Below are 72,089 nucleotides of genomic sequence, written 5' to 3'. Positions count from 1 at the left end.
TATTACCATTCCTTTGATGTGTCGATCTTCATCCTATTTTGAGCTAAGTTGTGCTAAAGCTCCAAATTGTAATTACCATACTCTATTTTAAAATAAATTGGAGCTCACTTATGGCCTTCCCTAATTTTTATGGTAAGCCTGGGGAGGTTGCTCCAGACTTTTTGGATAATTTGGAAATGGCCTTTCTGGTATCGGGAAGGGATGACAAAGGTACCAAGTTAAGGGCCTTTCCTTTGGTCTTGAGGGAAGGTGCAAAATTATGGTATCAAACTTTGGCACCTGAAGAAAGAAGAGACTGGGAGTCCTTAAAGATGGCCTTCATCGAAGAATTTCGCCACCATGAGCCTCCAGAGGAGATATGGAGACAGCTCTTAGAGCTACGCCAAACATCACCCAATGACTATAGAAGTTATGAAGGAAAGTTTTCCAACCTATGGGAGAAATGGTGTGCATCACTAGGTGAAGGAGAAAGGGCGCCAGAATGCCTAAAGAAGGACTGTTTCCTGGCAGGGCTTTACCCCATCCTTCGAGAAAAGGTAAAAGGTAAATTCCCAGATACCTTTGATAAAGCTATGACTTATGCAAGGGAGAAGGATAGGAAGTTAAAATTTCAAGCTCAACTACAAGGGGGAATGGAGCCTCCACCGCTAGCTCAACCTACGGCAAGGGTAGTAGCAGGGACAGGAGCAACAGACCAAGAGTCCTCTCAACAAGAATTACTTCAACAAATCACCAATCAACTAGAGAGCATGTCCATCAATCTGGTTCAAGGTGTAAGGGCTCCCCAGCCAGGAAATGAACGAAATAGACAAGAAGGACAAACGCAAGCACGTGAGTACGTTTCCTACAACTGTGGAGAGGTAGGTCATGGCATGTATTATTGCCCCCATCCACGACGCTATCAAGGAAATGGTAATCAAAGACGGCCTCCTCGCCAGCAAGTCACTCCTCCTCGAGCTAGGCCACTAAATGGACAAAATGCACACGTGGCTCCACTAATCCAAATATTGAGACCCCCTCCTCCACCACCACAAGCACCAGCAGAGATCCCTCCACTACCATCGGGAGGGGAGGACAGGGCTGTCTCTGTCATAAGTCTTGACAATGGTAAGGATAAAGGGAAAGAAAAAATGGAGGAAGCTGTTGCCATGCCAATAAAGAGAGTTAGGAGACAAAGAATTGATGAAATGGAAGCTTCAGAGCCGGATAAAGGGAATGAGGGTTCCTCCCAAGTGATAGGAGACAAGAAAAGGAAGAGTAGGTCAAGGAGGCACATAGGAGTAGAAGACTTTCCGCTTGGGGTAGGATCCATACCTTACGACTTGGTAGCAGATGTGAGTAAGCAAGGACCAAAGATTTCATGGCAGCAACTCCTCCACCTTTCCCCAAAGATGCGTAGAACCTGGTCTAAGATGGTCAGCACCGGGAGGGCTAAGGCAATGTCATTTGGGTCTATTAGTGCAAGAGGCATGAAGGATATCGTGCCAGTCATTGATGCAGAGATTAAGAGTCAGCGAGTCTCCAATGTGTACGTAGATGGTGGAGCCGAGATTTGTGTTATGACAGAGAAATTAATGCACAGGTTGGGTTTGGAAGTAAACGAGCAAACTTCCTTACAAGCTAAGATGGCAAATAATGTAAGGGTGGCTTGTGTGGGAAAGGTTAATGGAGTGAAGGTTTCAGCTTTTGGTGTAGCAATCTCAATTGATGCTTATGTGATCCCAACTAAGGGGGAGGGCTATCCGCTAATCCTTGGAAGACCTTGGCTTATGGCTATGAAAGCTAGGCAAGATTGGGAGACAAGTTCCCTTGAGTTGCGACCAAATCATAAGGTAGGTGGCAAGCAATAAAAAATTGTGTATGACATGAAGCAGGGTAGACAACAAGACCTAGAGATGGAGACTTCTATGGATGAATGGAGCACAAGCAGTTGCTCTTCATCTGAGGATGAGTCATCTGAGGAGGATGCTAGCTCTTTGGAAGTCATGGGTATAATACTGCGAAACCCAGAAGGAGAAGGTGGTCAAGACTCTCTAAAAAAGGAAGAAGCCATAGGCTTAGAGGAGATGCTAGCTAAGGACCTACTAGAAGAAGAGAGAGAACCCTATTTGCAGGTATTAAAGAAGCATGCTGGCCTCTTTATAACTGATTACGAGCACATTAAAGGAGTGACGGTAACCCAACACCATATCCAATTAAAGGAAGGTGCCGTCAACCTTGTTGGTGATGAGGTATTTGCACAGGTTGAAGCTCTAGTAGGTCATGTTTCTGAGTATAAAGAGATGGTTGTGGAGACGTTTACAGAGGGTTTGGATACAGGTTTGAAAAGTGATCAGGTTTGCTTGGCTATGCAGGAAGTGGAGGCAAATGGCAGGGTCTTGCTATGTTATGTGATGCTATGGATACATGTGTTATTGGAGGTTGCTTTACATATATTTTTGTGTCAATGGCGAGGTTTTTTTGAAGTAGACTATACCATGGAGGGTTCTGTAGCAGATGGTAGGATAGCTGCTTATGATTCAGGTTTCTCAAGTGATGGCAAGTATGCTTATAGTGGACACGAAGGATTATGGATGCAGGGTGACGAAGCTCCGTGCTATAAAGAGCTGGAAGAGTGGCCTGTCTATTGGCCTACAAGTGCAAAGGAAGGCTTGGATATACATGTTTTACAGGTTGATGGCAATGAGCAATGCTTTACTTTTGATCTAGGTGGATTCTACACCATGCGTGGGGGAGCTTTGAGCTTTCCATTTGACCCTGGAGGGTGATGCAGTAGCAGATGCTTTTTTCTCTATCTCTATCCTATCTATATAGCCACTATACTATCATTTTTCTTATACAGTCTATAGCTCTATGTTATATAATTCTCTCTATATAGTCATCTTTTACCTAAATAATACTATGGTTGAGCATGAATGCTCAACGAGGGGTTGGGGAAAAAAAAAAAAAGGAAAAAAAGAGAAGAAAAAAAGAAAAAAAGAGAATGCTACCAGTGAAAGCGGATATTGACAATGGATGGGGTATGGCTTTCAAGGGTCTAGGAGAGCAGTTGTTAGTCACAGATGGATACAATTATTCATTAAAAAGGACTAAAAAGGGTGCATCAGCCAAGAAAGCAGTAACATGGCAAATTCAATTGGTACCAGGTGGGTAAGTATTCAAGAGAACCCTATTGTAGCACAACCTACAGCTAGAGGCATCAAATACCTCTAGCTTAAGGGGGAGGGCTATATGATGCATGGTTTTTAGGACCCGTTCTGAAGATGCAATAAAGGCACAGTCAGTTGTTGGGGAGATGAGGATACTCTAGGCCAAGGGATCTCAAAAGAGAAGAAAAATCTACTTCACAAGCACCAAAGAGTGAAAAGTGCCATGGACAGAAGATACGTGGGAACGAGCTCTTATGCATGCCTACAACCTATATCTTACAGAATAGCCCATTCTAGGTGTGAATTTCTAGTGAAATTTACACGAGGATGTTTGTGTGGACTCACAGCACAGCATACTCCGTTTTCACTTTTTTACCGACAGTAAATATTTTTTACGACAGTAAATATTTTTACCTACAGTAAATATTTTTCACCTACATGGTAAATACAAATCACTTTTTACCTACAGTAACTTTTTTTACCCATGGTAAATATTTTTGACTGCACCATAAGTATTTGGTAGGTAACAGTTCACTGTTACTAGAAGCAGTGATTGGGCATCAACAATGCAGTTACAGGAGGAGAAAAAGGGAAAATCTTATGGTAAAGGTGAGTCAACAGGGATAAAAACTTTTGAGTTGAAAAGAGACATGCTGATTTTTTCAAAGAACATATGTCAAAAGAAGCCATGGTTGAGGATTTTTTGAGAATTTGATATTCAGGAGGACCCAGCAGGTCCCCCCCTGACATGTGCAGAACCTTCAGTTTCAACAGCCACCTACCTGCTCTTAAATGCTGGTCAAGGCCTTATCCCCATGTGTCACAATCAAAAAAATCAGCATTTACCCTCCCCTCTCACATCACTCTAGAGAATATCTTGATGGTGACATATCAGGTGACCTCAATTTGTTGACCACCCTAAGCGAAAAGTAACCCCAATCAGCGGATTTAAGCATGTTTATCCCTAATCCTAAACCCTCTCAGAAACTTATATAAGGAGGCCTTCTCTCACTCAAAACAAACACTTCACTCACTTCACCAAGCAACGAAGCTATGACGACATTGCTCACAACGAGGAGCTATGGATGGAGCTCTACTCTCTCTCCCTCTCTCTCTCTCCCTCTAGTATGCTACATTACTAGCCCTAAAACCTAAATAAGGAGTCTTCTCTCATGCTCCATGGCCACCATCCTCGCCATCATTCTCTAAGGTATTGATGTGTTGCTAGTAGGATCATACCTACTTGCTGGGTTGATTGTTTTTGACAAGGGATTATGCCATCCTTGGCTTGCTTCTCTATATCCTTGTTATGTATGATCAGATGCCGTTGTATTGTTAAGCTGATGTCTTGTGTATATATATGCTACATAAGGTCCCTAAGCTTCGTTTCTATGTGTTTTGCCATATGTTTTGATGCCATCATAATGCCAGAAGTCTCACTTGCCTATGTGCACTATGTGTGAGGTCCCTAAACCTCTTAATTTAGGGTGGTGTCCCCTTTGTTTTGTTCTTTGCTTGTTTGCATGAGGCGTGGTTTGTGGAGTGTGCACGAGTACAGAGGCCACCCAATTGCACTGCTCTTTTTTCCGCTATCACATTTATTAACTTTTGCGGTACACCTTCAATAGATAAAACATGAGCACATAGATATACAATATCACAAGCTAAATACAATGTGAGTTTCTTAAATCCATAGCTGAATTGATTGCAATATAAGCATTCAAAACTTTACCTCTTCCAAGAGAAAGTATTTGAAAATTGTTGAATTTAGACCAACCCATATTGTGACCTACATTGGTGAAATGCATCGGAGTCAGGTTTTCCAACCATTGACAAAAAAATCTTTTGGAGGCACTAGTACTAGTTTTCAATGTTGATGAATATAAGAGAATGTGCTAAAACAAGAGATGATCAATAAAGAATCCTTCTAATTTCAAAGAAAATAGAGCTCCAATAAGTCATTTATGGAAAAAAACACACTAGCCACACATGCTTTGGAGGAATTGACACTTACCTTAGGATCCTTTGCCAACATTGAAAACATGTGACCCTTCATAAGCCTTGAATTTTGCTACATTGACACCAATTATAGTAGATCTCTACTGCATTGTAACCCTTTGCCATGTAGCTATGAGCAAGTACAATCTTGCTAGAAATTACTTGCATAGTGCATAGTTCACACACACATACACACAGTAACGAAGGAGATGTTGCAGCAACAACAGATAGGGAGCTAGAGTGGTAAATTTGATGTTGCACGTCAAGAAAGAGGTTATGGAACTCGAAAGAGAGATGCAATCTTGGGAAGAGAGCAAAAATGGAATGGAAACCTAGAAGTTGGAGCTAAGGAAATAGAAGTTGCAGATCTAGAAAGAGATGTTGGAGCTATGGAGAAAGAGGTTGCAGATCTAGACGAGAAGATGTTGGAGCTATGGAGAAAGAGGTTGCAGATCTGGAAGGAAATGTTGGAGCTATGGAGAAAGAGGTTGCAGATCTAGAAGATGTTGTAGCTATGGAGAAAGAGGTTGCAATTTACAAGGAGATGATATAGCTATGGAGGAAGAGGTTGCAGGTTTAGAAGAGATGTTGTAGCTATGGAGGAAGAGGTTGTAAAACTAGAAGGAGATGGTACAGAGTGTTAGTTTTTGCAAGCCCGTGGAAACATGGTTTAAAGCATTCAAGGGAAAGTTCAGTTACAAGTCAAGTGGTGCATGAAAAATTGTCTTTATATGTAAGGTTTTAGAAAGAACAAATCAATTATTAAGAAGAATAGCGTGTGTTTTTTTTTTCTTGACTATTGTGTCGATCTCTCTCTCTCTCTCCTCTCTCGCCCTCATTTCTACTGCTCATCATCTCGCCATGAATCCCCTCCGGCTTCATCCTCCCTAGCCGTCTTCCCAACATATGGTATTAGATATTTAGGCTCTTAGGCAGGGTCCGTTTTCTGCTGCATCTCAAAGAGCATCACAAGTTTGGCGGCTCCAGGCGGATGTTGCAGGCATAAGAGGTTGAATGACCTGCATCGCTTAAAGATTAGGTGATGAAATCGATTTTTTCATGCAAATAGCTCCCATGTGAGTTCTTGGTGTTGGCAATTCAAGTCAAGTGGGCATCTTTTAAGATTTTTTTGGACTGCATTGCCTGGTTGTGGCTACAACAAAGGAGGCTGCTGGTACAAGCCCAACGGAAGAAGCTTCAAGGCACAGACAGAGCAATTCAGAACTCTCATTGCAAGCACCCTTTGCCATTGATTTCGCTGCACATTTTGACTGCTACAGGACTTGGTTTTTTTTTTTTCTACCTTATTGGGTCATTAGGCCTCTAATCAAGAGGTCGTTCTCACCCAAAAGCTCAGGTAGTACCAGTAATCGACCACATGTACCAACTTCCTACAACTCGATCAACACTCCGTGTAGTAGCATATTCTTGGCTTAGCTTAATGTTAAAGTGAAACTTGCAATTATCACTAATGGAAGATGTATTACTCATTGTAAGTAGTGAAGAGCAACAAAAAGTATAATGGAGATAATGTAGCAGCAAAGCTGCTAGCATTAGAAAGAAGAGAGAAAGCTCATGGAAAGTCATAAGATAGTGAGAGAGAAACCGCTATTTGCCGCCAAGTGAAGTAAATGAGAACAAAGCTTGAGGTGAGCCGCAAAGGAATGGGTTGAAAATGATATCTTCTTGAATATTTAGAGATATGTACCTAGATACTCTTTAAATAGCATAGATATGCTTTAAATAACCAAAACAACCAAATTTGGCATCGATTTAATCGTCAACAACTCTGCTAATTAGTAAGTTAACCAATTCTTGGAGCAACCCTTTTGGAGTTGTTTTTGGTCCTAATGAATTTTGGACACTTCTTGATCAAGTGATCATTATCTTTACAACAATGGCAACACATCTTCTTTTTGTCCTTTTCACCAAAATTCCCAAAAAAATTGTTGCGAGCAGAAGCATTAGAAACACGTGATTTACCACTCGCAGAAGAACCATGAGAAGTGGCTACATTGTTGTTACCACCTTTTCTTTTAGCAGCAATAAATGCATGTTCAAGTGCACATTGTTTAGTCTTTTTTTTTTGGGAAAGTGACTCTTGCAACAACAATGTGCATAATGCATCAAACTTGACAACTTCTGGATTTCCTTGGGTCATAAGTCTCCAAGTACTAGCAAAGGTCTCGAAATAATTTGACAAAGCATACTGTCTCCACAAGCGAGCTATCAGAAATGACTTCGTATGCAAAAATAATTTTCTCATTGATATCCTTGACACCAGCAAGGAGCCTATCCATCTCATCTTCCTCATGCATAATCTTTGACTCCATCCCTTTACACAACAATGCAATTCTAGCCTCATTGCGACTTGCATAAAGGCTAGCCAGAATATCCCAAGCCTGTTTTTCAGGTTTGTTGAACGAATATGAGGAGTAATAGTGCGCTTCACATACATTGCAATCAAAGCATGAGCCTATGCATCTTTTACATCCCAATGAGCTTGCTCAGCCGTAGGCAAAACAACTCTAGTAGCAACAAACATCCTCAACATCGTCCACATCCTCAGAAGCAGGACATACATCTACGCCATGCACAATATTCCAAACGCCTTTTGACACAAGGACATGTTGCATCATATAAGACCACATAGGGTAATTGTCCCCATCCAATCTATCATCATCAGCAAACATCTTAAACACATATGTGTTGTTGTCAGCCATGGCAAATGCTACACCTGATGTGCTATTATGCAAAAAATGGCACTGACAAAAAATTTGCACAAAATGATAAAATAGCATGTGTAGTATTGTCTGTACTGGAACGAAGGTCAAAATGAGTACAAATGAAAATTCTGAGAAAACCAGGCTCTACGAGTTCTCTCAAAGTATTTTTCGACCTGTTGATGCTTGCCAAAGCTCACATAAATTGGAGAAAGTGAACATGAATGTGCTGGAGCTGCAAGTGGCTAAGCCTGGAAGGACGTAACCTACTTTGATACCAATTGTTGGAATTAGGGTTGTAGGGAAATTAGGGTTGTAGGAAAACACACACATCTTGGAGAAGACAAAGGAAGCTCAAGGAACACATCAGAGAATGTATTACTTAGTGTACAATGGAAAGATAAGATAGCCTTAGAGTGATGGGTGTATATGCAATGGACAGGGGAAAAAAAACTCCTAGTGAGGGAAAAAATACCCCGGTGGTCCTAAGAGTGTTCACATACATCATTACCACATGTATATGGTAATAGTAGAAGTATCTAACAATTTGTGTTCCGATAAGTAACGCTTGACTTTGAATACCTTCCTCCCCAAGAAGAGACCGTTGTTAAAGAATCCTACCTTCCATATCTTTCAAACCCACTTCCAAATCTTCCCTACTAGGCCACAGATGGCCGGACACTCCTTGAATAAGTGAGGGGGGTCCTCACTGGCCTTTCTGCATTGCAAGAACCTATTTGGACCAATACCTTCTAGCTAGGATCTTCACACCGGTAGGTAAGGCTCCCCAAAGGACCTTCCACAAAAAAATACTCATCCCAAGCGGCCACTGAGGGTACCAAATGTTCCTCACAATTGTCCTCCATCTTGATTCTAGCCATTTCTTACCCCATTGTTTCTTCAGGGAAAGAAACCACTCCGATGAGAAAAAAGGGTGTTATATACGTCCTTGGTTTACGGTTTTAGAAAGTGTTTATTTGTGGGTCACCGCCATGCTTTTCACTCAAATTTGGATGCATAGTAAGGAAGCCAACAACTTTCTAGCCTTCTATGGCCAGCAATCTTTCAGTCCCACTAAGGTGGAACTGGGAAGCTTGTTGGTCTTCTCCTTTCTAGCTTATGCTATTTCTATTGTCTAAGAGAAATTTTGCATTCTTTTTTTTATTTTCTCTTGAATCTACATTGCCTCTCTCTCTCTCTCTCTCTCTCTCTCTCTCTCTCTCTCTCTCTCTCTCTCTCTCTCTCTCTCTCTCTCTCTCTCTCTCTCTCTCTCTCTCTCTCTCTCTCTCTCTCTCTCTCTCTCTCTCTCTCTCTCTCTCTCTCTCCCCCGCGTGTACGTACAAATCTACATACCAGAAATGCTACACTAAGCAATGATTGTCCATAGTTTGCTAGGGTAACATAAAAACCTTTTCGAAAGAGAGTAAAAACTGCCCTAGTCACATAAGAAATAGTGAGGGTGACTAGTGCCTCTGAAAGATAGGCACTTTGCGGAAAAAGTCTCTCTGTGTCATGTACTCCCAAAATAAAGTGTTAGAACTTAGGCAGCACTATGGTAGACCAAATTGTGGAAAGAAGAGCACATGTCCTTTCCATCATTCTATAATCAATGATCTCTCTTTTGCATCTAGTAAAAAAATTATCCTCTAGAAAATACCAAAAGAAAACTTTTTAGCCAAGGCCAAAAGAGGTTAGGCAATGCTATGGACATGCCCTTTGGGTAGGTTAAAAACTTGAAACTTCTATATGAGAGTCCATGAGGGAAGAATTTTGCAGAAAATCTCTTTCTCTTTCTCTTTCATGGTCTTAACCCATTTCTACAAGAATCTTTTTTCTACTATGGCTCCTCATTTAAAAAAATAGATACTTCAAGGATTCTTCTCTTCCATTCCTATGGCCCACAACATTCCTTACTTACCATCAAGCATCCTTTCTCCCCTTAATTACCATCAAGCATCCTTTCTCCCCTTGCTTACCACCAACAGCCAAGCAAGTCATGTTTCCGAGGAGAAGCCTCCACTCTCTTCTGTGATTTCTAAATGCATTTGTGCCTACCCTCCTTAAGTGCTCTTAGTCACTTGAGACAGATGAATGTCCCATTTGAATGTCCTCAAAACTATCAAATGAATGTCCCATTTGAAAGGAAGAGGGAAGGAAGGGGAGCTACTTGAAACAAAAGTTTAAAAAATGGTTTTGTGGGGGAAATTGGAAATTTGGAATGTGAATGAACCTCCTTTTTAATTGGCTTTACAGTCTTTACACTTGTATTTTCAAAATGGAATTCTCAAGGGGAGACAAAATGGTAGCTAGCTTGCCATTTTTTAGGTTTTCATTCTCTCTCTCTCTCTCTCTCTCTCTCTCTCTCTCTCTCTCTCTCTCTCTCTCTCTGGGGAGGGGGGAAAGAGAGAGAAAGGGGGGGGGGGGGGGGGGGGGGGGGGGGGGCAAAAAGGGAGAAATGATTGAGCTTTGGTTCTTTTTGTGGTCCTAGAAGGCAACCATTCCATCAACCATTTTCTTGTCTCCCTTGAAGAAGAAAGAAAGCTCCACACTCATATTGGCAGTTGCCATAGCAATTTCTACATTTTCTCATTTATATTGCAATGGAAAGGGATCTTTCTTAAAACCTTGGTAAGAAACATTTAGGACTATTTTTTCCTAAGCTCTTTGACATTCTATGTCGAGAGATCAAGAACCTGCCATTGATGTGAATACCAATGTAACATTTAATGGCCTAAAATCTTATGTGTAGCGGAAATTAGCATGAACATAGTGGGCATTTCATTAGAATAGATTCCTAATGAGAATTACAAGAGTGCTTGGGTGGAGAGAGCAACAAAAAGCATAACACCTAGTTAGATAACATCGACAATACTTTCAAAAGAGAGAGATATTAAGCTATTGACAACAGTTGAGGACCGGATTTGCATGGAGCCGGTCCCCCCTCCAAAAGGCTTTGTATTATGGTTTCTCCCATCAAGAGAGACATTGTACAATACAATTCTTTGTGCTCCTTCAAGACTAGCTAGTGCAATGAAGATGGAAGCTTCATACACCAAGCAAAACACTTAATCAAACACAAATTGAATTATCCCCATTCTCAGACCCAAGACCTCACACACCTTCGAACATGGTGAGAGCTAGCAGGGTATGAGAGTAGATTGAGAGGAAAAAGAAGTATCTTACGAGAAAGATGTACATCTCCTCACATAATCACTCATATTAGCATAGCTTAGCTTAGTAATTAGCTTGGTAGAGAAGATGAGCATGCATTGAAGCTTGGCTCTTGGTTGGATTTGCATCCACATGCCAAGAGAGTGTTGATGTAGGCTTCTATCTCACAAGCTTGGAGTAGGTGATGAGCTCTCCATTAAAGCTTGGGAGGAGATAGAGTATTCTTCCTTCACACATGGTCAAGTTTGAGTGTGTGTGTGTCAATGCCAAGCAAAAATCAGCCCCCCCTCTCTCTTGGGCGAGCCCTAGCTGCTAAATAGGTCTGGCTTTTGCCTCATTGGACCTCCCCAGGTCAAGCCAATAGGAATTAAGCAGCATAAGTGATAGCCTTCTGACATGTGTCCCCCTTTCCCCTTTTGTGAGAGCTTTAGGTAATTAAATAATTAAACTAAACTCTCATTGGACCCCTTTGCCTCCTGGCCAATAGGAATCAGGCAAGCCATGGGGCTCCTGAATGCTCATTGGACCCCTTGGGAGACTGCCCAATAGTCTTCTAGGAGACTTAATTCTCATTGGTTTCTTTTATTAAATGTTTTTAAATTAATTAAACTAGATTTACTCTAGCTTAATTCTCATTGGTCCACTTCAAGGGTCTTCCAATAGGAATTGGGCACACCTTGTGGGCATCTGGCCTAGGGAGCTGACATGTGTCCCTCATTCCCTTTGTGTAAAGGGAGCCTGTGTGTGTGTGTGTGGCTTTCTCTCTCATCTCCTACCTTTGGGGCTCGCCCCCTCCCATGTAGGGATGTGCAAAGACTTTTAGGGCACACACTAAGCATCCAATTTTCCCTAGGATTGACCTTTGGACACAACCTTTGAATTTTGGAACCTTAGCATTTTGGAAGTCTTAATGGGCTGAACCTTAGGGTCTTTTTGGCCCATTGTTTCACATGGCTCTTTTGCAGATGGCCCCCCCTTTGGATCCCTATTTTCCCTCCTTTGGATCCCTACTGTGGCCTGGTCTGCTAGCTTAACCAATATTCTAGCTTTTTCTCCTTGGCACTTCCCCACATTAAATGATCAGTTTAATATGAGAAAATCATTTAGGAGAATTAGATATTGATTATTATGACATTACCTCTCTCTTGAAATCATAGTCGTCCTCGACTATGGTGTAGAGAAGATAAAGCATATGCATGAGTCCTTTTCTTAGCGGGTAGAGGATCCCTATGTTACCCTACGACATCATTCCATAATGGATGACTAGTCCATTTGGCGCTTGAGAGCCTGAGGCTGCCGCAAGCATGTCTGCACATTAGTCCTATCAGTCTTCCATAGTAGAGTGACAAGCTCTACTTGGTGTTTGGGAGACGTCGTCTCCGCAAACTTGATCTAAGCATGCATACTACTTCATTTTTGTGCACAAATAAAGAAAAAGAGAGTCTTATAAGACAAAAATTTTTGTTCATTTTTAACATTTTGTACATTTGCTTACTCTTGGGAAGCATTGTAAGCATTGACAAGGTTTAGGTTATCCTTTAATTGTATGCCTTGCATCCATCTAGCATCTTCAAAAGGATAATTCTTAAACTTAATAAGATATCGTCGGATAGTCTTACCGCCTCTTAATACCTTGTCTTCATGTCGGAGAATGGACTCGGGCTGCAGCACCTCCTCGTGGTCCTCGATCTCCGGTGGGTCTTCAATAGTTGGTTCTTGAGGTGGCTCTCCTTTGTAAGGCTTTAAGAGGCTCACATGAAAAGCATTGTGTATGAGCCAATGATTGGGCAACTTAAGTTGATAGGCCATCTCATTGATTGGCCTAAGAATCTGGAAGGGACCATAGTACCTTTTTGCTAGTTTAGCATAGTACTTTTGGTGGCCCGTAGGATTCTTGCCCGTCGTGTGCCTTAATCGAGCCTTGGGAAACTTTAACAAGACCCAATCGTTTTCTTTAAAGGCTTGGGCTCTTCTGTGCTTGTCAGCAGCAGCCTTTTGCCTTTGCTGTGAGATAGAGATAGCATCCTTAATCTTTTGGAAAGATTCTTGTAGGTCTCGGCTATACTCATCTGCAGCGAAGATCTTCCCATGTACCTTAAGTAGCAAGGGACTTTTTGATCTTCCCTCAATTACCTCGAAAGGTGCTTTTCCTGTGGAAGTATGTACAGTGTTATTGTAAGCATACTCTACTAAGGTAAGTACTTCTCCCATTGGGATCTTTGATCTACTTCCGTTACATAGGCTTTTAGTAGATCAAGAATGGTTAGGTTAGCTATTTCACTTTGGCCATCAGTTTGTGGATGATAGGCCGAAGAGAAGTTTAGCCTTGTTCCTAAATTCTCAAAGAGACCCTTCCAGAAATTACTGGTCATTCTAGGATCTCTATCCGACACTATGGACATTGGCAAGCCATGGTACTTGAAAATTTGTGAAATGAAGAGGGTTGCCATTTGATGGGCTTTGATAGTCTTTTTGACATGTATAAAATGAGCTTGTTTACTGAACCTGTCTACTATTGTCCATATTCCCGTATTCCCATGGATAGACTTAGGCAATCCAAAGATAAAATCCATGGATATGCTCTCCCAAGGTGAATTAGGGATTGGCAAGGGTTGAAGCAATCCAAGTTGCTTCCCTCTATCAAATTTTGTCTTTTGACATACCACACATTTGGAAACATACTCGTGTATGTTCACTCTCATGGTAGGCCAATAGAAATATGTTTCAATTCCCTTTAGGGTAGACTGAATCCCTCTACGTCCCGCATATGGGGGAGCATGAGATTCATACATTACTTTCTCACGTAGTGAGTTAGTAACGCATAGTCTATTGCCATAGAGAAGATAACCATCTTGTAAAGTAAATGGTTCTTCTTTCTTCCCTAATGCAAGGGCTGAAATCACATCTCTAAAATCGGGATCAATAGCATACTCATCTATCATTGAAGATAGATCATTGTGAGTTGCTATGGAAACCGCATTCACTCTCGGTCGTCTTGAGAGTGCATCGGCTACTTGATTATGCTTGCCAGCAATGTGAGCAATATGAAAATGAAATTGCGAAAGGAAATTTGCCCACCTCATTTGTTTGTCGGAGAGCTTGGTCTGCGTCATGAAGTACTTAAGACTTTGGTGATCCGTTCGCAGAATGAAAGGAGTCCCCAATAAATAGTGCTTCCATGAGTCTAAGGCATGTAGAACTGCAAGGAGTTCTTTTTTGTATATGCCTAGAGCTTGCTCAACAGGGTCGAGCCTTCGACTCTCATAGCCTATGGCGTGCCCTTCTTGGAGCAAAACAGCCCCAAGGCAATCACCACAAGCATCACATTGGACCTCAAATGGTTTTGAGAGATTCGGTAGTGTAAGCACAGGTTGAGAGATAAGCTTTTCTTTAAGCTTTTCGAAAGCATTGTTCTCCTTAGCAGACCACGTATACCTAACATTTTTCTTTGTTAGGTCATGTAATGGTCCCGCAATTTGTGAGAACTTTTCTATGAAGCGTCTATAGTATGCACACATACCTATAAAGCTTCTTAGTTCATGAAGATTCCTTGGTTTAGGCCATCCTTTTATTACCTCTAACTTAGATGGATCCATTTGGATTCCATCTTGAGAGATAATGTGACCTAAATATTGAATCTCTTGCAAGAAAAATTCACTTTTCTTTCGATTAACATAAAGTTTATTCTCTCTTAAAACTTGAAATATTACCTGGAGGTGTTGCTTGTGTTCCTCCAATGAATTAGAGTAGATGATAATATCATCAAAGAACACTCCAGTGAAGGTTCGATGAGGCCTGAACAGCTTCTCCATCAAGCGGTTGAATGTGGCTGGTGCATTAGTCAAGCCAAAAGGCATGACAATGTATTCGTAAAGACCAAATGTAGTACGAAATGCGGTCTTTACAATGTCTTGATCAACTATCCTTATCTGATGATAGCCACTTTTTAGGTCAATCCTACTGAAGTAGGTCGATCCTTGTATCTTATCAAATAGGTCTTCTACCCGTGGAACGGGAAACCTATTCTTGATAGTGATCCTATTTAGTGCTCTATAGTTGACACACATACGATATGTGCCGTCTTTCTTTTGCACTAATAGCACAGGTGAGCAAAATGGAGATGAGCTAGGCCTAACCATGCCCTTCTCAACTAACTCATGCACTTGCCGCATAATCTCCTTTTGTTGAGCTTGAGAAACTCTATAAGGAGGTTTGTTAGGCGGTGAACTTCCTGGAAGAAGTTCAATTGCATGGTCGTCATTACCTCGTTTAGGAGGTAGCTCACAAGGGATGTCGTCAATAAAGACATCTTGAAACCCCTTGAGAAAATTGGATAACTCTAATTCCTTTTGGTTGCTTTTATTTTCTTTTGCTAAAGCATTAGGTTCATTTTGAGAATCTTTAACAAAAATCATGTACACGGAAATAGAGCTCTTTATTGACTTGTTGAAAGCTGGTGTATGTACAATGGGGATGGTGTTACCCATCTCCTTAGCATCTATATACATGTCCTTTTCCCTGAACTTAAAGGAGATTCTCCTTTCAGGAAATTTAACATGGGCAGCCAGGCGGTCAAACCATGGTGCCCCTAGGATTACATCCTCATGCTTGAGAGGAGAGATAAAGAAGTCCTCTTTGTCCACATAGCCTTGGACATGAAGCCTCAATTTCCCGATTAAGGGAGTGACTGAAGCTTCTTGCCCCTTGAAGGCACTGTCTGCGGGTAGGATATCTCCCATCTCGTAGGATTGTATGCCTAGCTTGGTGGCTAACTCCATAGATATGAAATTGTGAGTAGAACCAGGGTCAAAGAGAATAAAAGCATCATGTTCTCTTACCTTTCCCCAAGCATGGCATAGAGGAGATCCTTTGTGGTGAGTTTGATGAATCTCCTCCTCTTGGATTTCAACCAAAGAAGCTCTAGGAGGATCTTGGCGGTTGTTCTTTTGGGGACAAGCGCGGTACGCATGCCCTTGTTCGCCGCACTTGAAACACCGGTTATCTTTACGATAACGCTCAAGCTCTTCAGAAGAGAGTTTATTCTTTCCTTTGTAAACTCCCTTCTCTTTAGCTTTGTTGGAATTGCCCTTAGGAGACTTTTGGACATTGTCCTTCCCCTTAGGCTCATTGGAACCCTTGTTTTCCGGGGGCTTATTATTTCTTTTACCCCCCGTTTGGAAATTGATTCGCGAGGCCACCATAGTATGGTGTATTACCGCCGATATGGTACGTGGCCTTTGGGAGTTGACATACTTCGCCATTTCTTCGGTTAAGCCCGCACAAAATTGTTGCTTTTGCTCTCCAAAATCCAACTTTTTGAAGACAGTAGCTTTGAGTTGTAGGTCCCAAAACTTGTCTACATATTTGTGGATGGATTCATTGGGAGAGAGCTTTAAGCTTCGCCATTCGGTGAGTACTTTGTCTTTGGCATCGGTGGCCAAAAACTGCTTCATAATGGAAGCTCTTAAAGCCTTCCATGTTCGTGGAGCTTCACCGTTGGCTCGTAGGCTAGACCACCATTGTCTGGCGGACTTTTGAAAGTGCATAGCTACATGGCGTAGCTTAGAGGACTCCGTGAAGCCCTCATCTCCAAACGCCGCATCGAATTGTTGGATAAAGGCCAAAACTTTGTCTGTAGCACCGAAGGTGCCATCATAGGTAAGGAAAGAGATGCTCTTCCCTCCCTCTTTGAATTTCTTCAGCTTGGACGACCTCTTCCATGCGGCATAGGATTTCCTATGGCCTCTTCTTTTCGATGGTTCAAAAGTTGCACCATCACTTTCTTCAGAAGATGAAGAATTTGAAGAAGGTGGAGAAGAGGGTGACCTCTTTCTCACCTTTTTCTTGTCTTGATCTTTGTCGTCTTCACGATAGCTTTCATAAGAGGAAGAGGATGAAGAAGATGGAGAAGAGGGTGTCCTCTTTCTCGCCTTTTTCTTCTCTTGCTTTTTATCATCCCTCTTTGAATTATGGCGTGGAGAAGAGTGTGATGGTCTTCTCCGCTTTGGTGGTGATGGAGAGCGTTTAGCCCGCCGTCTTCGTGGAGCCATCTCCGCCGAGGTGGCGGGAGACTCGCTTCTTTCTCGTTCCTTCGGTGGAGGCTCTTGAGTTCTCCTTTGGGAAGGAGATGCATCATCAAGAAGTAAGTTCTTGAGCCCTTCATATGGATTCTCTTCTTCTTCCCGAATCGGAGAGAGACCTCTTTTGGTAGTCTCACAAGGAGGCTTCCTAGGTGTTCTCTCGTCATGGTGATGAGCTTGGAGAATCCCGTGAGCACGGAGCTGCCGTTGCACTTCACTTTGGAGAGATGGATTGCCCATGGCTTGTTGAAGCCTAGAAACAAGATAGTTAACAAGCATTGAAGCATCATTAGTAGCTTGCTCATGAGCAAAATCAAAGTTATCAACATTAATTTCACTCTCTTTACTATTGTCAACCATTCTAACAACTTTTAGGTGTAAACTTTTTAGGTGTACTTTGGCACTTCAAGCCCTAGTTGCTACTCCTCTTTACCCCTTTAGAAAAAGCACTCAAGCTACTGTACCCGCGGCTCGAATACCATTAATTGCAAGGAATAGAAGAGAGGGTCTTTCGACACCAAGACAGCACCGGCTCCTGTCAAGCTTTTAATAGCTCAATAGTGGTTAAGCCATAGGCAAGCCCTGTAGGACTCCACTATTAAGACCATAGCTCTCGACGGTGATGCCCCGTTAACTGCACAAAGGCAGGCGCACTGCAAGGCTGAAAAATCCCTATTCTACTTACTCACAGGCAATTAATAATACCAACCATTTGTAGCTAGCTTGAGGACCTCCCTTCTTGAGCAAGAAAAGAGAAACCTTGAGCTCTGATACCAATGTAACATTTAATGGCCTAAAATCTTATGTGTAGCGGAAATTAGCATGAACATAGTGGGCATTTCATTAGAATAGATTCCTAATGAGAATTACAAGAGTGCTTGGGTGGAGAGAGCAACAAAAAGCATAACACCTAGTTAGATAACATCGACAATACTTTCAAAAGAGAGAGATATTAAGCTATTGACAACAGTTGAGGACCGGATTTGCATGGAGCCGGTCCCCCCTCCAAAAGGCTTTGTATTATGGTTTCTCCCATCAAGAGAGACATTGTACAATACAATTCTTTGTGTTCCTTCAAGACTAGCTAGTGCAATGAAGATGGAAGCTTCATACACCAAGCAAAACACTTAATCAAACACAACTTGAATTATCCCCGTTCTCAGACCCAAGACCTCACACACCTTCGAAGATGGTGCAAGCTAGCAGGGTATGAGAGTAGATTGAGAGGAAAAAGAAGTATCTTACGAGAAAGATGTACATCTCCTCACATAATAACTCATATTAGCATAGCTTAGCTTAGTAATTAGCTTGGTAGAGAAGATGAGCATGCATTGAAGCTTGGCTCTTGGTTGGATTTGCATCCACATGCCAAGAGAGTGTTGATGTAGGCTTCTATCTCACAAGCTTGGAGCAGGTGATGAGCTCTCCATTAAAGCTTGGGAGGAGATAGAGTATTCTTCCTTCACACATGGTCAAGTGTGAGTGTGTGTGTGTCAATGCCAAGCAAAAATCAGCCCCCCCTCTCTCTTGGGCGAGCCCTAGCTGCTAAATAGGTCTGGCTTTTGCCTCATTGGACCTCCCCAGGTCAATCCAATAGGAATTAAGCAGCATAAGTGATAGCCTTCTGACATGTGTCCCCCTTTCCCCTTTTGTGAGAGCTTCAGGTAATTAAATAATTAAACTAAACTCTCATTGGACCCCTTTGCCTCCTGGCCAATAGGAATCAGGCAAGCCATGGGGCTCTTGAATGCTCATTGGACCCCTTGGGAGACTGCCCAATAGTCTTCTAGGAGACTTAATTCTCATTGGTTTCTTTTATTAAATGTTTTTAAATTAATTAAACTAGATTTACTCTAGCTTAATTCTCATTGGTCCACTTCAAGGGTCTTCCAATAGGAATTGGGCACACCTTGTGGGCATCTGGCCTAGGGAGCTGACATGTGTCCCTCATTCCCTTTGTGTAAAGGGAGCCAGTGTGTGTGTGTGTGGCTTTCTCTCTCATCTCCTACCTTTGGGGCTCGCCCCCTCCCATGTAGGGATGTGCAAAGACTTTTAGGGCACACACTAAGCATCCAATTTTCCCTAGGGTTGACCTTTGGACACAACCTTTGAATTTTGGAACCTTAGCATTTTGGAAGTCTTAATGGGCTGAACCTTAGGGTCTTTTTGGCCCATTGTTTCACATGGCTCTTTTGCAGATGGCCCCCCCTTTGGATCCCTATTTTCCCTCCTTTGGATCCCTACTGTGGCCTGGTCTGCTAGCTTAACCAATATTCTAGCTTTTTCTCCTTGGCACTTCCCCACATTAAATGATCAGTTTAATATGAGAAAATCATTTAGGAGAATTAGATATTGATTATTATGACACCTTCACAGTCGGGGGTCGAGGGGTAGGCTCTCTGCGCCATCCATCAAGAGGACTTTTTGCTGCATAATCAGTCCCTACAAATTATGGATGTCAAGCACGTCAACAGCCGAAAGGAATAACAACCTAGTCCAAGCATTGTGCACCACCTCAACAGCCATAGTTGTTGCCAACTCAACATGCATAATTTTTCAGGACTTGTTCACTGTCGAAGCCCTGTCTGCTGCCATGTAAATGTGGCCCCCTCCCCTGACTGTGAAGGTTGAGAAAGGATGGTTGTTGTCCTTACCCTGTAATCACTGCTCACCCATGGCTCCCAACCTCCGTGGATCGCCATATGGGGTCGCCCTGATTACAAAGAAAGGACATCAGCCGTCCTTTCCCTACATCCTACATCGTAATCCCCCCACATGTAATCAAATTGGAAATCTTTCAAATTCCATGCACACATAAGCAATTACTTAAGAAAAAAGTTAGCGACAAAATACTGGGCATTCATGAGTGTGTGAAAATATTTTCATTTGTTGGAATGGGACATTGCTAGGTAGACATTAAATTGTTTCTTCAAAAAGAGGTTGCCTTTCATAATGTCATGTAAGGACTTTTTGGACAAATTTCAAATGATGGCAAGGTTTGTCCCCATCTTCTCATCACAAGTGAAACAAGGTGAGATTTCACTATGTCTTTCCAAAAAGGAAATCAAGATATGAGGGAAATAAAAATTATATATATATATATATATAATTAATATATATATATATATATATATATATATATATATATATATATATATATATAAAGAGAGAGAGAGAGAGAGTCACAATCGCTTGTTCTTGTGAAAAAAGTTCTTTACTCTTTAAAATATTTAAAAATAAAAAGGTACACAAAATAAAAGCAATGTAGTCCCATCCTAAGAAAAAAGAAGAAGTATAAATTGTGTGTTCATGTTGAAAATAATATAAGATGAGCAAGGACAAAAAAAATAAACAAGGCAAAGTCTTAAAAAGCCCTCTAAGGCTATGAAATGAAAGGGACCCATTTGACAAACTGCATCAACATTTAAGATGAGTCTCCATCGTTGGCACTGAAAACATTGGAAGGATGCCTAACTCGACTCAACAGTAAGGCTTCTTTTAGAAAGCCAAAAAGGCACAAGCTCTCATTGACAAATTACAATCACAAATTTTTTTTTCAAGGAAAGCAATCATTTTACATGATTTTCTAATAAAATCCTTTTTATATTGAATGAATTGAGTGGTGCAACATACAATTAGTTGATTTGGCTCATCTACTTTAGTGTTCATTAAATTGATTGGATAAAAGCTGAGCACTCAAAGTGTCATCATCCAAGATCAAAAACCTCGAGGGACTCACATACTCAGTATTACTCACGGCACTATATTAAAGGATTTAATAACGTGATTTGTGGGCAGCTTTTGGGGCATTCTCTTCTTCCACTTTAATAAGCAACCTCCCTCTTATCCGTTCATTTTGCACAAGCAACCTCTAAAACTTGGCTGTGATGAGACTTCTAAGCTTATCATGATGAAGCAATGTGCCCACTCACAAAGCTGCATCTTATTTTCTGAGAATAGGTACCATAGGCCTAAAAACCTAAGGTTGAATCAAATTATGTGATAAGTTCCATGGATTGGATCATATGTGAAGTTACTTATCCCCCCCCCCCCCTTCTCTCTCTCTCTCTCTCTCTCTCTCTCTCTCTCTCTCTCTCTCTCTCACACACACACACACACACACACACACACACACACACACACACACACACACACACACACACACTCACACACACAAACATACATAGGTATGTTTGTGCATGTGTGAGCATGCTTATATACGTACTAGTTTAAGCTCTTGTAGATTTTACAGAGTATGTAGCATTGGGATTTTGGTCAGCTAGATTGTGATGTGAATGCCCCACGAATGCAAGGGTACATGCATGTGAGTGCACTCCCTCACTACCACGCACACACACATGCATCCACACCTACACATGCATCATGCATGTCCAAGTTAATTCTTTAGTTTAATTTTGTTAATTAATGAAAGCTAGATTAGGTACAAAACTACTATTAGAAAAACAAAAGTAATAAGTAAATTCAACTAAAAAATAAATAGGAATAAAAAAAAACAAAACCCCAAAAAAATAAATCAAGAAGGTATATATGACCTATGAGACCAAAGATACATGTGATGTCCTATGCGTGGGGCTGATAAGTGATTCTTGATGCTCAAGGATTGTGGTGATGGGAATCATAATGGAGAGCCCACGCTATGGTTGGGAGAGGAAAGTGTGTAGATCTAAGTCATGGCTGAAAATTTGAGGGAAGCAAGTTCGGATTTGAGAAAAAGGTGAGCACGCTAATATTGTGTAGTACTTAGACTCTCAAACTTGTGGTGAGCATAATGTGGCCAGTCAAACAGACTCTTCTCCATTACCCCGACGCCTAGTCTTGCACCAAAGGAGCAAGCTGAATGAGTGTGACAGTGCATGGGAATAAGTTCGAGCATATAAGCTAGATGAGTATGATTTTTTCTTTTGGCAAAGAATATGGTTTGGTAGTTGGGACAAAAGGGTGTGTAATGTATGAAGCATGACCCATCAAAGGCATATGGCTAGTCTTGTCACTTTAACTGTTTTTGCTTTGCAGTTTGTCTTGGAGTACATGGTTTGTTTGCCTAGTGAGCTGCAACCTTACACCATGGCTCGTTATTAAGAGGGGATGCTTGCTCTTGTCTCTAGCTATCCCTAAAAGTACAAGGGAAAGAATATGGATGTGTATTTGGATCTTTTAGTGGAGGAGCTACAGACCCTCTTGAGGAAACTCATGTGGTCGAGGGAACTCATGTGATGAAGACCATTTTGGGTTTTCAAATGCTAATCCATATTTATTGTTTGTTTTGTTTACACCAAGATCTATCCATATTTGGTTACTATGTGTGCCCATTTTTGTGGTCCAAACCTTAATGCATGTTACTCAAGCACTCTTTGAATGTCTTTCTACAAATGACATCACAGGTTGCAGATGGCAGACATAAGCTTCACGATGGGTGACTAGGTGAAAATGCACAAAAAACCATTAAAAAGGCAATCAGATCAAAGAATTTGCTAATGAAAAGTGGAGGTATGGTGTCGTCATGCATGAAGAGACTCTCCATATTTTATGACCTACCATATTAGGGTGACCTTCTCATAAATCACTTGCTTGACCCTTTGGAGATCGTATGCATATTTCTAGGAATTTAGCATACTTGTTGTGGAAACCCGTGGCTGGAAAAAAGGAGACCGACGGACAAAAAGACAACGTGCAAGAGCAAGGTTGCATGAGAGAGAGAGAGAGAGAGAGAGAGAGAGAGAGAGAGTCATGAACCAACCGATTGAGCAATGAATTAGTGATTATACAATGGGGGCTAGGTGTTTCTTATGTTCTAGCATAGGGGCCCTTAAGTACTCCTCTCAAATAATTTCTTTACCCAAGACTTTGAAAAATATCTAAAACAAATACCTAAAGCCAAAATAATATTGTGATCAAATTGGGCTATTCAATTGATGCTATAACTTTAACACCGTCTTTGTAGCTCATAGTGGACATATGTAGGAAAACCAAATTGATGTAGAAGCTACCATGGATACCCCAACAATTGTACACTCTAGTGGATACACCTCGGTTATGCTTCCACCAGCTTTTCACCTGAGAAGAATTCCATCTTGTAAATCAGTTGCCTCATGGAAAATTGAATTGAAGACCACACTACATCCAAGAATCCCCATTTGTGAACACATCAAGTTCAAACTTTCCTACACAATGAGTTTGTGTAACACATTTGGTCATAATCTAGTTAACAACAATGGATTCATGTGCACATATGATAGTATTTTGTATATGTCATGCTGGCTCCTTGCCAGACGCATGTGCCTTGAATGTTGACCCATGGGTTCAAACAACGATAACTTGGAACTCCAACACATGGGTCTAAATCATTTGTAGGGATCTTTGTTTACCCCTCTTTGTTGCTCACAATCCTCTCCATGGTTGAAGCTAGTTGCGGTAATGGCCACCTGACATGTGGAGATTGACATGGTTGCAATGGGAAGCCCTCATGATGTCGAGCATTTCAAAATGTAGTCCCCAGCTAGGTATGATATTTTCTCTAATGAAGGTTTTTTTGGACAACATTTTAGAATGCACATCGGAGATGAAAAACCTTCTAAGAAACATCTCAAAATGCCATCTTTGTGAGCAAGAAAACGTTAGACCATGGCTGCACATTTCAGAATGCAGTTGTCCATCGTACCAAAATGCAGTTTCCAAAAAACATTGCAGCCAGCATTTCAAAACGCACTTTCAAATAATGCCTTCACTACCTAGGAAAAAAAAACCAATCCTTGTCTTGTTGTGCTAATCTTCCACCATCATCACAAAAAATGTTCTCTTTGAGTCTTTTTGTCTTAAGACGTTGAGCCTTAAAACTATGCTCTCTTTGAGTCTTTTTGTCTCAAGACGTTGAGCCTGGTGTCTCAAGAGGCTAGCGTAGAACTCCAGTTCCATTGTCTTTCTCATTGCAATGTATGAACTGCATTGGAGGTTCCAAAGCACCGCTTCCTCAAGGTGCATTTAGACAAACTCCGACCTACATACTACATTGTTTTGTGCATGCAGGCACGCATCACATAGGTGAGAGAAACATCTACCACCAGTAAAAACCACAACTTGATCGTCAATGTAGAGACGACGGAAAACACCACAAAAGTTTTGCAGTGCAACAAATCGAGAGTGAATAAGGAAGCACCCCCAAGGGGAGTAAAAAGCCAACGTGCCAACAGAGATGGAACCCTAGATCTAAGGGTCACAATATATTTCCGCTTTCTCTAGCCACAAAATCACTGAAGCTACAGAACCTCTCGAGGGAACTCATGTGATGTGTATTTGGATCTTTTAGTGGAGGAGCTATAGACCCTCTCGAGGGAACTCATGTGATGAACATCATTTTGGGTTTTCAAATGCTAATCCATATTTATTGTTTGTTTTGTTTAACGTCCAAGGTTTATCCATATTTGGCTACTATGTGTGCCCATTTTTGTGGTCCAAACCTTAATGCATGTTACTCAAGCATGCTTAGAATGTCTTTCTACAAAGGACATCTCAGGTTGCAGATGGCAGACATAAGCTTCACGATGGGTGACTAGGTGAATATGCACAACAAACCATTAAAGGCAATCAAATCAAACAATTTGCTAATGAAAAGTGGAGGTATGGTGTCGTCATGCATGAAGAGACTCTCCATATTTTATGACCTACCATACTAGGGTTACCTTCTCATAAATCACTTGCTTGACCCTTTGGAGATCCTATGCATATTTCTAAGAATTTGGCATACTCGTTGTGGAAGACCGTGGTTGGAAAAAAGGAGACCGATGGACAAAAAGACAACCTGCGAGAGCAAGGTTGCATGCCACAATTGTGTCAAGTCAACAATGCAAAACCGTGGAGAAATGTGGAGAGAGAGAGAGAGAGAGAGAGAGAGAGAGAGAGAGAGAGAGAGAGAGAGAGAGAGAGAGAGAGAGAGAGAGAGAGAGAGAGAGAGAGAGAGAGAGTAATGAACCAACCAATTGGGCAATGAATTAATGATTATACAATGGGGGCTAGGTGTTTCTTATGTACTAGCATAGGGGCCCTTAAGTACTCCTCTCAACAAATTTCTCTACCCAAGACTTTGACAAATAATTAAAACAAATACCTAAAGCCAAAATAATATTGTCATCACATTGGGCTATTCAATTGATGCTATAGCTTTCACACCGTCTTTGTAGCTCATGGTGGACATATGTAGGAAAGCCAAGTTGATGTAGAAGCTACCATGGATACCCCACCGGTTGTACACTCCAGTGGATACACCTCGATTATGATTCCACCAGCTTTTCACCTGAGAAGAATGCCATCTTACAAATTGGCTGCCTCATGAAAAATTGAACTGAAGACCACACTACATCCAAGAATCCCCATTCGTGAACACATCAAGTTCAAACTTTCCTACACAATGAGCTTGTGTAACACATTTGTTCATAATCCAGTTAACAACAATGGATTCATGTGCACCTACGATAGTATTTTTGTATATGTCATGTTGGCTCCTTGCCAGACGCATGTGCCTTGAACGTTGACCCATGGGTTCAAACAACGATAACTTGGAACTCCAATACATGGGTCCAAATCATTTGTAGGGAGCTTTGTTTACCCCTCTTTGTTGCTCACAATCCTCTCCATGGTTGAAGTGAGTTGCGGTAATGGCCACCTGACTAGAAATCTTGCATTGTGGTGGCCAATGTGGTTTCCACCACGTGTGCCATGTCAATCTCCACTATCAGATCTTTGTCACTTTTATCTTTTTCAAGCTCTCCTTTGTCCTCTTACAAGATCCTGAATTTGCCTTTGGCTTCACATTCCCAAGCCAAACAAAGCATCTTCTTGCATGTACCGAGGTAGCTAACTGAGCACTTGCCCTGCCATCCTTGTCAAGCTTGCCTTGGACTTTGTTATTTTGAAAGATTTGAACCTTGCCTTGGGTGTTACAAATCCGAGGCAAATGTGTTTCCAAATCTCTTGAGAACCTAGTGCATGTTGAGGTCACTTTTGGGAAAGTGGCAACAAGAGTTGGAAAACCATTGACCTTTTGGTTACCCAATACCAACGCAATATCTTGGAGGTCTTGCTTGTCCACAAAGTGATGAAGGAGCTTGACAATTTAGTGATGCCAATATGTGATTCGGAGTTTGACTGGAATGCCTGGAAATGGCCCGGGAGCAGTCTCTTATGGAAACCCCATCCTAAAAGCATATATCAGGCAATGATACATAAGAAGAATTGGTCTATCCCCCTTAACAAGCTGTGGAAAAAGCAATGGCCGGAGGAAAGGTGGGAGCAAGTAATGGAGAACATATGGAAGCCAAAGGTTCCACAGCACATGAAGGTCTTTCTATGGAAGGTAATTTGGGGTGCTCTACTGACAGGGGGTGAAGATTCAAAAGAGAGGGATTGGATTAGATCGATGCTTGGGGTGCAAGATGACTAGTGAAGATCTGGCCCACCTATTCATGGACTTCCCAACTATCAAAGTCCTCGCAAGGAAAATATGCAAGTGGATCGAAAGAACATGGAAAATTAGTTTCTTCTAGACTGACCTTTTCCTTGGAGGCAAGAATACAGGAAGTCTTGCCCTCCTCGTCAGCACTCAATTTGTCAGATACTTCTTCTTACACAATGTATGGCAGACAAGGAACCGCCGTGTGTTTGAAGGAGGTTTGGAGGTGGCAAGCTTAGTAGAAATTACTCAAAAAAGAAAAGTGCTAATATGGACGCTTGGGCACAAGCAACACTCAGAGGATTGGTCTAGGACTACTTGTGCCTTGCTGTCAGTAGATGGAATGCCTAGGGTGGGGGAAAATCTTGGCCATCGGTAAATAAAATATTTCATAAGGACAAGTTTTGGACCCTATGTATCGAGGAGGAGGCGTCGGGTTGGTGGGGGTGGTTGCCTTGATAGACGATGTAATTATAGTCCCTGGATGATGTCATGGCTCAACAAGAGCATGACAAGACCTTGTAATTTTTTGGGCTGTTCAAGATAATTCACTCACAATTGTGAGTTTTTCTATTAGAAAAAAAAAACATCTCAAAATGCCATCTTTGTGATCATGACAAGACCTTGTAATTTTTTGGGCTGTTCAAGATAATTCACTCACAATTGTGAGTTTTTCTATGAAAAAAAAACATCTTAAAATGCCATCTTTGTGAGTAAGAAAATGTTAGACCATGGCTGCACATTTCACAATGCAATTGTCCATCGTACCAAAATGCAGTTTCCAAAAAACATTGCAACCAACATTTCAAAACGCACTTTCAAATAATGCCTTCACTACCTAGGCAAAAAACCAATCCTTGTCTTGTTGTGCTAATCTTCCACCATCATCACAACAAACGTTGAGCTCTGATACCATGTAAAATTTGACAATGTGGAAGCGTAGAGCAATGGAGAGAATGCATGAGAGAGAGAGAGAGAGAGAGAGAGAGAGAGAGAGAGAGAGACAAAGAGAGTGTTGAACCAAAACCACTTAGGTAACAAATTAGTGATTATACAATGGGAACTAGGCGTTTCTTCTATACTACCCTAGGGGCACCCTGCATAAGACTTTGACAAATAAGTAAAAAAAATACCTAAAGCCAAAATAAATATTAGGACCACATTGGGCCATATGCTTGAGACTAGTATGTGACCCGCGCGTTGCTGCAGCCAAAGAAACATCGCTTCTATTCTTATAGGGATATCTTCTCTTCCAAGTGAAACACTATCAATACTCTATTCCTACATGTATATTCTATTGTATTTCTAAAAGTAATGCCTTACACAATCTCTTGAAGATTCTAACAAACGTAAATATATGTAAGATTCTATAAATCATTCTTTGATACCAAGCTTGGGAGCTTCTCATAGACACTGCTTTTTCATAAGGTGATATCCCTTGTTCAAAATCTTAGGAGTGCTCTACTTCTATTGTGGTAGAGAGAGAGAGAGAGAGAGAGAGAGAGAGAGAGAGAGAGAGAGAGAGAGAGAGTCTCCTCTTTCTGGTGTATCTTGGTTTAGCAATGCTAACAATGTTGATTATACGGATTAGGTAAGTTAGCATGGTGTAAAAAGATGAAAGCCATCTGAAATCAATGTAGCAATAATGTTTTTTTTGAAAATGGAGTGGGTTTTAGAATTGGTTTCAACAATAGGAACACAATTGAATTCAATGTCTCTAATGCACTCTCTTAATTACTTCTATCCTTGCGTCTTTCTTATGAGCAAGACATGGTAGAAGTGTACATCATAACTTCTTATATGGCAAGAAGACCATCTTTCCCTTAGTCTACCTAGAGTTGAAAAAAGTGCAACCAAGTCGAGAAGTACAAACTGGGTAAGCCAAAAAGTTTTTAAAGATGAAGGCCCATAATTGCTACAGTGTGTAATTATAAAACTTTTCATGTCTAAGAGTAGAGTTGTGAAAATATAAGGGCTCATAGTTTCCAATGTACCAGAAAAGCTTCAAGTTTCAAAGAGATGAGATGACGTTCTTTTAATATTAAGAATGTGATTACATCTATTCTACTCTCTAGATGCTTCTGTTGGTTCTCTATCTATGTTCACAAGCATGGTAATTGTTTACATCATCACCTAATCACAACAATACATAAGAATCTTAGTATGATAAGGTGCACAATATTTGTTCATGTACACTTTCACATCATTTGCATCTTAAAATGTGATAGAAATAAAAGCAAAGTAAGGTTGCTCAATTGTTTATTTTTGTAGGATTTTTGGCCATTATGCTAAACTGAAGGATGTGGTGTAAAATTGAGGCTGTGACTAAAATAATGCATGCCATTGATCTGTATCTACCGTCATCCTCTAATTACAAAACCATTATCCTCTTTGAGAGAGCAAATTGTATTCAACCAACTTGAGCCTATTTCCTTGCACACAATCTATACTATACCAACCACTTGGCTTAATTGTTGCTTTGTAAAATGTGTGATTGGACATTGAGGCAATGTAGGACAACCTCTTTTTGTGTACACATTAGGTTCCTTGAAAATTTGAGAATATGAGTATCATACCATACTTGAGTATACACACACACACACACACACATGTACATACTACATATATGTATAAAGATATTACATACACATATATACATGTGTGTGTGTATACATACACACACACATACATGTATATATGTGTATTTGTGTGTGTGTGTGTGTGTGTATATATATATATATATATGTATATGTATATGTATACCTACATACATACATATATGTGTGTGTGTGTGTGTGTGTGTGTGTATATATATATATATTCTTATATCGAAGATTTGTCACATAGGTCTTGAAACCTCTTGTTATTGTTATAGTACAATAGCTATGACATTCAAAACTGTTATGCTTCCTTCGTGCCCTCCACCCCCCCCACCCCCCCACCCCCCCTTCCAAAAAAAAAAAAAAACCTCTCTCTCTCTCTCTCTCTCTCTCTCTCTCTCACACACACACACACACACACACACACACACACACACACACACACGTATTAGATGGAAAACAGTTTGCATGGAGCTCATGTGTGCATACACATATGACTTGTCATCGTGGTATAGTAGTTGAAGAATTGGCCCTGCGGTTGAAGTGATGACCTCAATGCATGAAAAGGATGAGCAAACTCCTTTTTCTCAATCTTTGTAAAGAAAAGTATAGATGGCTATGATTAGTCTCTCTCTCTCCTCTCTTTCTCTCCTCTCTTTCTCTCCTCTCTCCTCTATCTCTCTCTCTGTCTCTCTCTCTCTCTAAGGCCTTGAACCTAAGACCATTGAATAAATCTTTGAGATCTCATTCGATCGCTCCTTTTAAATTCTTCTTTTTTGACGTGTGTGTGTGTGTGTGTGTGTGTGTGTGTGTGTGTGTGTGTGTGTGTGTGTGTGTGAGAGAGAGAGAGAGAGAGAGAGAGAGAGAGAGAGCGAGTTTGAAGATGAAACAAAAATAACTCTATTCTCACCCAAGTTGCCATATATATCTTCTGGGATTGTTCATAGGGGATTAAAAGTTTTATTCTTCGTCTTCTATCTCTTCTCTCTCTCTCTCTCTCTCTCTCTCTCTCTCTCTCTCCTTCGTTCCCATAGATATTCAAGTATTAAAGACTTGTTGTGTAACTTTAATGTCTTTTTAGATTATCCTTACACCCTTAAACTATTACCATATACATGTCGTAGTGATGTGTGTGAACACACTAGGACCGGTGGGGCCTTTTATCCCTCTATAGGAGGTTTTTTACCCCGAGCATTGTATATACGCCCATCACTCTAGGGCTATCAATCTTTCCATTGCATACTAAGAAACACACTCTCTATTGTGTGCCTTGAGCTTCCTTTGTCTTCTCCAACCTGTGTGCGTTTCTCTGCATCCCTAATTTCAACAATTGGTATCAGAGCAGGTTACGTCCTCCTGGGCTTAGTCACCAGCTGCTCCAGCACATGCTTGCTCACTTTCTTTGATTTCAGCGAGCTTTGGCAAGCGTTTGCAGATCGACAAAAATTTTAGGAGAGCTCATAGAGCCTAGTTTGCTCAGATTTTTGATTCGGGCTCATTTTGGCCTCCGTTTCCACTACAGGCAGTACTGCACAAGCTATTTTGTCATTTTGTGCAGAACTTTTGTCAGTGCCGTTTTCTGCATAACAGGTGTCTCATAGTCTTCTACGGATTGTGCTATATAGCACGTGTGGTTCCCACTCCCTTTCTCCTATTTTCGGACAGTTTTCACATCAAGTGCAACATTTATCATGGCTGACAACAACACAGATGTGTTCAAGATGTTTGCTTTTGCTGAAGATTGGCTGGATGCGAAAAACTACTATATGTGGGCTTATATGATGCAACATGTTCTTGTGTCAAAGGAAATCTGGAACATTGTGCAGGGCATTGATGTACGTCCTGGTTCTGAGGATGTAGGCGATGTTGAGGACGTTGCAGGTCTTGTTGCAAGGATTGCTGCTATTAGAGTTGTTTTGCCTATGGCAGAACAATCTCTTTGGGATGTAAAGGATGCGCAGGCTCATGCATTGATTGGGTTGTCAGTGAAGCACACCATTGTTCCTCACATTCGTTCAACAAAATCTGCAAAATAGGCTTGGGATATTTTGGTTGGTCTTTATGCAAGTCGCAATGAGGCTAAAGTTGCTTTGCTGCATAAATAGTTGGAGTCGAAGATTATGCATGAGGAAGATGATATGGACACTTTTCTTGGTGGTGTCAAGGATATCAATGAGCAACTTATTTCTGCAGGTGAAGTCATTTCAGACAGTTCCCTTGTGCTGACTTTTCTTGATGCCTTACCAGATTCGTACAAGACTTTTTCTAGTACTTGGAGACTAATGACCCAAGGAAATTCAGAAGTTGTCAAGTTTGATGCATTATGCACATTGTTGTTAGAAGAGTCACTTAGACAGCGTGCAATTGAACCTTGGTTTGCATCAGCCCTTCAATCACTTCATAAGGCCCTTCACTTTCATCTTCAACCTCATTCGCATAATGCTTCTGCTACTAGCAGCACTTCGTCTTGCAATTCTGGTGATAAGGGCAAAGAGGCTAAGAAGAAAGAGGGTGGTTCCATTGCAAATGTTGGTTCCACTACAAATGCAGCCATTGTTGAGTCTTCTGTAACAGGAGACTGTAATGCTAATGTTGATGTAGAATGGGATTTTAGCGCAGAGTGCACTTACAATCTTGTTGTCCATGATGCATGCTTGTCAGTCTCGTAATGTACTATGGGCACCCTCCATTCCGATCGAGGGGGGGAGTATATGTCTCATGAATTTAATGCATTTCTGGCTAGTTGTGGGATAAAACACCAATGTAAAGTGCCTTATACACCTCAACAAAATGGTGTTGCTGAGAGGAAAAACAGGTCACTGACAGAAATGGCATGATGTATGGTCAAAAGTCAAGCTCTGCCGCATTCTTTTTGGCTTGAGGCCATCATGTGTGCCACTTATGTACTTAAGAGGTGGCCTACGAAACCGTTGCAGTCTATTACTCCATATGAAGCATGGCATGATAGAAAGACTTCTATTGAGCACATGTGTGTTTTTGGTTGTTTGGTATATGCTTTGGTGCCACAAACACAATCCAAAAAATTGGATGATAAGGCTCTCAAATGTATTTTTGTTGGTTATAGTGCTAAAAGCAAAGGTTACGGGTTATATCATCCGCAAACAAAGTGTATTCTGGTTTCACGAGATGTAGTGTTTGTGGAAGATTCTATTCAGCCCTTGCTGTCATGTACTAGAGACAATAATGTAAGCTCATAGGACATTTATGACACTTTGTTGCCTCTTTTCAGTGGTGGAAATACGAATGTAATTTCCAATGAGGCAAATGTTACAGATCAGCCTATTTACTGATGCAGATGTACATGATGTACTTGATGAGGAAAGGGCTAAAAATGAGCAGGCTAGAGGTATGCCAAAATGGCTGGTGCACACTTTGTGTGATAGTAAATTGGATGCACCTTTGTTTAGTCGTACTCGTTCAGGCTCCCACCATGCATCTTATGCATCATATTGTTATGCTTTGGCTGTGTCTAGCTTACATGATGTTGAGGAGCCTCTGTCTTTTGATGAAGCACATAATTCAGAAAATTGGATGGCTACCATGCAATCAAAATATGATGCACTTATAGAAATTGACACATGGACTTTATGTGATTTGCCTCCTAGCAAAAAGGCCATTGGTACGACGTGGGTTTACAAGTTGAAACGCCAGCCAGATGGTGAGATCGATTGCCATAAGGCTCAACTTGTTGCAAAGGTTTATGCACAGTAAAAAGATTTAGATTATGAAGAGACTTTGCTCCCACTTGTCGTATGACTACTGTGCGTTTTCTATGTGCATTGGCAGCTCATTTTGGTTGGGATGTACATCAAACAGACATTGTTACTGCTTTCTCAAATGGTGACATATTTGAGGAAGTTTATGTAACGCAGCCTCGCGGTTTTGTCATTAAAGTACAAGAGGACAAAGTGTGCAGATGTAAGAAGGCTTTGTATGGGTTGAAGCAATCTCCTCGTGCTTGGTATGAGAAAGTTGACACTCATTTGGTCAAGCAAGGCTTTTGTAACAATCCAACAGAAAGCACATTGTATGTAAAGCGTGAGGGTGATGTACTTCTCATTGTGGTTCTTTATGTCGATGATTTGCTGATCACTGGACCAAATGAGAGACATATTGCTGATTTTAAGTCTGATTTGAATGCTACTTTCAACATGAAAGATTTGGAGCTATTGCATCATTGCTTGGGTATACAGTTTAAGCAGTGTGATGGTGGTATTGCCTTGTGTCAGAAAAGTTACATAGAGACATTGCTATGTAAGTTTGGACATGAGGATTGCAAACCGATGCCACTCCCATGGAAACAGGTTTGAAGTTGAGTCTACATGATGCTGGTGATCCTGCTGATGTCACTCTTTACCAAACTGCTATTGACTGCTTCATTTATGTATGCAACACGAGGACGGATATTCAGTTTGTAGTCTCACAGGTCAACAGATTTATGCATAGCCCAGGGTCTTAGCATTGGCAAGCTGTCAAGAGGGTTTTCTGCTACCTTAGTGTCACTTTACATCTTGTCTTGTTTTATCCCAAGGGGGGATCATTGTCGCCACACTTACATGCTTTTTCGGACTCAGATTGGGTTGGTTGTTTTGACACGCGAGTGTCCACAAGTAGTTTTTGTTTCATGCTTGGCACTTCATGTATATCAAGGTTGAGCAAGAAGCAACCTATTGTGGCCACTTCGAGTTGTGAGCCTGAGTACATGGCAGTCTTCACAGCTACGGTTGAGTGTGTATGGCTCACACGCCTTATGGCTGATTTGGGTGTTGGACAGGATACTGCCAACACTATCTACATTGACAGTCAGAGCGCATTGGCAGTTGCAAGGAACCCAGTTTTTCATGCTCACACAAAGCACATAAAGGTGCATTACCACTATGTCAGGGAGAGGCTCTCAGCAGGAGAGATCAGCTTGGCTTATGTGCCAACACAAGACAACCTTGCAGATCTTTTCACAAAGGCATTGTCTCATGAGAAGCTTGAAGCTTTCCGCAAAGCTTTGGGCTTACTACCCTTTGTGGACTGATCATGTCCTCAGGGCATGGCACTTCCCTTTACTCATGTGCAATCTCTCGTTCACCGCATCACTCCAAGGGGGATTTGTTACCATATGCATGTGGTAGTGATGGGTGTGAACACACTAGAACCGCCAAGGCATTTTTTCCCTCTTTAGGAGGTTTTTCCCCCCGAGCATTTTATATACGCCCATCACTCTAGGGCTATCAATCTTTCCATTATATACTAAGAAACACACTCTCTATTGTGTGCCTTGAGATTCCTTCGTCTTCTCCAAGCTGTGTGCATTTCTCTGCAACCCTAATCCAACATAAACATTTTATTCTCTCTTTCTCCTCTTCTCCCTTCTGCTTGATGCATCATTTGTTGGATGCTAAAACATTTTCCTCTGTGTGTGTAGGGGAGGGGGGGGTTTGATTTTTGATAGGCACCTTTGCCTATCAAAATTTAGAGAATTTATTGATTTTTAGACATTTCCCAAAGTTTAATTCTTAAAAACAAAAAGGACCAAATATCCAAGAATTGGTAAAAGGTATGTTAACTGAGCAATCTCTCTCCTTATTTGGGGTACCAATGTGAGGGTTGATTTTTGGTGGGCATTTTATTTATTTTCTATGGGTGAAAAATGTTAGCTACCCTTTTGTAAATACACTATTACTCTACAAAAACCATATTATCTTGGAAATTTGACTTGGTGTGTCACTAAATATAAATTTTGTATATTACATGCATTTAAGGACTATTTTTAAACGCCTTATCTGAATTTTTTACAAATAATTTAGTCTGTAAAAAAAATCCAATTACATTTTTGGTACCTTTTTGTATGTGAGAATCTAAGAAAAAGAATTAATAACTCCTTCTACTATATGACGTGATAATCGCATAAATATTAAGCGACCCATCCCCCCCCGCCGGCGAGAAATTTGAAGGGCATGAAGGGTGTCCTTGGTGAGACGGAGCCCTATGAGCTAAGGAATCTCTCTCTCTCTCTCTCTCTCTCTCTCTCTCTCTCTCTCTCTCTCTCGCGTGCACGTACACACACATACATGCAATGCGACTCTCTCTCTCTCTCTCTCTCTCTCTCTCTCTCTCTCTCTCTCTCTCATGGTCAGTAACATGGATAACTACTCCTTTATTTGCATGTATTTTCTCAAAGTGAGACTACCCCAAGTTGACACCACACGAGCTGTTTTATTTTTTTCTCAATCTCTTTAAAGAAATAAAATATTTTTTGAAAAAACTTGTCAATATTGGCCTTGAAAAAAACCTCTTGAAAATAAAAGACCAAATATATCTTTAAAAATCAAATTCTCATTAAATAATAAAATCTCCACTAAATTTATCTCATTTTTTTTATATGCATCTAAACCAATACATTTATTCTATGTGGAGGAGAAAGTCTTTGAGTTTCTATGACTAAAGCACTTTCTACTACTAAAGAAAAGGAGATTCTTTTGACTTTACAACAAAAGCTGAAAAGTTGCTTGTTGTTTCTTACAATCTTACTCTCCCTTTTGCGTTTTCTCTTAAGTGAAGCAGCTTTAAAAATTAATTTCTCATTAAATAATAAAATCTCCACTAAATTTATCTCCTTTTTGTTATCTGCATCTAAACCAATACATTTATTCTATGTAGAGGAGAAATTCTTTGACTTTCTATGACTAAAGCACTTTCTACTACCAAAGAAAAAGAAATTCTTTTGATTTTACAACAAAAGCTGAAAAGTTGCTTGTTGTTTCTTACAATCTTACTCTCCCTTTTGCATTTTAGAGAGGTTTTCTCTTAAATGAAGCATTGAGTGACACATGGAGGGTCTCTCCTTCTTGAAAAATTTAAGCTATATTATAAAGAGTATAGATGTTATAACTTTAACATGTCAAAATGGATGATGCAAAAGCATAGAGAAATGGGGAGAATACGCGCGCGCGAGAGAGAGAGAGAGAGAGAGAGAGAGAGAGAGAGAGTGTTGAACCAATCAAACTAGGCAATGAATTAGTTATGATAGAGTGGGGATCAATGCTAGAAAAAAACCTAGTTTTTGTATAATCCCACCTTCAAATTTTGAAATTTACCTTTAAAATGAACTTTGGAGGTGGAAAAAACCTACAAATTTTGGAGGGTTTTAGTGTTTGTTTTTAAATTACCTTCAAAATTATGCCAAAAACCTCTTATTTTTTGCATTTATAGGTTTTGATAATTTTATGAAAATAAGTTTATTTCGAGCACCGGTGGGGACAATTTGTTTCTTATATACTAGCATAGGGATTGCCCTACCCAAGCCCTTGACAAATAAGTAGAAATAAATACCTAAAGCCAAAACAAACATTGGGATTGCAATAGGCTATTCAATTGAGATGCTATAATTTTAGCACCCCCTCTGCAACTCATATTGGACATATGTAGGAAGGCCAAGTTGATGTAGAAGCTACCATGGATACCCTAACAGTTGTACACTCAACTGGACACACCTCGGTTATGCTTCCACCAACTTTATTATTGAGAAGAATGCCATCTTGAGCATCAGTTGCCTCATGGAAAATTGAAATGTAGACCACACTACATCCAAGAATCCCCATCCATGAACTATGAACTCATTACATCCAAACTTTCCTAGACAATAATTTTTTATCCATAATCCACCAATAATAATGGATTGTCTGAAGCACTACTATCACTGTTAAGGTTTCCCTTTCCTTTGTCCACTTGTGAGATCTTGCATTTGCCTTTGGATTCACATTCCCAAGCCAAATAAAGCATCTTCACCTCCCTTGAGGACTCAATTGTGCTGCTATTTAAATTTTAGCCGATCAACTTTTCATAGCCATGAGTTGATCTTGGTCACTTGAAGCCGAACTTCCAAGGGAACAAGCTCTAAGAAGCTCCATAATAGTAATGCTTTAGAACGTCCACATTGGGGCAACAAGTATTGGCCATTGTAGAAGGCCTTAAAACTATGCTCTCTTTGAGTCTTTTTGTCTCAAGACGTTGAGCGTGGTGTCTCAAGAGGCTAGCGTAGAACTCTAGTTCCATTGTGTTTCAAATTGCAATGTATGCATTGCATTGGAGGTTCCAAAGCATCACTTCCTCAAGGTGCATTCGAGAAAGCTCCTTGCAATGGATCGCCTACACTCGCATTTCAAATCACAGCCGGAGTGAGTACCTCAATAGGCTCAAGGCGGAGGGGGAGACTATGTTGGGTGTCGCCACTCCAAGGCTATGAATCCCTTGCAGAGCATTTTAAAACGCGTGAAACAAAACTCCAATCCAAATTCACCACCCAAATTTTTCTCTCCTTCTTGCCGTGTTGCCACTCTCTTTGTTTCGTCTTTTTTGAAGGCAGTTTTCCCCACGATCATGGAGCGGCAGGCTACCATGTCAAAGTCTCTTCTAGGATAAAACCTAAGCAAATAGACAAATTCCAACCTACATACTACATCGTTTTGAGCATGGAGGCACGCATTACATAGGTGAGAGCAGCATCTACCACTAGTAAAAACCACAACTTGATCGGCAATGTAGAGACGACGGAAAACACCACGAAAGTTTTGCAGTGTAACAAAATTGAGAGTGAATAAGGAGACACCCCCAAGGGGAGTAAAAAGCCAATGTGCCAACAAAGATGGAACCCGAGATCTAAGGGTCACAATATATTTCTGCTTGCGCTAGCCACAAAAGCACTGAATCTCTCTTGTCTCTCAATTGAGGCTTTTCTTTACTTTGAATTCAGGGTCGTCGGGTCCCTCTACAGGGACCGGGTTTTTTATTGGGTGTTTCACCTTATGTTGAGATGTAGGCATCATAACCATGTAGTAGAATCATCAAAGGGGGGGAGGAGAATGCTATGATAATAAATTCCACTTATGTCCATATGTAGGGAAGTACACACCCATTCATATCATGTGCCATGACCACACATCGTAGCACACGTTGGAGGGTAGATGAGCATGATCCCTCCAAGTTGTACTAAATCATAGGTGGGACACCATCATGGATGTGATCAAGAAGGCCATGAACAAGTGTATTTGATGTCTTTACAATCTACAATTTTGTGAAACCATCATGAGACAGTGGGAAATTAGGATATGAAGGCCAAGGTTACATCATGGATGCCATTGTTATGGAGTTCAAACTAGTCAAGCGACTTCCGATTCTAAGCATTGTTTGAATTCAAAAGTCTCCTCGGGATTTAATGGCACATTGTCGCTCATAGGTTTACAATGAATGCAAAAATGGGCTTGCAAAGCCCATCTGATTGGAGACAAAGGAGCGGGGGTTGATTGGGAAAGAGATGGAGGCAATCGTTAAGAGGCCACAATGGCCAAATTGTAGGTTGCTATTGCTTCAAAAATTGAGAGTGGTGGATACAATAATTCTCACCATGAATTTTTTAGTTCTATTATTCCTAAACCATTTATCATTTGGTTTCTATAATTTTCTATATATACTAACATCCTATTAATGTTCTTGTATACTCATTAAGTGTGGATTATTAAATGTCCTTCATGAATAGAGGAGTATGAATGCTGGGAGGGGGTTCACTGTGTAAATAGAGGGTGTGGCACATTCGTTCAAGTGATCTTTTTTAAACCCCTATTTACCCTTTTTCTGTAAAACATGTTGTACGTATTCATATCCCTTTTGTGCACACACTCATAAAATTAAACTTGCTATAAGGAGGAATCTTGAATTGGCTTTGCATATCTTGGTAGAAGCATACCAAAACCTAAAGAATCGTTGCACTAAAGGAAGAAAGTCATAAAGAAATGTTTCTTGGATAGAATAGAAAGCGTGCCCTCAAGTTGTCAGGAGAGATCTAGAGATTGTGCAAACATTTGCCGTGGCCTCGGGATCCACGTGCAATATAGAGAAGTCAAGACTAATATCCCTTTCAGAGAATGACTCTTTGACCCTGCATTTTGGACAGGAGAGATTATCTCAAAAGGGAGTGTATTCAAACACGTGGGAGGCCCCGTTGGGGTGTACATAACCCACAGGCAAAGATTTCAATGGGTCCTTGAAAAAATAATTTTGAAAATGAGAAGATGGGAGTTTGTTCTCCTCCCCTTCCAAAGCCAGATTAGAGTGATTAATGCTTTTATGATCCCGTATATTTCTTTCCTCAGCCCCGTGCTCAAGATGGCTAAGTGTAATTGGAAAAAATTCTTAAAACCAATGAAAAGGTTTATTTGGAAGAACAACACAAAAACCTCCCGACCATGGTAGTGGGCTAGATAGGAGGTAGTTGCTCGCCCATTAGACCAAGGAGGGCTCCGCATTCTTAACCCTATATCCCATGCTGTCACCCTTTGTGCCAAGTTTATGGTCTCATTGGCTAAACAGGACCAAGCTTGGGCTATCATGACCAAGGAAATGCTTGATGCAGTAAAACTGGGATTGAAAGGGGGAAAGTGGAAGGGGGTTGTGATGCATATAATGTACCCAACATTTATCCATATAAGTCATTTCAATTATTTTGCAAAGTAATTGAGATTCTCAATTTTGTGAGTCATCATGAGTTTATGTGGAACAATAGGTTTATGTGGGAACCTAATCTATTTGTGAAGAAGAAGCTTAAAGATAGTATTTTTAAGAAAGAAAGAGAGGTGAGTCAAAATTAGGATACTTCTTTCTTTCTCTCTCTCAAGATAGAATGGGAACTTGTAAGTATAGAGATTTTTAAAAATCGCGCATAAGAATCGCTTTTCCTTATCCTATTCTTGAAACCCTCTCAGTATTCTTAGCACCCCCCTAGGGCCTATATAAAGGACCCTTCTCCTCTCACTTTCAACACACACATCTACAGAAGCGGAAGCTCTTTTGCAACGACGCACTGGAGGAAGCCTCTCTCCCTTAACCTCTCACTTTCAAGACATCTCCATCTTCAATCATCGATGTGCCGTATCCCGGTTTGTGAACACTCTCTCTCTCTCTCTCTCTCTCTCTCTCTCTCTCTCTCTCTCTCTCTCTCTCTCTCTCTCTCTCTCTCTCTCCAACAACGCACTTTTCTTTTCTCTATCCCCGAAGCTATGGCTCTGAAGCGTGTAATGCGAAGTTCTAAGGACGCGCATGAAGGAGTACGAGCTGAAGTGCGACGCGAGAGAGAGTGCGAGAAGAAGAGCACGACGATGTGGTGAACTCGCTCTACTATAATGTGTAGAGCATAGTGAGTTCTTATTAGGTTTTTACAAAAGAACATGTGTACATACCTGGCGGCCCGCCCACTTACCTGGGCGACCACATTGGGCTTTATACCCCAATAACCTCCCACTTAAAGTCCAATGTGGTACTTTAAGTGTGAGAGAAGCTAATATACAAGATAATATACAAGAGATGTAGAGAAGTGATGTACTACCCTACACCTAACTACTTGCGAAAATGCGCAAAGCTCTCTGAGGGAAGTCCTTTTGTAAGTAGATCAGCAGGATTTTCTGTGGTGTGAGCTTTGACAAGCTGAAGTTGCTTATCCTCGAGCATTTCCCTGATGAAATGATACTTCACATCCACATGCTTTGTCTTTGAGTGATAAACTGGATTGCGAGCCAATTGTATAGCACTTTGACTATCACAATATAACACAGGCATCTCTTCTTTGATTCCCAAATCTGTTACTAGTCTATTAAGCCAAATTAATTCTTTGCATGCCTCTGATGCTGCAACATATTCAGCCTCTGTAGTAGACTGAGTAACACAATCTTGTAATCTAGAACGCCATGATACTGCTCCACCAGCCAATGTAAAGACATACCCTGACGTAGACCTTCGGTTGTCTAAGTCACCTGCATAATCTGAGTCTGTAAAACCCTTTACACTTAGCTCCTGACTCCCATAGAATATACGCATACTCTTTGTAGCTTTCAGGTATCTCAATATTCCTTTCACTGCCTCCCAATGTTTGTTGCCTGGGTTTGACATGTATCGACTTACTACTCCCACTGCAAATGCAATGTCTGGGCGAGTAGCAATCATTGCATACATCAAACTACCCACTGCAGACGCATATGGAATCTTATCCATTTCAGCCTGTTCTTCCTCAGACACAGGACAATCTTGTTTGCTAAGTTTCACATATGGTGGCAATGGAACACTCAGTTCCTTTCCCTTCTCCATATTGAAACGTTGCAAAACCTTGTCAATATACTCTGTTTGAGATAACCAAATCAACTTCTTTGATCTGTCTCTCTCAATGCGCATACCAAGTATATGACTTGCCTCACCCATGTCTTTCATCTCAAACGATTTTGCCATCTTTGACTTCAAAGCTGAAATTTCTTCCAAGTGCTTGCCAGCAATCAACATGTCATCCACATACAAAATAAGGATTAGCCAACTACCATCCTTAGCCTTCTTTGTATATAGACAGTGATCGAACTCACTACGTTTGTAGCCTTGAGAAAGCATAAACTTGTGGAATTTATGGTACCATGCCCTCGGTGATTGTTTTAAGCCATAAAGACTCTTTAACAACTGGCATACCCAATCTTCCTTGCCTTTCTCAACAAACCCTTCTGGCTGCTGCATGTAAATTTCCACATCTAAATCACCATGCAAGAACGCTGTCTTGACATCCATTTGGTGCAACACCAAATCTAATATGGCAACCAATGCAAGAAAGCATCTCAATGTAGTCATCTTGACCACCGGAGAGAAGACTTCATCAAAGTCAATGCCTTGTTCTTGCTTAAAGCCCTTGGCAGCAAGCCTTGCTTTGTACTTTGGCTGACTATCATGAGCGGTGATCTTATACCTGTAAACCCATTTACAGGGTAGAGCCTTTTTGCCCTGTGGTAATTTAACTAGCTTCCATGTCTTGTTTTTATGCAGAGCTGTCATCTCTGACTGCATGGCCAATTGCCAATTCCCGGAGTCCTTCATTTGCACTGCCTCCTTGTAACATGAAGGCTCATTGCAATCAGTCAACATGACATAGTTCATAGATGGAACAAACCTATCAGGAGGTCGCGTGACACGTCCAGATCTATGCACAATAGGTGGATCAGGCTCAGCCACAACCTGTGGTTCCACTCTATCTTGTCCTTGCTCCTCTTGAGCCCTGACATTTTGTCTTGCACGTGCAGGTCCATCTTCTTGGAAGACAACTCTTCTAATCTCCTCAACCCTCTCTGGTTTAGAATGATATTTGGATTCATTAAAGTGAACATCATTGCTGCGGACAACCTTTCTGGATTCGGGATCCCAAAGTCTGTACCCCATCTCACCAGAATTACCATAGCCTAGAAAGATGCACTTTCTACTCTTTGGCTCAAGTTTGTTCCTAAGTTCCTTTGGAACGTGAGTATATGCCTCACAACCAAAGACTCTGAGATGCTTGTATGAGAGCATTTTGCCTGACCATACCATCTCTGGCACTGAAGGATTGCGGGAACATGTCTCACATTCTTCAGCGTGAAAGAAGAGCCATTCTGAAACTTCAATTGAACATCTCCAACACCTAAGATCTCACATGTCTGCCCATTTCCTAGCCGAACATGATCTTTAGTGGTCACATAAGAGGTAAACCACTCCTTGTTTGGAGACACGTGAAGTGATGCCCCTGAGTCTATAATCGAGTCACTCAGTGCATTTCCATCAGATGTTGTAAGAAGAGCTGAGTCCATTGTATTCTTCAAGAAGTAGATGTCTCCTGACACTAGACTGTCATCCTCTGCAACAGTGTTTGTCACATTTATTTCTTGAATCTTCAATGAGGACTTGTTCTTCTCACCATGGTCTTCATCTTTCTCTTTGCCTTTTTCTGCTTTCCATTCTCTGCAGTCTCTTTTCATGTGACCCTTCTTGCCACAATGGTAGCATTCTATGTCACTCTTGCCTTTAGCACTACGGGACTTGCTACGAGACTGATTCCTCTTTCCACCTTTGTACTTTTCTTTGGTCCTTCCCCTGACAACTAACGCTATTCCTTTGCCTTTGTCCATTGTCTTTCTATTGGTTTCTTCAGTAAGCAGACTTCCTTCTACACCTGTTATGTTCAAACCATCTGGAGGTGCAGAATTACTCAAAGCTGTGCAAAAAGTGTCCCAACTTTCCGACAATGTGATCAACAGGAACATAGCTCTAACAGGTTCATCAAACTTGACACCTTGAGCTGACAACTGACTGTAGATTGTGTTGAATTCATTCAGATGATTGGACATAGGTGTCCCTTCTTTCATCTTCAAGTCAACAAGCTTCTTAAGCCAGTATACCTGTGAAGCTGCACTCTGCTTCTCATAAAGATCACTCAGCTTTAACCATGCTTGATAAGCCGACATCTCGTCTGCTACATTGAAGTAAACGCTTTCTGCCAAAGTCATCATAATGGTAGAAAGTGCCAATTCATCCATTTCGCTCCATTCATCTTCGTCCATATCTTCTGGTTTTATCCCCTTGAGCTTTATAGGTTTTATCTGCTTCTTTTGTACCAACACGTGCCAAATCTGCTTCTTCCACAATGGGAAATTGGTTCCATCCAGCTTCTTGATATTGTAAAGAGCAGTGTCCTTTGATCCAGCCATAGCTACGCTTCACAGTAGTTTACTTTTCTGGGAAAAATTCGACAGAGTTTCCCCTGTAAACTGACCTCTGAACCAATATCAACCTGTCAAATGAACCAAGAAAGCTTCAAATTCTGCAAAAATTTTGGCAGAGTCTCCTTTGTAAAATGGCTCTGGTGTACTAAAAACAGACCAAAAAACAGCTCAAAAAACATTGTCTCTCTGACACTGTAAGCTGTGGGTAAACCTGTCCTGCACCTGTACTGTCTCTGACTGTCCTGTCACTGTCCTGTAAGCATATACTGCGACAATGCCTCAACGGCAGTAAAGCAAAGATGCAAACCCAACTGTCTAACTCACAGTCAATACATCCTAGCTGCCTATCTAAGGGTGCTCGAGGGATCGCTCCAAGACCTGTATCACCGAAAGGATCTCAACATTCGAGAATCCCCCAGCTTAATAAAACCTCACTCGACCCTCAACAAAGTTTGCAGTAAATCTGACAGTACATAGACTTCCCACAAAGTCATACATCCACAAATTTCCCACTGTATGCTGTAACCGCTGCGGCGGTTGTTTGCTACGTGACTCACAGCCAGCAAACCCTCAAAAGACATACATCATCTCTGACAATACATCCCATGTGGAAGTACTTGCAATGTGAGGATGAAATCTGGAATATCAAGCAGCAAACACAAGCTACCTGATGAACTAGTGAATGTCGCCTACAGTTTGTGTGTAGATGCGCCCGTGTCGTATGTGACACGCCTCCAAGAACTGTGAGCTGTCCTTCGATGTGTAGACAGCCACAAATCAACACTCTGGGAGTGTCGATATCCTGAGCACCTGCAGTCGTAGGCCAAAAACCCCAAATTTGCAGAGTCGGATCTGCACCCGTCGAGACCACGTAGTCGAAAATGGCCTGCGCAGACCTTTGTCGAAGCCGAACGGTGGCCGAGATGACCTCAGAATGAAATTCTGAGAACACCAAGCCCTCTGGGATCTCCCACAGGATTTGGGGCCGTGTCTTCGCCTGTCGAATTTCACTCCAATCTGAGCTGGTGACTCTAGCCTCCTGCAGTGCTGTCCCGAGCCTCGATCTGAGCTCTGATACCAGTTGAAGGAGTACAAGCGGAAGTGCGACGCGAGAGAGAGTGCGAGAAGAAGAGCACGACGATATGGTGAACTCGCTCTACTGTAATGTGTAGAGCATAGTGAGTTCTTATTAGGTTTTTACAAAAGAATATGTGTACATACTTGGCGGCCCGCCCACTTACCTGGGCGACCACATTGGGCTTTATACCCCAACAGCCCATTCCATAGCACCACCAAGGAAGGTGGGAAGAAAGGTGTCTACTCCGAACATATCTCATGTGGAAGCATCAACCGAAGAAGAAGTCAAAGTCGTCCAACCTCCAGCACAGGAGTTAGCCGCACGCGCTCCAAATCCAGTAAGACAAATTTATAATTCTACATTGCTATTCATGTTTGACCTGGGAAGCTAAGCATAGGAAACCCCTTAAACTGTCCGAGAAACGTAATTCTATCACAAGAAACAAGCATACGTTTTCATAGATTAGTGAAAGAACCGTTTGATAAAATGATCATTGTTTGTTGAATTATTATTTCTTAATAAATTTTTATTATTTGATAAGTGGTTACTGATTGATATGAAGAATTGGCGGATGTTTGAAGAATTGTAAAGAGAAGAATTGTTGAAAGAATATCTTTTGTTCCTTGTGGGTAGCTGGATGCCTGGCGGTTAGCAAGATGCCAGGCGGGTAGTGGGATGCCTGGCGGTTAGCAAGATACCTCGCGGGTAGCGGGATGCCTCACGGTTGCGCAATTCGCAGTTAGCGAATAAATCCTTTGCAAAGGCTCTGTTGATTAGATAGAGGAAGTCCGTAGGTAGCGGCAACTCATGAAAAATTGAAAAAGTTATTTTTGTTGAATAATAGGGTTGTCTTCATTAGGCCTTGTTTGAATTGTTTTGGTATTGTTTGGAAACAACTTTCATTTGAATCCTAGATTTATCGACCTGGCTTGTGGCGTATGACCCTTATAACCACGTAAACGATGGATAGAGGACTTTCTCTCTTCTGTTGCTCGTATCTCTACTTTGTGGAAACGACATAGGGTGTCGTCAACGGAAAAGGAGAATAAAGGAAGGCCATCTATCAATTCACCCCAATCTTCTCGGGGTTGGGGACCTCACAATTGGTATCAAAGTCTAGGTTAAAGAGATTAAATTGACTATTTTAAGCTTCCTCATGTGCATGGTTTTCTATACCCATTACCAGAGTCATAGAGATATTACGTTCTGCCGATTGATGTGTACCATAGTTATGGTTGAAACTTCCATTAAGTTTTCTCATAGAGAGATCTTTTGTAAACCCCTATATGGTATTTTGATGACTTGATGATTAGAATATTGAGTTGTTTTTGTACAAAGAAATTGTTTGACTAGTTAAGTCATGAAAGTGAGTTTTTTTGGAGAATTGAGTGAGCCATGGCTGGTTAATTCATGTGATTGGATAACCCATGACTGGTTAAGTCATGGGTTATCCAATCACATGACTGGTTAAGTCATGTGATTAAGACAATAATGACTGGTTAAGTCATAATTGATGGACTGGTTAAGTCATGTGATTGATTTTTAATGAATCGGATAAGTAAGGATTGGTTAAGTCATATAATTGAGATTTTAGTGGACTGGATAAATCTAAGTTTGAAAAGTACCCTATTGATTTGAATATGGGGAGTTGGAACATTACCGGAACAGTTGTCTACGGCTGACTACTGGAGCAGCGGTAGCAAGTGAAGCAGACTAAAGACCTCACCCTTTTTCACATAATGATGGTCGCTAGTAATTAGAGTAGGAGTATTCTCACTTTTTCTTGAGATAAGGACATCTCGAATCCCTAAGTTGGGGAGATTGTAATGTACCCAACATTTATTCATATAAGTCATTTCAGTTATTTTGCAAAGTAATTGAGATTCTCAATTTTGTGATTCATCATGAGTTTATCAGAGCAATCGGATTGAAATCCGGTTCAGAATCTATTTATTTATGATCTTTCTTTATATGGGAAACTAATCTATGTGTGAAGAAAAAGCTTAGAGATAGTATTTTTAAGAAAGGAAGAGAGGTGAGTCAAAATTAGGATACTTCTTTCTTTCTCTCTCTCAAGATAGAATGGGAACGTGTAAGTATAGAGATTTTTAAAAATCACACATAAGATTCACAAACGTTAAAACAAAAATTGAGCCACAACGACGCACGAGCTTTTCCTTCTTCTATTCTTGAAACCCTCTCAGTATTCTTAGCACCCCCCTAGGGCCTATATAAAGGACCCTTCTCCTCTCACTTTGAACACACACATCTACATAATTGGAAGATCTTTTACAACGACGCGCCGAAGGAAGCCTCTCTCCCTTAACCTCTCACTTTCAAGCCATCTCCATCTTCAATCATCGACGTGCCATCTCCCGGTTTGTGAACACACACTCTCTCTCTCTCCAACAACGCACTTTTCTTTTCTCTATTACAAAGCTATGGCTTCGAAGCGTGTAACGCGAAGTTCTAAGGATGCCCATGCCGTTGCACCACCAAGGAAGGTGGAAAGAAAGGTGTCTACTTCGAACGTATCTCATACGGAAGCATCAACCGAAGAAGAAGTCGAAGACGTCCAACCTCCAGTACAAGAGTTAGCTGCACGGGCTCCAAATCCGGTAAGACAAATTTATAATTCTGCAGTGCTATTCATGTTTGACCTGGGAAGCTAGGCATAGGGAACCCCTTCAATAAGTATATGTTTTCATAGATTAGTGAAAGAAGTGTTTGATAAAATGGGCACTCTTTGTTGAAATATTATTGCTTAATAAATTGTTATTGTTTGATAAGTGGTTACTGATTGATATGAAGAATTGGCTAATCATGTTTGAAGAATCGTTTAAAGAGAAGAATTGTTGAAAGAATATCTTTTGTTCCTCGTGGGTAGCGGGATGCCTGGTGGTTAACAAGATTCACTCGCGGTTAGCAGGATGCCTCGAGGGTAGCGGGATGCTTGGCAGTTAGCAAGATGTTTCGCGCGTAGCAGGATACCCTGTGTTAGCGAGATAGGAAGGTTACACAATTCGCGGTTAGCGAATAAATCCTTTGCAAAGGCTCTGTTGGTTAGACAGAGGAAGTCCGAGGGTAGCGACAACTCATGAGGGCTGTCTTCATTAGGCCTTGTTTGAATTGTGTTGGTATTGTTTGAAGGACTGTATAAAAGAACCTGTGTCTGGAATTAATTAAGGAAAACTGTTTGTATATGTAAAACAGTGTGGTAAAAAGTGTGAGTATGGGGTGGAAAGTGGGGGCTGGCTCAGGTTGCCAGTCAAGGATGGGTGGTCGCGATTAGTCAAGAAACTCTCCACTACCTCTTATTAACATAAGTGAAATTAAAGACTCATTTGCGCCAAGAGTCGAGATGACCCAAATCTACGTGACACAAGATTACTATTTAGTTTAGACTAAGTCTTATATCATATTTATGGTTTATGGATGGCGACTGTGCCTCTTAAACGTGGGGAAAAAGGCGGTGTCTATGGAATGTAAATATGTCAATGGGATTTCATCTTTATGTTAGGAAACAACTTTCATTGGAATCCTAGATTTATCGACCTAGCTTGTGGCGTATGAACCTTATAACCACTTCCTCTCTTCTATTGCTTGTATCTTTACTTTGTGGCGTATGACCCTTATAACCACTTCCTCTCTTCTGTTGCTCGTATCTTTACTTTGTGGAAACGGAGTAGGGTGTCATCAACGGAAAAGGAGAATAAAGAAAGGCCATATTCAATTGTCCTCATCTCTTTTCATCATCATCTTGCTCTCTCTATCACTCTTTTGTTTAGAGCCATCAAACCAACCATGCTATCACTATGCTAGGCCTTTTCTCTGTTACCCTCTTCTATGGAGGCAATTGCCTTTCTTATATATTGTTGCCCCTATTTCCTCGATGGACTCCCCGTTTTCTCCAATGGAAGTACCTTGTCTAATCTGCTCCAATGGCCCAATGAAAAATCTTCATCCACAGCCACCATACTACTCCTCATTAGAGAAAGAATTCATGCAAGGTGAGCACATGCACCTTGAAAGCATCATGGCCTGGAAGTTCATGCATGCTACAATGCTTTCATGAGAACTCCCACGTCAACTCCAAACAATGCTAAGAAGCGAGGAAGAAAATGCAAGTCCTTCATCAATTGATCACGAGCCTCCTCTCCTCGATAGACTACAAGTTGGTGGGCAGTGCCTCTTATAAGTCTTTCATCAATTGATCACAAGCCTCCCCTCCTTGACGGCCTGGAAATTGGTGGGAAACACCTCTTGTGTTGATTTTTTCACCATACCTACCACCATCAAACTCCATCAACACAAGGTGCTCAATGTAGTTGGGTTGCTCACTATTATAGCCAAGGGGCGAGGAGGGGAAAATGAGAGGTATCTCAAACCCAAAGGTGGGGTCGACAAAACAAGGAGTAGGTGGAAAATAGCATGGTGAGTCAGTGGTCATAGGGAAAGTTGATATTGTAACAATAGGTAGCACTCAAACCTATTTTGTGTGCTTTGTAATGGTAGTTATACTAGTGTTTGTGAACAAATTGGCCATATTCAAGCTAGCCATGTGCTGCAAGAAGAGAAACCCGAGGGTGGTGAGCTTAGGGATTCATGAGACCAAGCCAACACAGGTGGTGAATTGAGTGATGAAAAGGCAGAGGAGATGAGCCCACATCTATAGGAGGTGAATAGGCATCCAAGGGGGGAGAGAGAGAGAGAGAGAGAGAGCTTTCCCTTTGCTACAGACTCGAGAAGCAACAATCGAGCCAATTGTGGGATGTAAGCCTGCAATGGCAGTGCTAGGGAAATGTAAGCCAATAGCAACCTCTCTCTCTCTCTCTCTCTCTCTCTCTCCCCCCCCCCCCCCCCAACAACACTTGCACGATGTTGTGGCCTTTCTCTTACATTGCAACTAATAGCTCTCTGGTATCTTGACTCGCAATCAACACATCCCTAGCCTTCTTTGTTGGCCCCATCGGCTCTACCACCAGGCTTAGCACTATGGCTAGGCTTCCATGGAATCTCTCAAAAAGGTAGGTTTCCACCATACAAAACCTAAAGTAGGAGAGAAGGGTAGCAAACTATAGTTTGAGGTACTAATAACGATCTATGTCTCTCTCTTTTAACATTTGAACAAGAAGGTAGAACATGCAAAATTTGGCAAACAATGCACAGATTCATAAAAAATGCTAGGGCATGCAAAAAATGTCCGCTCAATTTGCACAAAAGGTTGGTTGTGATTAAGGGTGATTGGGAGACAAAAGAATTTACACCCAATTTTCTACTTGCTCCTATTTTTTGGCACTATAATGGTTTGTAAAGTGTTTGGTATGTGTAATAGGGTGTACACTATATGGTATTTTGTGTGTGTATCTAATGCAAGTCATCATAAAGACTTTGGATGCACAAAATATGGATGAAAAGAGAGAGAGAGAGAGAGAGAGAGAGAGAGAGAGAGAGAGAGAGTTAATACTCTTTTAAATGTATAGATTGCTAAATGTGCTCAATCACTCTCACTCCTACCTATGTAGGTTGCTCACAAGCTCACCTAAAGATGTAGGTAAGTGAGCCCTTCCTCAATGTGTCTACTAGAAATCACAAATTCTATGCTTTTAGCATATGAGAGCTGAATTTGAGAACATAGACTAGACACCCTTGAGATAACATGTGCATACACATAGTATGGATGGCCATGTTATTTATGGTAGCATCAATATTATGCTGATGCCAAGTGTATCTTTGACAACATATCTTTAGTAGAAGTGAGCATGCAGCACGAAATCATTATGTGCTACTCTTCTTTGGATTGATTGAGCATTGAGCATAAGCTCTAGCATTCCCAACTAATGAGTAGAATTTTCAACTCAAACTCAAGTTGTTGTAGCAATCCTATGGCCATCCCAAGTTTGAAAAATTGGCAAAAGTCTCTTTGAGTAGATGTCCCAAGCTAGCAGGCTGGCCCATATTTCTTACCCTTACAATATAAACCCATTAAACATCCCCAATTGCTATCAAATGTGGCCATCCCTTATGCATGTGCCTATGACATTGTTCCCTCATGTACCTTGCTTGCTCATCCTTTACACTATATTTCTAGCCTCGTTAAACATTTGCAAAGGGACCATTGCTAATTTTACTCTTTGGTACATTTGTTGGTGGTAAACGGGATGTATATATCTAACACATTTCTAATATATGTAATTGACTAATGATAGGAGGCATGGTACACAGGGTGGTTATCTGATCTATTCAATATGCGATAAAGAGATTTTCTATGTTGCATTTATACGTCTGTATAATCAATTTTATACGTATAAAAGTCAATTAAACCCGTAGATCCATATTATACACGTTTCATGTATAAAGTATATTTTTTATATACATAATTTTATTTATCCTACCTAAATCACTTCAAAATGTGATTCAAACTCTACACAAAGCAAGTGATTACTATTCTACCTATCTAAATCACCTCCAGTGTGAGTCAAGCTCTACATGTGACATGTTATTTCTATTTACCATAGATAAATCACTTCCAAATGTGAGTCAAACTCTACACAAGACAATCAGTTATGATTCTACCTACCTAAATCACCTCTAGTGTGAGCATTGCTCTACACTTGGTAGGCAACCATGATCTAAGTTACTTTTAAGTGTGAGCATGGCTCTACACAAAGAAGTAACCATTAATTTCAGTTTAAACTTTTTATTTATTGCTAAAATAGACTTCATTTCTAATTAATAGCTCAATAGTGTTTTTTTTTTGTGGTTTTAGAGCACCTTTGAGGTGAACTCAAGAAAAACTTTTCATCAAAGATGTCCACAATGGTAAAAGGTCCACGTACGACAGTTTTATATAGAACATTTTTTTCGATCAAACTATATTTCAATCGGAATATATTTTGATCAATTGCTACAAAATTATACAAAACATTGATTTGACTAATGTGGCACCGTATAATACGTCCGTTTAATTGGGAGGGTTGTATAATACGACAAATTAAAGTGTATTATGCGTACCTTGTATAACGTACAATGCAACATAGGAGATATTAATGGTGTTGAGAATGCAAGGCATCCGATCCTTTTTTTATTTACATAGAGTTATATATATTTTGCAAGCATATTCAATCATTCTATGAATATATGAAAGATCTTTATTTTGTAGACATTTTTCCTAAATTGTTGTCGAAAGTGGTACAATGGGATATACATGCTGGTAGGCCAATATCGACCACTATTGCAAACAAAGGACACTATTAAACAAAGCATTGTGTTGGCTCAATTGATCAATACCCATGTTAAGGGTTCAAAGATGGACAAATCTAGGGAAGATAGGTGATAAAACAAAATTAGTTGAAACAATTGTTCATGGCTTTGTATATTTCTTGGTTGCTATTGCCGTAGGCAACATCACCGCCACTAGAGGTGGCATGAGTCCCACTCATAGCAATAAGGAGGCTTATTAAAAGTGATCAATGGAAAAAGAATGAGATTTGGGACATACATTTTTTAGCTATGCTTTGTCAGAGTAGACCTAGACGTCAAGGTCACTAACAATGCTCCATTGAGGAGAATGGTAAATAGATGAAGACACAAATAAAGTCAAGTTTAAGGCCAAGGAGTCCATTTTAAAGACCTCCAAGCTATGCAAACTCCCTATGCAAGATTTGAAGCTCCAAAGGACAATTTTGACCAAATTGTTCAGTAAAAGGGTATTAACATGTTTCACATACTTCAAAGGACAATTTTGACCAAATTGTTCAGTAAAAGGGTATTAACATGTTTCACATACTTCAAAGGACAACTTTGACCAAATTGTTATTTTATAATAACTAATATCTATTTCTCCTAATGATTTTTTCATGTTAAACTGGTCATTTAATATGGGGAAGTGCCAAGGGAGAAAAAGCTACAATCTTGGTTAAGCTGGCAGACCGGGCCACAATAGGGATCCAAAGGAGGGAAAATAAGGATCCAACGGGGGGCCATCTGCAAAAGAGCAATGGGCTACAATGGGCTCCAAAGACCTTAGGGTTCAGCCCCTTAAGACTTCCAAAATGCTAAGGTTCCAAAATTCAAAGGTAAGTCCAAATGGTCAAGCTTAGTGGAATTGGATGCTTTGTGAGTATACCAAAAAGTCTTTGCAAGCCCCTACATAGGAGCGGGGGAGCCCTTTTAGTAGGGGATGAGAGAGAAACACACACACACACACTCATGCAAGCCCCTTTACACAAACGACATAGTGGGCACATGTCAGCTCCCTAGGCCAATTTCCCACAAGGTGCACTTAAATCTTGTTGGATGACCATAGAGGTGGACCAATGAGAATTAGGCTAGAGTAAATCTAGCTTAATCTATTAAAAAACAGTTGATAAAAGAACCAATAAGAATTAAGCTCTCTAGAGGACTATTGGACAGTCTCCCAAGGGGTCCAATGAGCATTCAACAACCTGTTGGAGGCTCGCCATAGCATAGAAAATCTCCCACAAATCTATCAATCCGGAGAGAGAGAGCATGACCCGGCTAGGGCTTGGAGGCATCACACAAAGAATGTGCGAGAGCGTCATCGGATGCAAAGATTGAGAGGATTCAAGAGCGTGCATCCTCCAATGCAATTAGAAATCATCCCAAACAACTAATGCTAATCGCACATCAAGCATCAATTTCAAGCAATCATCTACACACATCAAGCAACGAGTGAAACACACTAATCTTGGAATCTCTCAAGCACAACTCTAATTACATGCATTGACGATTAAGCACACAAGATCGCATTCAAGTCGGCCACCCCAACCATGCCAATCATGGTGTCCAAATCAAGTCACACATAATCAAATTAAGCTGAAGGCTTCTTAAACCTACACACACACAAGCACACCATTAGAGAACAGCTCTAATCCCTCAATCACGAGTACGCCCACTCCGCTTAATCGAGAGAGTTAGACAAGGACTCCACTAATCGGAGAAGCTTAGCATAAGTAAGAGTTAGATTAGAGAAGATCAACACTTCAAAACAATGAAGGAAAGTAGATAAACATGATTGACATCATAATGAAGACTAGATTAATTAAGAGAAGATTACACTAATTATATGTGATTAGCACTAGCCTTCTAAGAATGGGCATTAAGCTCAAAGGCTAGGCCATCCAGACCTCCTCTAGGGAGAGAGTTCTCAATAGGACCACTCAAGAATGACCTCTCATTAAGCATAGGGCTCTTTTATAGTTTTGGGCCTCAAACCCTTCAACTATGGGATAAAGTGAGCTATCTAGCCTAGACTCATACAACTTTGGAACTCCTAAATGAGCCCAAGCCCTATACAATGAAAAGTAAATACTGTGCACTATGGCACATCCACAACTTGGTGCATAAATGGTGTAGCCAGTGTTAGCCGCTGCTAACATAACCCAATGGATTGTCTGCTTCCTATGGGCTAGAAGACAAAGGGTTCCAATGAGAGTTTAGTTGCATTATTTAATTACCTAAAGCTCTCACAAAATGAGAAGAGGGGACACTTGTTAGAAGGCTATCACTTATGCTTCTCAAATATGGTTGGCTAACCTTTGCAAGGTCAAATGAGGTGCTAGCAAGAGTATTTTGCAAGAGGGGTCGACCAAGAGAGAGAGGGGGATGATTTTGGCAATGCATTATCACACATACTCACACAATCTCATGTGTGAAGCAAGAAGACTCTCTCTCTCCTTCTCAAGCTTTAATGGAAAGCTCATAATCTACTCCAAGCTTGTGACAAGGGAGGCCTACACCAACAACTCTTGGCTTTGTGATGCAAATCCAACCACCAAGAGCCAAGCGTCAATGCATGCTCATATCCTCTACCATGCTAATTACTAAGATATGGTAAGATTTTATGAGTGATTATGTGAGGAGATATACTTCTTTCTCGTACGACTACTCCTTCTCCCTCTCAATCTACTCTCATACCCCACTAGCTCTCACCATCTTCGAAGGTGTGTGAGGTCTTGGGTCTGAAACTGTGAGGGAATTGATGTTGTTTTTTATAAGTATTTGCTTAGTTCTTGAAGCTTCCATCTTCATTGCACCAGTAAGTTATTGAAGGAACACAAAGTATTGTATTGTAAAATGTCTCCCTTGATGGGGGAAATCTATAATACAAAGCCGGAGGGGAGACCGATGTTAGGAGTTTTTTGGAGAAAGGGATTGCACATATGTATATACACATGCATGGTGCATAAAGTAAATAATTTCCCATTCTTCATAGCGAGGTGGTTACGTGGGGCCCACATGTGTACAAGTAGGGTAGGGTGTACATAGTGCATCGATTTTCACTATCACTAGTACTAGTTTTTTTTTTCTATAATAATGAGGATTTGGTAGCACGTAAAACTTCTCAAGGAAGCTATCCGTGGGCCAATGACATGAGGTAATCAGGTGCGTCAGATGGCATCTAGTGGCGTCAGGAGGTCGAATGGGATCAAGTCTTGCACGCGGGTAAGTGAAGACACGACGGGGCTGTTTCTTTGTGATGAATTATACAAAAGGTCATCATAAGGACCATCTTTTTGGGCTACTTCACATGGTTGCGAGACCAAAGCTATGGCCTTATTGAGAAAAGTTGAGGGCCACGTGTGCGGATGGATGTAGCAGGGTACAACTATGCATTGTGAGGCTACTTTTAAGCTTGTTCGGGGTCCGTTTGAGGTCAACTAAAAGGCCAAATGTGCCTAAGTAATAAAGCTAAGTTTTGGAAACTCAAAACTTGAGAGAATGACCAGAACAAAGGTGGAGAAGAAGAGCAATACCCACAGCTCAGTTTCTGCTCATTTTGGAGCATTTTTGGCTCTAAACAGCTCATCTGAGGTCGGATTTGAGCACTGTGACATTATAGGGTGGGGTTTTTGGCCGTTCCAAATGCAATGGCATTGTCCATTTTGCCAAATTTCTCACATATTTTTTGTTTTTTTTCTGTGTAATCTTCTTTGGTGAGTGAAGCCTCTACTTAACTTTGTGGTTGTATCTGGTGTATTTCCTCAATACTGTGTAAACTATTCTCCGCATTGGTGTTTGGTTGAGCTTCATTGAGTCTACACAACAACATTTTACCTCCTTTGAGCTGAATTGAGTGTGTATGTGTGAGTGGGAAAGTGGGAAATCTCTCTCTTCTCACTCCATCTATGTGTTTTGTCATAAAAATCAATATCTAATTCTCCTAAATGATTTTCTCATGTTAAACTTATCATTTAATATGGGGAAGTGCCAGGGGAGAAAAAGCTAGAATATTGGTTAAGCTAGGAGACCGGCCATAGTAGGGATCCAAAGGAGGGAAAATAGGGATGCAAAGGGGGGGCCATCTGCAAAAGAGCCATGTGCAACAATGGGCTAAAAAGACCCTAAGGTTCAGCCCATTAAGACTTCCAAAATGATAAGGTTCCAAAATTCAAAGGTTGTGTCCAAAGGTCAACCATAGGAGAATTGGATGCTTTGTGTGTACAAAAAAGTCTTTACAATCCCTACTTAGGAGGGGGCAAGCCTTGCATGTAGGGGATGAGAGAGAAATCCACACACACACACACAGAAGCTCCCTTTACACAAAGGGAATGAGGGACACATGTTAGCTCCCTAGGCAAGATGCCCACAAGGTGTACCCAATTCCTATTGGATGGCCTTGGAGGTGGACCAATGAGAATTAGGCTAGAGTAAATCTAGTTTAATTAATTTAAAAACACTTAATAAAAGAACCAATGAGAATTAAGTCCTCTAGAAGACTAGCCTGATTCCTATTGGCCAGGAGGCAAAGGGGTCCAATGAGAGTTTAGTTGAATTATTAAATTACCTAAACCTCTCACAAAAGGGGAAAGGGGGACACATGTCAGAAGGCTATCACTTATGCTGCTTAATTGTCATTGGCTAGCCCTAGGGAGGTCCAATGAGAGAATAGCAAGAGCAAATAGCAAGAGGGGTCGCCCAAGAGAGAGAGGGGGCTGATTTTTGGATGGCATTATCACACACACACTCACACAATCTCATGTGTGAAGTAAAGAAGACTCTCTCTCCTTCTCAAGCTTTGATGGTAAGCTTACCACCTACTCCAAACTTGTGAGAAGGGAGGCCTACACCAACAACTCTTGGCTTTGTGATGCAAATCCAACCAAGAGCCAAGCTTCAATGCATGCTCATCTCCTCTATCATGCTAATTACTAAGCTAACCTATGCTAATATGAGTGATTATGTGAGAAGATGTACATCTTTCTCGTAAGATACTCCTTCTTCCTCTCAATCTACTCTCATACCCTGCTAGCTCTCACCATCTTTGAAGGTGTGTGAGGTCTTGGGTCTGAGACCGGGGATAATTGATGTTGTGTTTGCTAAGTGTTTTGCTTAGTGCATGAAGCTTTCATATTCATTGCACTAGCTAGTCTTGAAGGAACACAAAGAATTGTATTGTACAATGTCTCTCTTGATGGGAGAAAACATAATACAAAGCCTTTTGGAGGGGGGACCGGCTCCATGCAAATCCGGTCCTCAACTGTTGTCAATAGCTTAATTTCTCTCTCTTTTGAAAGTATTGTTCATGCTATCTAACTAGGTGTTATGATTTTTGTTGCTCTCTCCACCCAAGCACTCTTGTAATTCTCATTAGGAATCTATTCTAATGAAATGCCCACTATGTTCATGCTAATTTCCGCAACACACAAGTTTTTAGGCCATTAAATGTTACATTGGTATCAGAGTAGAAGGTTTCTCTTTTCTTTCTCAAGAAGGGAGGTCCTCAAGCTAGCTATAAATGGTTGGTATTAATAATTGCCTGTGAGTAAGTAGAATAGGGATTTTTCAGCCTTGCAGTACGCTTGCCTTCGTGCAGTTAACGGGGCATCACCGTTGAGAGCTATGGTCTTAATAGTGGAGTCCTATGGGGCTTGCCTACGGCTTAACCACTATTGAGCTATTAGAAGCTTGATAGGAGCCGGTGTTGTTTTGGTGTTGAAAGACCATCTCTTCTATTCCTTGCAATTGATGGTATTCGAGCCACGGGTATAGTAGCTTGAGTGCTTTTTCTAAAGGGGTAAAGAGGAGTAGCAACTAGGGCTTGAAGTGCCAAAGTACACCTAAAAGTTGTTAGAATGGCTAACAATAGTAAAGAGAGTGAAATTAATGTTAATAACTTTGATTTTGCTAATGAGCAAGCTACTAATGATGCTCTGATGCTTGTTAACTATCTTGTTTCTAGGCTTCAACAAGCCATGGGCAATCCATCTCTCCAAAGTGAAGTGCAACGGCAGCTCCGTGCTCATGGGATTCTCCAAGCTGATCACCATGACAAGAGAACACCTAGGAAGCCTCCTTGTGAGACTTCCAAAAGAGGTCTCTCTCCAATTCAGGAAGAAGAAGAGAATCCATACGAAGGGCTCAAGAATTTACTCCTTGATGATGCATCTGCTTCCCAAAGGAGAACTCAAGAGCCTCCATAACGAGAAAGAAGTGAGTCTCCCGCCACCTCGACGGAGATGTCTCCATGAAGACGGCGAGCTAAACGCTCTCCATCACCACCAAAGCGGAGAAGACCATCGCACCCTTCTCCACACCATAATTCAAAGAGGGATGATAAAGTCAAGAGAAGAAAAAGGCGAGAAAGAGGAAACCCTCTTCTCCATCTTCTAAATCCTCTTCCTCTTACGAAAGTGATGGTGAAGACGACGAAGATCAAGACAAGAAAAAGGTGAGAAAGAGGTCACCCTCTTCTCCACCTTCCTCAAATTCTTCACCTTCTGAAGAAAGTGATGGTGCAACCTTTGAACCATCAAAAAGAAGAGGCCATAGAAAATCCTATGCCGCGTGGAAGAGGTCGTCCAAGCTCAAGAAGTTCAAAGAGGGAGGGAAGAGCATGGCATAGAGGTCATATTTAGTATTTAGGTCACATTATCTCTCAAGATGGCATCTAAATGGATCCAAGAGTTCTCTTACACACTAAGAACTCTTGGGGAAAGGTAAGAGAACTCTATGTTTTTGTCTTATAAGACTCTCTTTTCTTTATTGTGCACAAAAATGAAGTAGTATGCATTCTTAGATCAAGTTTGCGGAGACAACGTCTCCCAAACACCAAGTAGAGCTTGTCACTCTACTATGGAAGATTGATAGGACTAATGAGCAGACATGCTTGCAGCAGCCTCAGGCTCTCAAGCGCCAAATGGACTAGTCATCCATTGTGGAACGATGTCGTAGGGTAACATAGGGATCCTCTACCCGCTAAGAAAAGGACTCATGAATATGCTTTATCTTCTCTACACCATAGTCGAGGATGACTATGATTTCAAGCGAGAGGTAATGTCATAATAATCAATATCTAATTCTCCTAAATGATTTTCTCATGTTAAACTGATCATTTAATATGGGGAAGTGCCAGGGGAGAAAAAGCTAGAATATTGGTTAAGCTAGCAGACCGACCATAGTAGGGATCCAAAGGAGGGAAAATAGGGATCCAAAGGGGGGGCCATCTGCAAAAGATCCATGTGCAACAATGGGCTAAAAAGACCCTAAGGTTCAGCCCATTAAAACTTCCAAAATTCAAAGGTTGTGTCCAAAGGTCAACCATAGGAGAATTGGATGCTTTGTGTGTGTACAAAGAAGTCTTTACAATCCCTACTTAGGAGGGGGCGAGCCTTGCATGTAGGGGATGAGAAAGAAATCCACATTCACACACACACACACACACACAAGCTCCCTTTACACAAAGGGAATGAGCCAGGTGCCCACAAGGTGTACCCAATTCCTATTGGATGGCCTTGGAGGTGGACCAATGAGAATTAGGCTAGAGTAAATCTAGTTTAATTAATTTAAAAACACTTAATAAAAGAACCAATGAGAATTAAGTCCTCTAGAAGACTATTGGACAGTCTCCCAACGGGTCCAATGAGCATTCAACAACCCAATGGCTTGCCTGATTCCTATTGGCCAGGAGGCAAAGGGGTCCAATGAGAGTTTAGTTGAATTATTAAATTACCTAAACCTCTCACAAAAGGGGAAAGGGGGACACATGTCAGAAGGCTATCACTTATGCTGCTTAATTGTCATTGGCTAGCCCTAGGGAGGTCCAATGAGAGAATAGCAAGAGCAAATAGCAAGAGGGGTCGCCCAAGAGAGAGAGGGGGCTGATTTTTGGATGGCATTATCACACACACACTCACACAATCTCATGTGTGAAGTAAAGAAGACTCTCTCTCCTTCTCAAGCTTTGATGGTAAGCTTACCACCTACTCCAAACTTGTGAGAAGGGAGGCCTACACCAACAACTCTTGTCTTTGTGATGCAAATCCAACCAAGAGCCAAGCTTCAATGCATGCTCATCTCCTCTACCTTGCTAATTACTAAGCTAACCTATGCTAATATGAGTGATTATGTGAGAAGATGTACATCTTTCTCGTAAGATACTCCTTCTTCCTCTCAATCTACTCTCATACCCTGCTAGCTCTCACCATCTTTGAAGGTGTGTGAGGTCTTGGGTCTGATACCGGGGGTAATTGATGTTGTGTTTGCTAAGTGTTTTGCTTAGTGCATGAAGCTTTCATCTTCATTGCACTAGCTAGTCTTGAAGGAACACAAAGAATTGTATTGTACAATGTCTCTCTTGATGGGAGAAACCATAATACAAATCCTTTTGGAGGGGGGACCAGCTCCATGAAAATCCGGTCCTCAACTGTTGTCAATAGCTTAATTTCTCTCTATTTTGAAAGTATTGTTCATGCTATCTAACTAGGTGTGCTTTTTGTTGCTCTCTCCACCCAAGCACTCTTGTAATTCTCATTAGGAATCTATTCTAATGAAATGCCCACTATGTTCATGCTAATTTCCGCTACACACAAGTTTTTAGGTGATTAAATGTTACATGTTTCCTGTCTCGGCTAGGCAGGTTGTGTAAGCCGAGTGGTGCACCATAATGTGTGTGTGTGTGTGTTATTCCAAGAGTGTATGTCAACTTATCATAGAGGCTTTGTGTGTGTTTCCAACCCGCTCACATTATTTTGGTGTCCCCCACTGAGGATCTTCTTCGAGTACCTTCAGCATCGGGATTACAGGTTGCAGATTGCAGACTACAGGTTTTAGGTTACAAGTTACAAGGTACAGGTACAAGTGATTCACACAGGAACAAGTAGCTGGAGTAGAGTGATATACTGATAGTGGAAGTCACTTGCAATTGCCGTGGATATGCATCATTTGGTACCTATCTGAGCGCATTGTGTATGCTACTTGGATACTACCATTGTAGGCCTTTGTGGAGCCTTACTTTGTTTTATTTGGCAGTCCCAGCCATTTTTGAGACTTGACTATACGAGATTTGCGTAAGCTTTCATGAGAGGGTCGATAGCATGAGGTTTTAGTGAGCTGGGGGATTCTCAAATATGAGATCCTTTTGGTGATACAAGTGGCTAGAGCACCCTTTTCGTGACCTCGCCATAGGCTATGTATTAGTGATTCCTACTTGATGCTGGAGTTCTATCATTGGCAGGTTATGCATACACATACAATCTATATTTTGGGTTCTCACTGCTCTACTTCTAGGGAAACTCTATCGAAATTTTCCCAAGTTGTGAAGATGGCTGGTTTTTTTGTCTTTTGAGCCATCATGTTGTTATGCTACTGAAATTCTGGCAAAATCAGAGGGTAATTATTCAAGTGTGTTTTCTTTGGAGCTACATGGCTGGCTTTATTGGATGATAAAAAAGGACCTCAATTCACTCCTTTTCATTTAACACAAAGAATCCAGATAAATGTTCATGTGTCCAAGAAGATTTTTTTCCAACAGTGCATAGTCTTTATGTTCGGGCCAAGAAGATTAAGAGAGATATTGGAATGCCCTTTGCCTGTTGTTATTCCAATGATTAACTATGAAAACTCATTTGATGTGCATGTGTTTGTCCTTATCTAAAGACAAGCTCCATTGAAGTTTCTAGGGATTGAGTCAATCAAAAGTTTTGGGTTCTTGCACGTGTGTTTGAAGGGGTTCTCAAAGCATCGTAACTTGGGTAGCCATGGCTTTCTCTTATCCGGAATTTCATGGAAGAAGTGATGAAGATGTGGAAGACTTTTTGGAAAAGATGGAGGTTGTCTGCATTAGCAACCAGATTCATAACCTGGCGTGGATGTTACGTCTTCTCCAGATATGTTTAAAGAGTGATGCACGAGTTTGGTTTAAAGCATTTGAAGAGGAGTTGCGTATGGTTGATCCACCTATAAGATTGAGTTGGGACAATCTAAGGCATGGATTGGAAGTGGAGTTTGTGAAGACTGAAGATCCTGACAAAGTGTGGCAAGAAGTACAAGGCTTGGTGCAAAAGGAAGGTGAGCTAGTAGATGCGTATATACGTAAGTTTTTATTGGCATGGGAGCGGATGTGCAAGGCCTTAGAACCACAAGTACCCCCACCTGACATGATGAGGACAGATTCTTGGCTGGTCTTTGGGAGAATATACGTTGAAGAGTGGAGCTAAAGAAGCCTAGAACATATGAAGATGCATTGGAGCAAGGAACAAAGAGTGGAAGCTGAGAAAAATGAGCCATCTAGGGGTGGAGTCTTTGCCCAGGAGGCCTGAGCTCCAGCCTATGGAATTTTTACAAGGTCGCATGCCAGGGGTTAATCACGCTTCATCATGAACCAATGGTTTCTATTACTTCTCAAGTTATGCCAGCAGTGGTCACTATAGCAGTGCAAGATGATGGGCTAAGGCAAGACATGAGTCAAGTGGTAGATTTAATGAAGAGTCTCACCCTAAACATGTTAGGTAATGTGGGAAATAATCGTGGTCAGAGGTGAAGAAAGACCCAAGAATGGTGTTGGACAAAGCAATGGTAGGTTCTGGATGTTGAGATGTCGAGCTCTACATCTTGAGGTGGCATCCACTATGGGTCTTGGCCGCTTACGACATTTACTCACTGGCATGTTAGGTGACCGACACAGAGGATCTCTGCCAGTGATTCTACAGCTGGACTACACTTTTAGTGCCAGCCTAGTACGCTTCTAGCGAGTTCACACTTAGTGACCGCATGTACATATGTGCTACTTTTCAGCTTTAGCACTTAGTCATTTTGTACTCTCTTTTCTGTGAAGAAGAAGAAGAAGCTTTCCATCTCTGTGTGCTTTGTGCTTGTCTTGTGTATCTCTCTTGCATCCTCATTCTTTACATGGTATCAGAGCCTGGTGCAGGCAAGAGAGGCTAAGAGAGCAAGAGCATCACAATCCCTTCGTTCGCAATCCACGACCAGATGCCGAGTTTTTCGTCCAAGTTTCTGAACAGGTCTCCAAAGTGCAGTACACAGAGATTTCCTGTACAAGTACAATGTTTGTATGTACGCTTGATTGTGGACACTCGTTGAGTGTAGAAAGCGTTACAGGTACCACGATAGCAGGTTCAGCAGATTTGCAGGTTTTTGCAGATTGCAGCTATTTTGTCTTAGTGCTTCAAGATGTCTGACGGTTTCAATCAGATTGTTACTGAGAAGCTTGAGAAAAATAACTACCCTGCATGGAAGTTCAGAATAACAAATTTCCTAAAAGGAAAAGGTTATTGGGACTATGTAGAAGGAGACAATGAAAAGGAACCAGAGATTCCCAAGGCAAATGCTACAGCAGAACAAAGGAAAGCTTTGAGGGACTGGCAACAAGGCCAGAGCAAAGTGATGTATTGGCTTTCTATGAGCATCACAGATGGCATGATGGGCTATCTACAGGATGCTGAAACCCCCGCCATTGCATGGAGAAACTTAGGCAGAGTGTTCGAGGTGAACACCAAGGCGAGGAAGCTTCAACTAAAGTCGGAGCTAAATCAGGTTAAGAGGAACAACCTCTCCATCAATGATTATGCTTTGAAGATCAAGAGTATCATTGAGGCTCTTGGATCTATTAAAGTCTCAGTGGAAGATGATGACATTGTCCGTGCATGCTTGGATGGTCTAGGAGATGAGTATGTACATTTCAGGTCTTCCATGAATACAAGAGACGACATCCCCGTGTTCCAAGATTTGATTTCTATGCTTATTCTGGAGGAGAAGAACCTTGACACATCTTCTTCTCATGGCAGAAATAATTCTGAACAGGCCTTCTATTCTAACTCCAACAGAGGTAGAGGTAGAGGTCATGGTCGAGGCCCAAGGGGTTGCAGGAGCCAATTTCTGGAAGGTCAATCAAATCAAAACAATACAGGTGGCAGGGGAAACCAGTTTCAAGGTAGGGGGAGTCAAAGAGGTCGTTGTGCAAGATCAAGCAGGCAGCAACATACTCCAGATAGCAGAGAATGTTGGACTTGTGGTGAAAGAGGTCACATGTCACGTGACTGTCCAAAGGGAAAAGCAAGTGGAAAGAGAGAACAGGGCAACTATGCATCTACTAGCAGAGATGCAGATGACAGAAAAAACGAGCGCATGTTTGTTATGCAGCATGTAATGAATACAATGACTGCAGAGAATTCCACCCAAGATGATGTTTGGTATGTGGATTCAGGTGCCTCTAATCACATGACGTCTCGTGGAGAGTGGTTTAGAGATATGTGCAAACCAGATGTGTCACGCTATGTGCAGACAGGAGATGACACAGCTCACCCCATTGCTCATGTAGGGGACATACCTCTAAATACGAAGAGTGGGAAATCAAAGTACTTAGCAGATGTACTTCATGTCCCAAACATTACAAAGAATCTTGTTTCTGTTGGAAAAATGGTTGAGCAGGGTTTGCAGGTTAGCTTCAATCCAAATGGCTGTTATGTAGAAGATTTCCAGAATGGCTGTAAACTGATCACAGAGGGAAAATGTGTGGGCAGAATGTTTATGCTGAATGTAGACATGCCTGAGGTAAAAGCTGCATTATTTGCACAGGGCACAGGTGTTGTGGCTGACGGTAACATTTGGCACAAACACATTGGCCATGTCAATGAGCAGAGATTGCGCAGCATGCAATCAAAACAGATTGTAAAAGGTTTGCCCAAATTCAAGGTGGATGGTATGCATAAAGTGTGTGCAGCATGCCAGTTTGGAAAACAGTCAAAGGGCTCATTTCCACATGAGCGCAATGTATGTAAAAAGCCACTTGAGGTAGTGCACACAGATGTTTGGGGTCCAGCCGATACTGCAAGTATACATGGTTGCAGGTATTATGTCTCTTTCATTGATGACCATACAAGGAAAGTATGGGTCTACTTCATGCATAACAAAAGTGAAGTGTTTGGTCACTTTCAAGACTTCAAAGTCATGATTGAGAAGGAGACAGATATGCAAATCAAGACATTGAGGTCAGATGGAGGGGGAGAGTACTTCTCCAATGATTTTTTAGATTTTTTGCGAATGCATGGTATACGCAGGCAGTTTACATGCAGATATACTCCACAGTAGAATGGGGTCGCAGAAAGGAAAAACATGCACATTGCAGAGGTTTCACGTGCATTGATGAATGAGAAGAACATGCCTCATCATTTCTGGGATGAAGCTGTAAATACAGCTGTGTACATTATGAACAGGACACCTACAGCTGCGGTGCATGATGTAACACCTGAGGAAAAGTTTACAGGTACAAAGCCTGATTTGGCACACTTGAAAGTGTTTGGCTGCATAGCTTACGTGCATGTACCAGATGAGTTGTGTAGGAAATTGGATCCTAAAGCAAAGAAATGTATTCTTGTGGGATATTCCCTTGAACAAAAGGGGTACAGGTGCTACAATCCTACTACATGAGAATTACGAGTGAGCAGAGATGTAGTCTTTGATGAGATGAGCAGCTGGTACAGTAATGCACATGGCACTATTCGGGCTGATGTAAAAGATGATGTGGTTGTACAAAATGTGAGGCCACAGTCACAGGTTTTGAGTGGACCACAAGAGTCCTCTTCTTGTGGCTCTGTTGAGAAACCATGGAATGGTAGACTACGTACGCAGGTTACTCCACTAGCAGGTACAGGGAATGTATCACGAAAAGGAAAGGAGAAGGTTGATGAACCTCTCTTTATGGCTGATGCATCATCAGGTTTTTCACATGTAGACATGGATTCACATGGTTCTGAACAAAGTCTTGATGAGGAATTTGGAATTGTGGCTGTCAGGACACCTGGTGTAAGGAAAGTACAAGAAGATGCTAGAGGGCAAAGGAGTGACCCAGGACCGCGCAGATCTAATAGAGTCAGAAATCCAGTTCAAAAATTGACTTATGATGGGTATCTAGCGCATCACCAAGCCTACATGGCTAAGGTGATACAGGATGTGGAGCCCACATGTTTTGAGGATGCAGTTGGAAATGTGCATTGGATGATGCAATGAATGAAGAGATGGTTGCATTGGAAGCAAACGACACATGGGAGTTGGTGCCATTGCCAAGTGGCAAGAAAGCTATTGGTTGTAAATGGGTGTATAAAACCAAGCATAAGGTTGATGGTAACATTGAGCGTCACAAGGCAAGGCTGGTCGCAAAGGGTTATGCACAGACGTATGGCATAGACTATAAGGAGACCTTTGCTCCAGTGGCAAAGATGACAACTGTGAGAGCTGTCATAGCAGTGGCTGCATCTAGAGGATGGATTATGCATCAAATGGATGTAAAGAATGCCTTCTTGAATGGTGAGTTGCAAGAGGAAGTGTATATGGATCAGCCACCTAGTTATGTCGATCGAGGTTACCCAGATTATGTATGCAGACTTCTCAAAGCTTTGTATGGTTTGAAGCAGGTCTCTAGAGCATGGCATGACTGGATTTCCAAGTATCTTGTCAGTATTGGTTTTAGGAGACTCATGCTGATCATTCACTCTATGTACGTGAGAGTGATGTGGGGATTGTGGTCATTACCATATATGTAGATGACCTTATTATTGTTGGAGACAATGCTATGGAGATTGACCATGTGAAGGGTCTTCTCAAATGGGAGTTTGAAATGAAAGATTTAGGCGAGTTGCGCTACTTTCTTGGCATTGAGGTGATCAGGACTCCAGAGGGTGTATGGCTATCACAGAGACAGTATGCTTTGGACATGTTGTCAAAGTATGGTATGGCTGATTGTAAGCCAATTTCTATTCCCTTGGATGTGAATGCAAAGCTGAGTGCAGAGAAGGGTGATGTTGTTAAGGATGTCAACATGTACAGGAAGATTGTGGGTAGTCTAATCTACCTGACTATCACGAGGCCAGACTTGAGCTACACAGTAGGCTTGGAGAGTCATTTCATGCAGCTTCCGAGGAAGCCACATTTGGATGGAGTACGACGCACACTTAGGTATGTGCAAGGTACTCTTGACTATGCATTGTTCTATGTAGCAGATGCACCATTAGCATTGTATGGGTATACAAATGCAGATTGGGCAGGTAGCATTGTTGATAGGAGATCTACGAGTGGCTTCATGTTCTCTTTTGGGAGTGCTGTTGTTACTTGGAGCAGCAAAAAGCAGCCTACGGTTGCTTTATCGAGCACAAAGGCTGAGTACACAGGTGCAACAGTTGCGGCGTACGGGGTAGCTTGGCTACGCACATTACTTGAGGACTTGGGAGTGCAGGTGGACCAGTAGATTGTCATCCATTGTGACAACCTCAACAACATGCATTTGGCTAGGAACCTAGTGTTCCATGCCAAGACCAAACACATAGAGGTCCATTACCACTACGTTCGAGAGCGAGTGTTGGCGGGCGACATCGACTTGGTCTACGTCAGCACAGAGGAGCAGATAGTGGTTATCTTTACCAAGGCCCTCGGAGCTGAGAAGCTTCGATGTTTCCGGACTATGCTTGGACTCTGCGACATGCAGAGCTCGAGGGGGAGTGTTGAGATGTCGAGCTCTACATCTTGAGCTAGCATCCACTACGGGTCTTGGCCGCTTACGACATTTACTCATTGGCGCGTTAGGTGACCGACACAGAGGATCTCTGCTAGCGATTCTACAGCTAGACTACACTTATAGTGCCAGCCTAGTATGCTTCTAGCGAGTTGCATGTACATATGTGCTACTTTTCAGCTTTAGCACTTAGTCATTTTGTACTCTCTTTTCTGTGAAGAAGAAGAAGAAGCTTTCCATCTCTGTGTGCTTTGTGCTTGTCTTGTGTAGCTCTCTTGCATCCTCATTCTTTACACTGGAGGCAGATGCCCATGTGTTATAATTGTGGAGAGTTGGGCCACATCAGCCCACAATGTGATAAGCGACCAAGGATGGGGGGAGACATGTATCCATTGCGAAGACAGGTGCTAACTAGGTCAAATGATTATTGCATCAAAATTAAGGGAGAAGAAGGAACCAATGGATTAACCCAAGAGGAAAAGGAAAAGAGAAAAGTGATAAGTGTAGTTACCTTGGAGAAGGCAGCAAAGTTGGAGGATACATTAGTGCCCCAGGTCCTAGTAAAAAAAAGGAATAAGGAAGGAAGAAGTGCCCCAGGTCCTAGTAAAAAAAAGGGAAAGAGCCATGAAGGTGAAGATGTCAAGGCCAAGAGGAAAAGAAGGGCTAGTCTCACAAGTTTCATGTTTCAGATTTTCCACTAGGGGATGGGCAATTAAGCTATGACTTGAAGGAGTATCTGACAAGCAAGAAAGCAGATGTTACTTTTGGGCAGCTTATAGAGATGGTGCCTAAGCTACAACGACAGTGGAAGAGGATGGTTAACCCAATGGAGAAAGAACCAAAGAGAGGTTCAGTGAAGGTGTTGGTGATGGATGAGCTACCAGACATTTTCCCAATAGTAAATGTGTGGAACAAAAGAAAAAGTTTGGGACAAGATTATGTTGATGGCAAAGCCCAAATATGTGTCTAACACACTCATGCGTTGAGAAGATGGGTCTTACAATGACTGGGTTGTCAAGTTTTTGGATCAGATTGGCAAACCATCAAAAAGTAAAATGTTTGGGTGTTGTAAAGAGCTTAGAAGTGGAGGCGTATGATACAAAGGCAGTGGTTGATTTTCATGTGATGCCAGCGGGGTTGGGAGCATACCCTATTATACTAGGCAGATCATGGTTACATGCAGTGGGAGCTGTTCAAGACTGGCGACGTGGTACGATTAGCCTCTATGGAAAGACAGGTGCCAAGAAGCTATATATTATGGACAAAAGGAAATTATTGGAGGAACTTTATGAAGATGAGGATGAGTCTAGAGATGAAGACTATTCCACAGTGTTTGACGAGGACAGTGATAGTACTACTAACAGGGATGAGGATGTTGATGTTGCATTTCTTCTAATGGACAAAGAGATCCAAGAGTCTGGTTTAATTGCATTTTCAAATGAGATTGAAGATGAAAGCGAAGGGCCTTATGAAGTGATTGAAGGGCTAATGAAAACCAGGCTTGAGTTGTCAAAGAAGCAGGAATTGATGACACAAATGATCAGTGGAGACCTCTCAGCTATGGAGAAGGAGATATATTTGCACATGCTGGCTAGTTTTCCTGATTTGTTCATTACTTCATATGAAGAGATTAGAGGGTTCAAAGGAGAAGAGATGCATATAGAGCTGAAAGAAGGTGCTAAGCCAGTGCGGCAAAGGCTAAGAAGGATGGTCCAAGAGCAGATGGAAGCCTTGAGGGAAGAGGTGGACAAGTTATTGAAGGCAGGGTTCATAGTCCCTGTGGAGACCACAAATTGGGTGAGTCCAGTAGCAGTCAGTCCAAAGAAGGATGGAAAGTGGAGATTTGTGTAGATTTTAAACCCTTAAATGCAGACACTAAGAAGAACCCATATCCTCTTCCATTCATCGATCAGATCTTGGATTCAGTGGGCAGGTTATGAGAGGTACAGTGTGTGTGATGGTTTTTCAGGCTATTTTCAATTGAAAATTTCTCTTAAAGACCGAACAAAGACAACTTCCATTACTCCATGGGGCTATTATTGCTACACGGTATTTCCATTTGGGTTGTCAAATGGACCATCTTTCTATCAAGAGAGAGAAAATTGGGTATTGGAACCATTCATTGATCGTTGTGTTAAGGCTTTTATGGACGATTTTTGTGTTTACAGTAGTAGGGATGAACACCATGAGAAGCTGTAGATGGTATTGGCTCAATATGATGAATGTGGAGGACAACTAAATCCAAAGAAATGTCATCTAGCACAGCCAAGGGTGAAGTTATTGGGCCACATAGTGTCAGAAAATGTCATTGAGGCTGATCCAAACAAGGTTAAGTCTATTATTCTTCTTCCATCACCTACGAGTACAAAGCAATTGGAAACCTTTATACACAAAGCAAAGTACATGGCACGGTTTATTCCATTGTCTTCACAGCTCCTTTATCCATTACAACAAGTGGCAAAGCATGATCCATTGCAATGGGATGACAAGTGTGAAGATGTGTTTCAAGAGGTGTTAGGGGGTTGTCAGCCATGCAGGCTCCTGATTGGGAGCAAGCATTTTATGTAAATCCATCATTAGGAGATGATGCCATTGGAGCCATGCTATTGCAAAAGGGGAAGGGCATCCATTATATGAGGCCAGTGTATTGTGCAAGCCGAGTGAAGGTGGTAGCAGAGAGAAAATTCTTGGAAGTAGAGCTGGTTAATTAAATAAAACTGATTAATTAGTAAAATGAAACATTTTTTTTCGAAAACAATCATAGAAGAACTGAAGATGGCCAGTGTAATATTTCTCAACGATTAATTACTTGCTACCACAACCTTTTGTTTTCTTGATGAGTTACGCCTTTTTGCCAAAGTTAATTAACAGCACTAACATGTCAAATGTGGTCAAGAAATGGGTAATTGAGCTGCAGGAGTTTGAGTTCTCTTTTCTAGTGGGAGATAGTATAAGGGCTACCCTAGCTGATTTGCTGACTTACAAGGAGAATCCCCTCCTTGTTAAGGAAGAGGTGGTGAGAAGGGTAGTTGAAGAAGTGCCACATATCAGCAATGCACATGTGTTGTTCTTTGATGGCTCATACAGAAAGAGCCATGATGCAGCTTCAGGGGGTATAGCACTTTATGATCCAGAGGGGAAGCTAGTATGCAAGAGAGGGTTCAAGTTGGATGTACATAGTAACAATGAGGCTGAATATGCTACTTTGGAACCCGTATTTCACATTTTTTTGAAGCAGGGGATTAGAAGGTTGAGCATAAAAGGATATGCTTTGTTAGTGGTGAAGCAAGTGTTGGGTGTGTGGAAGAGCAAGAACACCTCATTGAAGGAAATGTGTTTTAGAATTAAAGGACTGTTAAAAAAGTTCAAAGCATGGAGCATCAGACACATTGAACGTGCTCTAAATGGAGAGGCACATGAATCATCTCAAAGCATGATTTGGGAGCTATTTGTGTTGAGGACCAATTTACCTCTTTATCATGGCGAGGAAAGTTTGGCTCAAGAAGAGGAGTTTTTGTTAACAGGAATCATTCCAAAGGACATTCACAAGTCTAAGAAGTATGGTTTTGTGCGTAGAGCATCCAAGTACAAATTGATCGGTGATGTCTTGTACATGAAAGGGGTTGATCTCGTGCTGAGACGTGTACCTTGGCGTGAGGAGATTTATAGAGTATTGGAAGACAATCATGAACGTGCATGTGGCGGACATTTTGCTCTAAAGGTCACCTTGCATAAGATCTTGCAAGAGGGGTATGTATGGCCTAGTTTGCACAAAGATGTTCACCATTGGTGTAGGTCTTGCAATAGGTGTCAAGCATTTGGGAAGAGAGTGTTGAAGCTAGAGCTACGAAAAACCATTATGGCGTTTGATGTGTTTGAAAGGTGGGGGATTGATGCAATAGGCTCATTACCTATCACAAGAAGAGTCAAAAGCTATATTTTGACTGCATTGGACTATCTCTCTAGATGGGCAGAGGCTATAGCAGTAAAACAAATCACCGCAAAGGATGTGGCAAAATTTGTGTACGATGAAATATGTTGAAAGTTTGGGGTACCACTAGAGCTACTTTCGGATGAGGGGCCAGGATTTAGAGCTAAACTGCTATACTTTTTATGAGCAAAGATGAAGATTAGGCACCAGCATACCACTCTATATTACCCGTAGTATAATGGATTAAATGAAAGATTCAATGGCGAGTTGGTACAAATTCTTTCGAAAGTGACAGAGCACCAAGGAAAGAATTGGGATTTGGAATTGCCTAGTGCATTATGGGATTTTCGTAGTTCAGTGAAGACAGGTACAGGGTTTACTCCATTTCATTTGGTATATGGAAAGGAAGCACTATTGCTTGTGGAAGTTGAGTTGCATGCGGTCAAGATGCTAGATAAGCTGCTTGGGCCGCCTAGTGATGCATTCAAAGAGAGGCTCTTACAATTACAAAAGGTTCAGCTGGATAGGATGAGTGCATTGGAACGTTATGGGCAGATGCAAGATAAG

Source organism: Adiantum capillus-veneris, chromosome 29 (assembly GCF_014529385.1).
Source record: "Adiantum capillus-veneris isolate H3 chromosome 29, ASM1452938v2, whole genome shotgun sequence".
NCBI classification, from domain to species: Eukaryota; Viridiplantae; Streptophyta; class Polypodiopsida; order Polypodiales; family Pteridaceae; genus Adiantum; species Adiantum capillus-veneris.
The sequence above is the reverse complement of the archived record's forward strand: the minus strand, read 5'-3'. Positions refer to the sequence as shown.